Source organism: Sarcophilus harrisii, chromosome 5 (genome assembly GCF_902635505.1).
Source record: "Sarcophilus harrisii chromosome 5, mSarHar1.11, whole genome shotgun sequence".
In the NCBI taxonomy this organism is placed as follows: Eukaryota; Metazoa; Chordata; class Mammalia; order Dasyuromorphia; family Dasyuridae; genus Sarcophilus; species Sarcophilus harrisii.
This window is the reverse complement of record NC_045430.1, coordinates 238,051,675-238,123,763: the sequence shown is the minus strand read 5'-3', so window position 1 is coordinate 238,123,763 and position 72,089 is coordinate 238,051,675.

The window sequence follows — 72,089 nt, the reverse complement described above, 5'->3', positions numbered from 1 at the left end:
CCAGACCAGTTCTTTAGTTCCTTTCCATCATCTGAAGATAAGCACGGATTTTAATACAGGTTTTATAGATAGATATAGATATAGATATAGATATAGATATAGATATAGATATAGATATAGATATAGATGGTCTCCTGGGGATAATCTCTAATTTATCCTGTATATTTCTTATTTGCACATGGTTGTTGGTATTTCATCTTCCTATTAAACTGAGTTACATCAGAGAAGGGAATGTTTTTTGCCTTTTTTTAATATTTCCCCCAATTTAGCATTATGCCTGGAACATAGTAGGTACTTAATAAAAGCTTTTTAATTGTACTTGACCTGTGAAAACTTTGAATGTGTGAAATCAAAGAAGCTTATATAGACATGACAGATGTGTTGATACATTTTATTAAAAACATATATGTATATACATAATATACAATATATGTTACATATATTACTAATGAGGGTCTCTGTTTAAAGGGAAGGAGAAGAGTTAGTGAATAGATATACATGCAAAAAAAAATCAGTGGAATGCTTTTAAAAATGCATAGAAGAAAAAAGAAGTATAGAAAAGGGCATAAAACAATTTTATTACTATCTCATTACAATTAACATACTTCTTAAAAAAACAAACTGTACATAACAAAAGTTTAGTTTCTCATCCAATCTTTTAGTATTTACATATTTAAATGTTTTTGATAATTAAATTCACAATGAATAATAGTATATATATATATATATATATATATATATATATATATTTTTTTTAGACCTCATCCAGTGTCACAAAGGTGTGTAAGGAAATGTTTCAGAGATCAGAGCCATGGAGGTCATTCTGTATTAAAAGTTTGAAGAAATAAATTAATTAACTCATCAGCACTTTCAGACTTCAAAGTTCACTGGCACTTCTCCAAACACTCACTTGTCCTATGTGATGGTCACTACCACTCAGAACCATCCAAATCAAATGTTTACATATACCAGGGCTTGATGATCACAATTACTCCTCTAAGTGCCACTATCACATTGATCCAAAGTCCAGCTTCTCTCTATTCAAGGGCTACAACTTTTCTGATCTCTCTCTCTCTCTCTCTCTCTCTCTCTCTCTTTCTCTCTCTCTCTCTCTCTGTGTCTCTCTCATTTTCTCTCTCTCTCTCTTTCTCTCTCTCTTTCTCTCTGTCTCTCTATCTCTGTCTCTCTGTCTCTCTCTGTCTCTGTCTCTCTGTCTCTCTTTGTCTGTCTGTCTGTCTCTCTCTCTCTCTCTCTCTCTCTCTGTCTATCTCTTTCTGTCTCTTTCTCTCTTTGTCTCTCTGTCTGTCTTTGTCTCTGTCTCTGTTTCTCTCTCTCTCTCTCTCTGTCTCTCTCTGTCTCTCCCTAAAAGTCAATTCTCATGTATCCATTATGGACTTGATTCCATAAGAGTGTACTTAGACAGCCTCCATTCCTCATACTCATACTTCAGTGTTTTATTTCTTATCTATATATATTCAGTTATCTATCCCGAATTTCATTTTCTCCCTGTCACTTCCTGTTCTATTTCACTCATTCAATATTCACTCCATGGTCAAAAACAAACATAGCAAGATTCTACTTCATAGATGCAATGGTCAATCCATGTTCTGTTCTCACCATGCTCTCACCATTATTCCTAATGTTAATTGAACACCAGTGCCAAAAGAAATGCATTGTTGCTGTCTAAATAGTCCAGGAAATATAGTTAACAATTGGTTACAAATGTAAAACTACATCTTCCTTACCAATTGTTTGTTTTCCCTTGGAATTCTGAATTTTAACAATGAAGTCTCTTCCAGCTTTAAAAACTTTTATTATATGATCCTATAATCTGAATGTTGTTTAAAAATTATCAACTATGACATACATATTCGCTTCAATAAGAAACAGAAAAATGGAGTGTAATCTTTCAAGGTCCAGTATTTTGTAAAAAAAACTGATAGGATCTTGGGCCTTGATTTTTTGACTCTCCTGTCCTCTTTTCAAGGGATCCCAGACCATTTTCATTTATTGAGTCAGTCTTAATCCTGTATAATGTGAAAGATAAGGCTAGTTATGGTGTTTATTTTAGGGAGAATACAGAAATTGTTGTCTGGGAGCATTTCTCTGGGATTAAATTGGCTCAGCTAGTCATGGAGAATTGGTTATGGTAAGAACAACGAGAGGGGCCTGCATTATGACATTGTGGCAGATAGTGTAGTAAACTAAATTTTCTTCTAAAGGGGAGTTTTTTCACATTCTTGAAGATAACTATGTCCTTCAATGCCTTCTCTTCTCTAGGCTAACTGTCCCCAGTTGCTTCAGTTGATTGTCACATGACAATCAAGATTCTTTACCATCCTGATCAACCTCATGTCCTGTTTATGCATAATCTTTCTTAAACTGTTGTATTCCGAAGGAAAAATAATATTTCAGACGATCTTTGATGAGGACAGGTCTGGGACTTCTCACCTCATGTATTATGAGTTGCCTACTACCTAGTAGCCTAATATCCTGGAAGTTTGCTCCATCTCCTCTAAATGAGCTGCACAACTCTAACTTCCTACATTTAAATATGTCCAAGAAAATTCCATTTTGGCCTAATGTTATTTTGTTGATTTTTATCCGGGACGTTTAACCATGAATATTATATTCTGCAAAACAGAACTCTTAGTAGAAAAAAGGGATGGTAAGCAGGAAGATATCAAATTAAAGTGTTAGTATAAATGTGTAGGAGCATAAATGTTAGAGGGTGAAATTAGCAGATGCTAAAGAAAAATGCCTTTTACAAAAAACAAGTACAAATGTCGAAGGGATAGATATCTTTAAAAAAAGATCACCATTCTCTTAGAAGTTATCAATTTTTTAAAGTTAGTTTTAAAGTAAGACAATATTACCACTAGTACATTTGACATTTTGTTGCCTACATTGATTATTTCTTTTTAAAAATAGTCCAAATATTCACCATGAAGCAATATAAGCCTCTTTAGAGAATAACAGCATTCAACTTCCCATGACTGACAATCTTTGAGTGCATGGGAAAGGTATCTCATGGAGCAGCATGAAACAGTAGATAGACTAATAGTCATTAGTTAATAAACATTTATGAAGTGCTTACTATATTCAGATGCCAGGTGCTGGGAATACACAGAAATGCAAAAGACATTCTCTGCCCTCAAGCACCTTATGGTTTAATTGGGAGGGGGGAGACAACACATAAAAAGAAGCTGAAAAACTTTGGTGGTAGAAGGGGATATCTTGCATGGGGTACATGAGGAAATCCTACAGGCAGGGTGGAAAATGATGAGATGACTGACCTGAGCACCCTCTTTAAATGGAGGATCTGGGAGGATCTCTCTGATAGAATTCTAAACTTGGTATGTAGAACAGAGTTTAAATTCCATCACAATTACTAGTTGTGTGAATCTGGGAAAATCATTTAAACTCTCTGAACCTCAATTTCTTCATCTATCAAATGCATATAAGTATAACATCTATTGCATAGAGTTATTGTGAGGACAAATGAGATAATCTAATGCCAAGTGCTTCATAAACCTTAAAGCATTCTATAAATATTAGCTACTATTATTGCCATCATCTTATACACAAAATTGATATGCTTTTTGAACTAACTTTCAGGACATATCTGAGAAGTCTTGCTTTTTAGAAATTTGAAGGGCCATTAATCAACATAACTTTTTAAGCATTATGTTCTTGTTACTATGCTATGTATTCATGATCCAAAATCAAAGGCATTCCTATCCTTAAGGATCTTATGTTTTATGTGGATGGGGGTTCAGGGAAACATACATACATGTCAAAATTCATATTTTATTTACAAAGTAATTTAGGAGTCATTAGCAATGGAGGGCAAAGAGAAGGTCAGGAAATATCTCACAAGGAAGTGGTTATGAGAAGAATTAGCATTCTAGCAACGGGGGCCAGTCTGTGAAAAGGAATGGTAGGTAGAATGCTATGTATTTAAAAAGCAAATAAACAAAAAACCAGCAAGTAAATCAGCTTGACCAGAAAGTGATTTGTGAGAAGAGAAGTAATGTGTGAAAACCCTGGGAAGGTAGAATAGAATCAGAGAGTGAAGGTCTTTGGATGCCAAAGAGAAGAATTTGTATTTTTTTCCCTGAAAGCAATGGGGAACAACTGGAATTTTATGAGATGGGATTTAATTAGGCATGTTCTTTAGAAGTATAACTGTCAGTTTTATGGATGATGAATAAGAGAATGAAGAGACTGGAAGCATGAAGGCAAATAAGAAGCCTATTATAATAATTCCAATAAGAGGTGATGAGGATCTGAACTGCACAGTGTATATGAGTTAAAAAATGAGAAAGATATGAAGTGTTTTATGGAGGTAAAATCAACAAAATTTAGCAATTGTTTGGCTATAGGAGTGAGAGAAAATGAAGTTAGAGATGATTCCAAGGTAACATCAAAAATGATTGTACCTTCAACAGAAACAGAGAAGATAGGATTGGCTCTATATGAGCCAATAGTATGATGTTGAAGGAAAAGATACTGAGTTCTGTTTTAGACATGTGAAATTTCATATGTCTATTAGGCAGCTACAGAATCACAGAAACACTGGAAGACACCTCAGGAACCATCTGTTGTAATCTATTTCTTATAGGAAAATTCACCATAATAGACCCCCAAAGTTCTTGTTCAGCCTTTGCTTGAAGAGGACCATAAGGGCAAACCCAGGAACTCTTAAGGCAGCTCCTTCCATTTAGGGACAGCTCTAATTTTAGCAAGTTTTTTCTTGATAGTCAACCTCAATTGACCTCTTTTCCATTTCCACACATCATTTTTGGTTCTGTCCTTTGGAGCCATCAAAACCAAATGAAAACACTTTTCCACATGCCAGCCTTTCACAGTCTTGAGAGCAGAATCTTGAACTTCCATAATGCCTTCAACATATGACATGGACTCAAGTTTACTCTACCATTCTCCAATGGAGAATTCCAGTGACCACATTTAAATACAAAAGCTCCTCCATCTCTTGATTCTGCTTGTTCTTTTACCTTGTTCATTACCTTCCTGGATTCCCTAGCTTCCTTTAAGTCCAAGGACAATTTTACCTTTACAGGAAGTATTTCAAGTTCTTAATTCTAATGCCTTCTCTCTATTGACTTTTTCCAATTCATCCTGTATATAGCTTATTTGTACAGAGTTGTTTAAATGTTGTCTCCCCCATAAAACTGTGACCTTCTTGAAGGTGGGTAATGTCTGTAATCTTTCATTGTATCCTCAGTGATTAGCACAGTGCTTGGCACATACGTCATAAATGTTTATTGCTTCCTGACTGATTTCCTTCCTCTCAACACATCCAGCTTATCAGTTATGTTACACAAGCATGCTATGCTACATATGCTATGTGGTTATACTATATGTTCCCTTGAGTTTATCAATGACTTTCTTACTCTATGGTCCCCAGAACTAAAAATAAAACTCCAGATGAGGTCTGAGGAGGACAGAACACCTTGACACTTTCACCTCCTTATTCCTGAGGAAGCAAGGCTTCTCTAAATGTAGCTCAAGTTGGAATTAGATTTTTTTTTGGCTGTCACATCATACTATTGGCTCATATAGAGCTTTCAGTCAAATAAAACCTTTACATGTTTTTTCCAGACAAACTGTTGCCTAGCCATCTCTCCCTTATTTTTTCTTAGGAATTAATTGATTGTATCTAAATATAAGACTTCTCATTTAATTTGCTTGGATTTCATCTTAATGTATTTAATAGAATGTTTTAGCCCATCAAGGTTAAGTGGAGGATGTATTAGAGCTGTGAGAGACCCAAGGAAGGATGACCAGTGGGCCATTGCATTTGTCCAGGAGTGAGGTGATGAGGGCCTACACTACTAGTGCGGTAGCAATATCAGGGGGAAAATGGGGGCATATATGAGATGTTATGAAAGTACAAACAATAGCTAAATGAGAGAAGTGAGATTTGAATTCATTTCTGATTCCATGTCAAACATTTCACGAACTATAAGTCACTTCTCATTCAATATCAATTAATAGCTAAAAGTATTTATCATATAATCTATAGCTAAATGATGAAAATGCTGAAAAATAGAATGAGACAACAAGAATGATTAGAATAACAAGAAGAACAAACTTCCGAAATATGATTGGATTAAGTATAGAAAGGAATGAGAAGAGAGGAAGTAGAGGCAAGTATAGCTTGAGAGTACATTGTTTTATGTAAACCCTTGCATTTATTTTCTGGTCCATCTCAGAGAATAGGTACAAGATGCTCCATAATATGAAATTCTTCGAAAAGAAGAGGAAAGAAAAACCTCTAGATGATACTGAAAATACCTGTAGACCTTAGATTCTATGTATTACAATAATGACATGTGTGACCTTGGCTAAGTCACTTTTGGTCTCAGTTTTCTCACCTATAAATCAAAAGAGTATTAAGTGCCCTCTGACATACTTTCTAGCTTGAGTGTGAGAATCCTGTGAGTCTGCCTGAGAAAATGAAGAGTTAAGACTAAATTTAGACCATGGGCAAATGCAATGTCAACTTTATAACTTTTTTTTGTTACTATTTGCTAAACTCCAGAACTGATCTGAAAGTCAGAAAGACATGGTTCAAGTTCTCTTTCTGGTACATACAGAGCAAGTCACTTAATTTCCCAGTACTCTAGGCTATTTTGTGGAATTCTAAGTTGCAGAGAAGACAATGACCTGCATTAGAAAAGGGAGTTTCCTCCCAAGGGAATTTCCTATACCAAAGAAAGTACATGATTGATCTTATTCCCTCTTCAATATTGGAATACATAGGGAAGGAAGTTTCATAGGCAAGGCCATGAGAGCAGGCCCTCATTTAGATGTATTGAATAATAAATTTTCAAGCTCAACCATGGGAGGAAGAAAAAAGAACAAGGAATTTAGCTGCATTCTCATTCTTGTTAAATTATAAGTCATTGTGTATTCTTCCCATGCTACTAACATTTTCTACTGTCCTAGGACAAGCAACTATTATATGAAATGATATTTTTTATACTACAGGAGGCAATGCTGCAGATTGTAACGCCTCAGACAAAAACATCTAAGTTGTTGAAGTTCTGTTTTCTGATAAATGGGTCCATGACCTCATAAATGTCATTACCCCTTCATATCCCTCCCAACCCATCTCTCCCATGGATGCAAATTGTAGTACATACTGGTTTTCTTGAGATTATAGCACAGCTAACCACTCTTCTAGAGGTCCTATTATGGCTACACATTTTATAGTGAATATTTTTTAGCTACTAATTGATATTCTCTGAGATATGGTATGGTACATTACATAGATATTTAATATTGAATTAAATAGCACTAGCAGTGACATTTATCAACTGTGTAATCCTGGTTGGTCACAAACTCTGAGTCTCAGATTGCTCATCTATAAAGTGGGGGTAATTGTATCTATTATTTTTATGTTATTGCAAGATTCAAGTAACAGAATTTCTAAAGTTTTGACCATTTTAAAAGTACTACGTGAATATCAGTTATTATGTGAAAGAACAAGACTATGGCAACTAGCTAGCACTTACAGAGCACTTTAAGATTTGCAAAGCGCTTTCCTTATATTCTCTCATCTTATCCTGATAACAATCATGTGAGGATTTGCTATTATTATCTCCATTTTGTAGAGGAGAAAACTAGGTGGCACAATGTATAGAGCAACTTTCCTGAAGTTAGGAAGAGCTGAGTTCAAATTCAGCCTCAAACATTTTCTCGCTGTGTGATCCTGAGCAAATCATAACTTCACTCTGCAGTTTCCTCCTTTGCAAAACGGGGATAATAAAAGTACCAGTCTCGAAGGTTAGCTGTGAGGATCAAATGAAGTAATAATTTTAAAGAACTTTGCACAATTCAGGCACATAGAGAGCACTATATAAATGTTAATTATTGTTGTTGTTATTGTTAAGGTATATGTTCACAGTCCTACAACCTTCCAGAGGCAAGATTTTAACTTAGATTTTCTTGATTTTATGTCCTCCATTCTATAACTATTATGCCCCCTTGCTGCCTAAAATATCATTACTTTAATTTAAGAAAACTATACTTTGTATTATAATGGAAAGAGTACTAGCCTAGGGAATTAGGGAAATTATATTTTAGTCCTGGGCCTGTTAGTAACCATAATATCAGAAGGATGACATCAGCTTTCTAATCTTCAAATTTTTTTCTCTATATATAAATATGTATTTGTTTATATAAATAAAAATATATATTTATATATTATATAAATAAACAATTATTCTATATTATCCCTTAAGGTTCTTTCCAGCTATATAACTTTAAGATTTTAATATTAATTCTATTGGTATTCTGTTTTAATAGGCTTATATATGATACATGTAAAATATAATTCAGAATTTATTTTTTTAATATGTATTGTAACTCACCCAAGGCTTCCCTACCAACAGATATTCAGAAGCATCTTTTAATAACCTCTCAAACATTTAACACAACTATGTACATATCACATTTTATGAGATATTGGGATTTGGGGTCAGAGTTCCAATACTGACTTTTCCATGAACACCAATCATGTCATCTCCCTAGTATTTGTCTTCCTGATCTTAAATGGAGAGGGTTAAACTGGGTGACCAAAGTGTCTTCAAGGATTACATCTATGATCTTAAAAAGACAACTGGCGATCATTGAACCAACACAGACTTTTTTTTGGGAGGAACTTGGTAAGTTACTGAAACTGAGAGTTACAAGTTGCAAATAAACTCCCCAAGGCATAGGAGTAGACAGAAATAGCCCCACGTACAAAGATTCCCCTGCTGGTTCTGAGCCCTGACTATTGAAAGGCATGTAGAAGATGTTTTCAAAACATGATTAATTGGACAGGGGAGTCTGGGAAGATGGTAGAGTAGGTCAGAAAATTCCAAGCTCTCCAGATTTCCCCCATAAAAAGAACAAATTTGTGCCCCAGGGTGAGCATAAACTGGTGAAAAACAAAGAAGAATTAGGGCAGAGCAAGGGTTTTCATTGGATCACCCCCAAAAAAAAACAAAAGAGAGATACCAAGTCTGGAATTAATTTCTGTGAAGTACAAATACCTCCAGAGAGCTCCAAAGAAACCACCAATGGAGAATCTTGGGGCAAGCTAGATTCATAGGAACTATCAATCCAAGCCACAGAACTTTGACCTCTCACACAATGTTCAGGGGAATGAGTCCAGGCCAATTGAGTGATCCTCTGCTGATTAGTAATGCCAGGCCTGATTGTAGTATAGCCACATTACCATGTTACAAGAAAGAACAAGCATACAGGGAATCAGAAGCAGTGGGGCATGGCCAATGCGAGCTATAGGCAATTGCATGAGGGAAGAGTTCTTGGTTTGGGGTTCTAGGTCAGAGTGGAGAGCTGAAGTGAAGCTAGAGACACCATTCCTCCCACCCCAAGATAAGTGTTTACACTAATAATTCTATTAAAAAAAAAAAAAAGGAGCAAAGGAGAAAGAACCCAAGCAGAAGAAATATTGGAGTTCATCTTCAGAGAAGTACAGTGAAGTAAAAAAAAAAAAAGCCTCTTCTATTCCAAAGAGTAATGTTAAATAGCTCCCTGCCTAGAAAGAATGAATAGAACTCAAAATACTTTTAAAATCAAGTGAGAGAGATTAAGTAAAAACTAACAAAAAAATAAGATCCATCCAAAAAAAAAAAAAAAAAAAACCAAGATTATGGGGGGAGGGAAGTTTACCAACTAGAAAAGGAGCTCCAGAGTCTTAAAGAAGAAAATAATTTTTTGAAAATTAAAACAAGGCAAGAAGAAGCCAGTAAGCTATAAAAGACCAAGAATTAACAAAACAAAATGAAAAAATGAAAAAAATAGAACAGACAGATCAAGAAGAGTAAACATAAAAATAATTGGATTGTCCAAAAGTTGTGACCAAAAAAAAAAAAGAATCTTGACACAATAATACAAGAAATAATCCCCCCTCCAAATTGTCCTGTGGTGATAGAACAAAATCCACTGATCACCACTTCAAAGATTCTACAAGGAAAACATGGAGGAATATCACTAAATTTCAAAAACTCCAGATCAAAGAGAAAATTCAACAAATATCCAGGTCCTGGAATAATATATATTGACAATCTAAATAACTAGGCTTGTAGCCAAAAATATCATATCCAGAAAAACTAACTGTAATATTGAATGAATAAAAGGAAATTCAAAAAAAGCAGATTTTAAGGATTTTGTCTCAACTAAACCTGAACTCAATAGAAAATTTAACCTATAAGAGCCAACATCATATTTCAAAAGTCTCAACGAGGACAAATTGTTCATATACTTGACATGAAAATCTAAATCATATATTTAAGATTGACATTGGTAATTGAGTAGTTAAAAAAATATTAGGGCAGAGCTGAGTATGATCTAATTCTAAAAAGCAAAACTGTTTAGGAAAAGTAAAAAGTATAATTATGTTATGCACCCGAATGGGTGCAGAGGAAGAACCGATACAGAACCATACATACACATGTGTATAATACAGATAGATAGATGCACATATACATACATACATACATACATACATATATATATATATATATACATAATATACCAAGAAGGGTATAGCACCCTTCAAAATCTATGAAGAAATAAGGAGAGAAGGAATAGGATAAAGTGGGGTACAGAAGGGTATTTAGATATAGTGAGATAATTATTAATGACAATGGAAGAGGGAGAGAGTGATGGGAGAACATAAGGGAGAAATCATAGGTGGGAGGAGATTAATAGTAAGGTCAATTAGGGAATAGAATTAAAGTAAAAGAGTTAACAGGGACAGAAAATAAGAGATAGGGTATAGTACCCTCCAAAAAAAGAATAGGGTACACCTGATATAACCTAACAAGATCTGAAAAAAGATCCTGAGCTAACCTGTCTGGATTGTTTGTTGAGTAGGGGTTTAAGTCTGGGGAGACAAGAGAGAACCTTGACTGATTGGGAATGCCAGGCCCAGCTGTGCTGCTGAGAGAGCCCTGGGAAAGAAGAAACCAGCATCTGGTGAGTGCAGGAGCACAGAGGCAGGGGCACTGCTGGCAGTGGGCACTTGCAGGAGGGTACATCTCATCAGAGAAAGTGCACTGTTCTATGAGCATAGCAGACCTGAAGTAGCTCAAAAGAAACACAAGATGTGCAAAGTTAGAGGAGCCCCCAAATGTGCCTAAGGACTGTTTGTGTCTGACCTGTAGCAGAGCATTCTGCTGTTAATCTGATCAACCATGGTTGGACACACTGCAACTTTAACATAGTGATGTCATTTTAGTCTTCTTCAAGAAGGAAGGACAACAACCTATATCTATATTTATATCTATATCTATATATATGTCCGTGCTTAACTGCTTGGGGGTGGTGGGGGACATGAAGGGGAAAAAAGAACAAAGTAAAAAGTGCACAGCAGAGAACAAAAGAATAACCTACAAAGAAGTGAAGAAAAGTTGGACAATTGTGAATATAATCTCTTCTATTATTTTATATGTTTTCTTGAAAAGGAAACTTATGGTTATATATTTTGAATCCTCCCCAACGTTTTGCTGAGCACATGACAATGTTTTATCTTGTTTTTATTTTCCTTTTCTGTCTTTCTTTTTTAAATTTTGTTTTTTTTTCTTATCTTGTATTGTTTTAAATAAATACATTAAAAAGGGGGCAGCTAGGTGGCAGCTAGGTGGCACAGTGGATAGAGCATCAGCCCTGAACTCAGGAGGACCTGAGTTCAAATTTGAACTCAAGACACTTAACACTTCCTAGCTGTGTGACTCTGAACAAGTCACAACCCCAATTGTCTCAGCAAAAAAGAAAAAAAAAAAAAGAAATGCCAAGAATACATTTAAAAAACATAATTGTAGCAATAGGTTAGAAGAAACCCTTTTTCAGGATGACTTCCTTTGGAAAGAGCTAAGAAGAAATTCCTAACACAATAGAGGGAGACATCTCTAGGAAATTTGGTACAAGTAATGCTACTATCTCTTCTAGTTTAATGTCATCAATTAACAAACTTTAAGAAAGGTGAAGAGAATTGTTAAATCCAAAGAGTTTCAAGGACAAGAGAAATATTTAGTCACTTGAAAAGGGAGGACTATATCAAACACATCAGAAGCATGGATTAATAATATTGTTTGCAAATTTCATTTTTTCCTATGATCAATATTTTACTTTTCCCTCATTTATCTTCCTCCAACTGAAGAAAAAAAAAGAATGACTGCAATGAATCCATCACTCCCTATAAAGAGGTGAGCAGAGTTTTTCATCATGAATCTTCTGGAATTGTGATCGGTCATTGCATTGATCAGAGTTCTTAAGTCTTTTTAAGCTGTTGTCCTTTATAGTACTGTTAAAGTATGAATGTTCTTCTCATTCTGCTCACTTCACTCTGCATCAGTTCATATATCTTACCAGATTTCTCAGAAATCGTCTCCCTAGTCATTTCTTAAAGTGCAATAATATTCAATCACAGTCATAAGCATAATCACTTATTCAATCATTCCCCAGTTGATGTGCATCCATTATTTCTAGTTCTTTGTCAACACAAAGGAAGTCGCTATAAATATTTTTGTAAACATAGAACCTTTTCCCCATTCTGTGATTTCTTTGTATAAGTCTAGTAGTGGTATTGCTTAATCAAAGAGTATATATAATTTGTTAAGTTTAGGGCATAGTTCAAAGTGATTTATAGACATTTTAGGGGAAAAGTTGTGTCAGGGAGATCTGAGGGGGAACGTTAAAAAAAATATCAATTAAAATGGTCCTGATACATGATTTCTTCTTATTCTCTACAAAATAACTTTCTGTCCTGTCTTGTGTATTATGCACTGCTACCTTGGAATTCATTTTTTCCCCTGTTATACATGCTTCAGCTTAGTGTTTCTGAATGTATTCTTCCTCACAATAACTGTTGACAGGTCTAGCCCTGTAACCATCTGGCTCCTGAAGTAATGAGACCAAATGAAATGGAGCTTGAAGAAATTAACATTCTTTCCTTAATCTATTAATAACTGAAAAGTGTTGATTTTGGTGACAGCTAGATACTTTATTGTGAGGCATATTGGTTAATTAAGAGCATCATAATGAAGGTTATAGGAACGTGTATCCCTCCAGAAATACACAAATTTTAATAAGCATAATTTGATTCTTCTCACAGGCTCCAAAAAAGTCAGTGAAAATGTTATGCAGAAAAAGGAAGTCTCAACAAAGAATAAACAGACAATTCTGTATGTATCACTATTATTGTTGTTTTACTATGTAAAGTATGCCTGTGTATCTCAAATACAGCTGCCAGCTTAGGAAATCCGGCATATAAAATGAAGTCAGTTGTAAGTATTTATAGATGTGCTTACCCCACCCGTCTGTCATCCCCCTATTTTTTCCTTGTCCCATTCCTTTCAGTGGAGGTTTAGGGACTCTTAGAGTCCCTGTGGGGGAACACTCACTTTACTAAAAATGAAAATGAATAGATTTTGATATTGAGATCATGGATGAAGACATTAATATGTGATTTGATTATATTTACAAAGAATGTTTTTGATAGGGAAAATTTTGTAAAAACTGTATCTTGGATTTCTCACAGAGTAAAGATTCAGTTATGCCCTAATTCTCCCTCCCCACCCCCCTTATACCTGCAGGCCTGTGTCCATAAGAAGCCCTGGACTCTAAGGGCTGTAGTGTGTTAGTTTTGTAACAATCACTGTCTGCCCAATAAATGTCATCTCAAAGCTACCATAAGACCAAATATGTATAAGAAAGTTATGTTTTTTTCCCTAAACTATATAATCCTTTCAAGACTCTTGTTTAATAGAATCAGAAGAACAATTTATGCAATAATGAAACAAAGTAAAGACAAAAAGACAAACAATGGTGATCAAGGTAGTGACCAACCAGGATTTCAAAGAACTGATGATGGTAAATGCTACTCACCTCCTGACAAAGAAGTGATACATTCATAGTTGAATGTGGCAAATATGGGACTTTGTTTAACTTAAGTATATTTGTTACCAGATATTTTTTTCCTTTTTTTTTCAATTGGGTAGAGAGGAAGAGGAAAGAGGGAGAGTAAATAGTTCTTGTTAATTAAAAAAAAGTAGAAGTTCAAAAGAAAAAGAAGACTTTTGTTTAGCATATGCACAGAAATTTCTAAGGCATTTAATTTTCATTTTTCTCCCTTACCTTAGTCTTTGGTAAGAGAGACAACAAAATGATCAAAGTTTCCTTTCTGGGATTGGGAAATAAATATTTCTACTTCTCAGTTGAAGATGCTCATGGTAAGAGTTTCTTGTCATTCTATATTATATCTTTGCACCCTTCCCCAACCTATAATCAATGGACATTTAGAGGAATGATAGAAACACTTTGTTTTTCCTTTATTTAATTTTTTTTTCTATTTATGACTCTAAATACAGCCATTCAAAAAACATTCTTTTCAATTCAATAAATATTCTTTCTTTTTTTTGGGGGGGGGGGCAAAGAAATGAAAATTGAGTGACTTGCCCAGGACTACAAAGCTAGTAAGTTTTAAGTATTGAACTCAGATCTCCAGATTGCATAATTCACTGTGCCATCTAGCTGCTCCAAAAAAACCTTCCTTTGAGGCCTCTTTGTGGACAGACTGCTGTCCTGTTGATTTGGACAGCCTTCTGTCCTTATGATTCAAAGATGAAAACCAAAGTCTGTTATCTCTGAGAGTTTACTATCAATGGAAGGATAAGACATGGATATTCTTAAATTTGACACAATATTAATTGTGATACTAGATGGGCACCTGATAATTCCTGAGGTCCCTTCTAGCCCTACAACTCTATGATCGTATAGCTCTAAATGTCCAGATCTAAAATTAGAACTACATCAACAAACATATTTAATATCAGGTACAACAACAAGCATTTGTTAAACAATATCTACTATGTATGAGATCCAGATGTCCCTGCCCAAACCTAATTAAACTTCAGGACTCTAACCTCTCCTAGAACTATTATAAAAGTGCCTAAAGAGATGTACTATAGCAATACCCTCTGTCTCCAGTGGTTATAGATGATATGATGGATAGCTTGGATTTAGGACAACCTGGTTTCAGGTTTCCCCAGAGTCACTTATTAAGTGAATGACTCTGGTCAAAGTCACTTAACCTATCTATTTTTCAGTGGCCTCATATGTTAAATGAGGGGGACATCTTCTAGTTCTATATTTATGGAACTAAGTAGGGCAGGGCAGAGAGGTGTAGTTCACATTACTGAAATCACAGCTAAGGAATTCACAGGACAGTCAGAAACTGAGATAGATGAATTAAGGCAGCAAAGACAGTCTTGAAAGAACTATACATTTGGTAAAGACATCAATTCTCAGAACTATCACTAGTAATAATCAAGATGATTCCTATTTCCTCCTAAAGAAACTTGAAAATGTCAGCTCGTTTTTGTTTGTTTGTTTGTTTCCCACCCTAAGCTGTTTAAGTCTATAGCTACTACACCAGAATCATAGGACATCAGATCTAGAACACATCCTTGAAAAACAACAAACAAACAAACAAACAAAAACTTCTTGATGAAACACACCTAGTAAAGCAGTTAGCCTTCCACATTCAGTAAAGTGGAAGTTGCTTAAATCTATTGTTAATCTGATTGTCATTCTATGATATTTAAATTGTTTCCTTTGGGTGCTTGAAATATTTACTCCTTAACCTAGGAGTTCTGGAATTTGGTTAAAATATTCTCAGAAATTTTCCTTTGGGGATAACTTTCAGGAGGTGATCTATTAATTCTCTAAATATTTATTTTATCCTCTGGTTTTAGTCTATTAGGGCAGTTTTCCCTTGATAATTTCTTGAAATATGATGTCTAGGCTCTTTTTATTTGATCATGGCTTTCAGGTAGTCCTATTAGATTAAATTCCTTTTTAGTCTCTTAAATTCTCTCTCCTTAATCTATTTTTCTAGATCAGTGTTGTTGGTTTTTTTCCCCACTGAGATACTTCTTTTTTCTGCTTTTTCATTTTTTTGGTTTTGTTTTATTGTTTCTTGATGTCTCATAGTCTCATTAATTCCCATTTCCCAATTCTAATTTCTAGAGATTTTGTACCTCTTTTTCCATTTGGCCAATTCTACTTCCTAAGGAGTTCTCTTTAGTGAATTGTTTTTTTTAATTTAATAGCCTTTTATTTACAGGATATATACATGGGTAACTTTACAGCATTAACAATTGCCAAACCTCTTTTCAATTTTCCCTTTCCCCCACCCCTCCCTAGATGGCGGATGCCAGTAGATTTAAAAAAAATATAAATTAGATCACAATAAGTATCCCACCAAAACGTTTTTTGCTGTGAAAAAAGAATCAGATTGAAATTTGTACAAATTAGCTTTGAAGGAAATAAAAATGCAATTTTGCATAAATATGGGTTGAATTCAATGTAATGGTTTTAGTCATCTCCCAGGTTCTTTTCTGGGCATAGTAGTTCAGTTCATTCTGCTCCATTGAAATATTTGGTTGGTCTTTTGGGATTCTGGTCCATCAGAACGGTATCTATAGTATTTTGTTGGTATATAATGATCTCCGGGTCCTCTCTTTCCTCGCATCAGTTCATAGTTTAAGGCCTTTCTGAAATCATCCTTTGGTCATTTCTTACAGAAAGTAAACCTAATTTCATTAAATTTATTCAACCATTCCCAACATGGCATCCATTCGTTTCCGTTTTAGCCACTACAAAAAGGGCTGCCAAACCATTCTGCCAACAGGTCCCTTTCCTTCTTTTTCTTTTGGGATATAATCCCATAGAAACCTCTGGATCAAGGGTATCTGGTTTGTAACGGGTGGTTAAAACTCTAAAATGGTTGGATTCGTTCACAACTCCCCACAATGCATCAATTTCCCAGTTTTCCTCCTAACATTCTTTTTTTTCTTAGCCAATTGACGGTGGAGTGATATCTTAGGTTGTCTTAATTTGTTTCTCGTTAATAATGACTTGACATCTTTTCTTGACTAAAATAGTTTAATTTCTTCATCTGAAATTGTTTTTTCTTTGACCTTTTCAATTGGAAAAGGTTTTTTTAAAATTAGATTAATTCCTATATTTTTGGAAATGGGCCCTTCAGAACCTTTGACTGTAAAATTTTTATTTTTTTCCTTCTAATCTTTTGCATTGTTTGTTTGTCAAAACCAGTTTGGTAAATCAAATTTTGTATAATGATCTCTAGTTCTCTTTGGTCTAAACCCCTTCCCGGTCTGGGTAAACTATCCTATTTCCTCTAATTTTTAATTTTCATTCTTTTGCCTGGTCTGAACCCATTTGACCTTATCTTGGGAAATCTTGTTGGATCTCGGTTTCTTTTTTAATTTTCCCTTTATCAAACGTAAGCTTTAAAAGGGGATCTTTGGGTTTTCAAAACAGGTTGCTATTTTGTTGACTGTTTATCCCGAATAATCTTTTCCATGATCAACTAATCTTTTCCTTCCTGTTTTGGTTTGTTATAATATTTTTAGATCTGATACAGCTAACCACCTTCATTTGATTTTTTTTTTCATTAATTCCCCAAATTCTTGACCTTTTTGTTTTCCATATGAACTTTGTTGTTATTTTTCATCATTAAAATAGTTTTTGGGAGTCTGATTGGTATGCCTAAATAAATAATTAGTTTGGTAATATTTCATGTTTATTATTTCTCGCCTATCCAAGAGCATTTAATATTTTCAATTGGTTAGATCAGACTTAATTTTTAAAAGTGGTCTGTAATTTTTCTCTAAAGTTCTATTTTCCCGGCGATGATTCCCTAAATATTTTATATTATCAGTAGTTCTTTAAATGGAATTTCTTTTGTAACTCCTGACTGTTGGATTTTTTAGTATATGAATGCTATGACTTATGGGGTTTTTTTATAACCACAACTTTCAAAGTTGTGGGAATTTCTAAAACTTTTTGCAGAATCTCTGGGTTCTCTAAGTAACCATTGTCATGCAAAATGATAATTTGGTTTCCTCATTCCCTATTCTTATTCCTTTAATCTCTTTCTCGCTCTTTTGTATAGCTAGCGTTTCTAATTATTAAATATGGGATGTGGGCATTTCCTCAATCTTTTGGAAATGGTTTGCAGTTTGTCTCAACATTGTGCTTTGATGGTTTAAATAGATGCTGCTGATTATTTTAAAGGAAAAAGGTCCAAAATTCCCTTCTCAAGTGTTTTTAATAGGGAATGGATGTTTTTTATCAAATGCTTTTTCTGCATCTTTGAGAGATATATGGTTTTTTTAAATTTTTATTCTTTCCAATTATTTGATAGTTTTCTAATTTGTCCACCCCATTCCTGGTATAAATCCTCTTGATCATAGTGTATTATCTTGGAATATTTTCTTAGTCTTTTGCTAATTCTTTTTAAGATTTTAGCATCAATATTCATTAGGGGAGATTGGTTATAATTTTTTTTCTCTGTTTTCCCTCCTGGAGTTCATAACTGTTCATAGAGAATTTGGTGGACTCCCATTCCCTATTTTATCAAATAATTTATATAGCATTGGGGCCAATTGTTCTTTAAATGTTTTTAAAATTCACATTAAATCCATCTGGTCCTGGGGATTTTCTTGGGAGTTGTTTAATTTCTTTTTTCTTTTTTCGAAAGGGACTATTCAAACAATTTACTTCTTCCCTTTAGTCTGGGAAGTCTGTTTTTTGGATCATCCATTTTCCCTTATTTATAAATTTTTGGCAAAATTGGCAAAATTCCTTATTTTTCCAATTTCTCTTGGGTGGAAAGTTCTCCCTTTTCATTTTAAGACTCAATTTCATTTCCCTCCTTTTTCTAAATCGATTTCCAAAAACATCTATTTTATTGGCTTTTTCAAGAAAACTCTTAGTTTTATTAATTAGTTCAATGTTTTTTTACTTTCAATTTTTTAATTTCTCCTTTTAATTTTAAATTTCCAATTTAGTATTTGATTGGGGTTTTAATTTTTTTTTTAGTTTTTTAAAGAATTCATTAATCTTTTCTTTCTCTTTTTATTCAAGTAAGCCTCTAAGGATAAAAATTCCCTCTTATTGCTTTGGTGCATCCCACAAATTTTGGTATGATGTCTCATCATTGTCATTATCTTATAAATTATTAATTGTATCTTAATTTGCTGCTTAAATCATTCTTTAAGATATTTTTTTTTCCAATTCTTTTGGTCTTTTTTTTTGTTGAATTAGTTTTTTTGCATCAGTCTGAAAAAAGCATTTACTATTTCTGCTTTCTTGCATTTTAATTTTAGGGTCTTTATTTAATATTGGTCAATTTTGAATGGTTCCATGAACTGCTGAGGGAAAATTATTCCCTTCTATTATTCAATTTTTCCAAGATCCAACATACCAATTTTTTTAATATTCTATTTACTTCAATTTTTCTTATTTGTTTTTGGTTTTGATTTTTGGTTTTCTTTTCCAAGGTTGGGATTTATATTCTTTTTATTTCTTCTTCAACTTTTAACTCCCTTCGATTGGGTCCCTTTAATTTAATTGTTTTAATATTGATTTGCTTTTGTTTTCTCCCTTTTGGGGGGTTTCCTTCCTTACTTTTAATTAATAATTTTTATTTTGCATCTATAAGGATCTTTCTTTTTTGCTCCCCAACTTTTTCCCCTTTTAAACCCCTTATTGTCCCCCTTTTTTTTCTTTAAAACCCCCTTTTTGGGTTTTTTTTCTTCTTCTCCTCCTTTTTTGGGGGTTAAATTTCCACATTTGGTTAAATTATTCTTTGGCCACCTAATAAATTTCATTTTCCTCCCCCCTCTTTCCCCCTTTTTCCCCTCTTGTGGGATTTTCTCTTTTAATCCCTCCTCCCCTTTTCTTTTCCCCTTTTCCCTTATTACTTTTTTTTTTTTCCCTTTTCCTTCCCCTTTTTTAATAAAGAAATTTTCTCAAAAAATGTTTTTTTTTTCGGCCAGCTTGGAGGTAAAGATTCACAAATGTTCCTTCTTAAATTCCCTCCAGAAATGAGTTTTAAAGTTTTTGGGAGTGGTTTCCCTTTTTCCTTTAATTTATTACCCTTTTCCTTTATTCCCTTTTTATTTATTGTCAATCAATTTAATGTTTTTTTTTTTGTAATTTCCAAAGAAATCAATTTCAAGTTTATTTTTTTTTTCTTGGGGTTCTATCTTTCAAATTTTTTTTATTCTGGTTTTTTAAAACTGGATTTTTGTTTCTTTAAATGTTTCCATTTTTTCCTGGGAAGAAAAGTCCAATAATTAGATTTTTATCCCTTCTTTTCCAGAAATCTTTATTTTTTCCCAAGTCTTGGGTGTTTTTTTGGCAATTTAGGGGTTTAAAATTTTTTTCATGGTTTTTTTCCAGGGGGTTTTGTTCAAATTTTTTTTTTTTTTTTTTTGGGCTTTTTAACTTTATTGCCCCTGTTTTCTCAAAAATGAAAATCATTTTAAGTTTCTTTTTATTTTTTTCGGATTTTTTTTCTTAATTTTTTTAAAAAAAATTTTAAAATTTTTTCTTCATTAGCTTTTTTTACTTCTTTCTTATTCAATTAGTTTTTAATGTATTTTTGGTCTGTGGAATTTTTTCCATTTCATAATTTTTTTCTTTGTAATTATTTTTTTCAATTCCCGATCCTATTTCTTGGTGTTCTTTGTCTTTTTCCAATTCCAGGATCCTACTTTTTGGGTTCTTTTTTTTCAATTCCAATTCTTACTTTCCTGGATTTTTTCTTTTCAATTCGTATTTCAGGAGTTGTTGCTCTCTTTAACTTTTTTTTCCCCCATTTTCTTCTAACTCTCTTTTGGACTTTTAATGGTCTCTTCTTAGGGGCATCGTAAAGGGAGGAAGTCTGATCATTTTCTGTTTGAGGTTTTAGGTTTTGACCTGCTCTTTTTCTATAAACTGTTGATCCCTTCTTTCATCTTTTTATTCATGTTTGCCTTTGGGTGGTCTCCCTACAAGGGGCCCTTCCTCTGAGACAGGAAAGATGTTATTTCCCTCGTTGGGGGCTGTGGTGGGAGTTTTCCTTAAAGGAGTGGATTCAGCACGGGGACTATCAAACTGTTAGTAGGGTGGTGGGTTTACGATTGCCCTCGGCTAAACTAAGGGATAAAGTGTCACTGCCCCAGGCGGGCCTCTTTGGGCTTGGAATTAGCAGCTGACCGGGCCCAGACCCCAGACTCAGCCGCAGACCACCACAAACCTCCCAGTGTCTCTGCCCTGAAATCGCCCTGGAAAAACTCCCTTGGCCCCAAGCCCCCCCCTCGCAGATTGGAGGCTAACCCGGGCTCGTCCTCCTGCCATGCAGGATCCGCTACCCAAGGAAAAGCCCGCCGGGTTGGGGCTGGGGCTTTGCTGAGATCTGTGCCTTCACCCCTCGGTTTGGACTCAACCTAATTTCTCCCAGTCGCCGATCCCCCCGCCCTGGGCCTTTTTTGGAGCCAATTTTTCTTGGGGTTGTTTCTTCTTATCTTTTTTGTAGCAGTCAAGACTATTTTGAGGCTCGATTAATATTGATAAAGAGGGTAAAAGAAGAGCTTAGAAAGTTCTTCTTCTTCCCTTTAAATTTTTAGTGAATTTTATAAAGCAAAACTGGTCAAATGGAAAAAGATATACAAAAATTCACTATGTATTTTGTGTCTCTTTTATCATTTGACCTATTGTGTTTTTAAGATGATATTTCATTCAAAATTTTCTGTGTGTCCTTTACCACACTATTTGTTCTGTTTTCATGGTTTTCTTACACTTTCTTGTCATTTCTTTTCCCAATTTTTCCCTCTGACTCTTATTTGATTTTTAAAGTCCTTTTTGAGTTCTTACAGAAATTCTTTTGTGTCTGAGGCAAATTCACATTTTTGTTTCCTTCCTTCCTTCCTTCCCTCCCTCCCTCCCTCCCTCCCTCCCTCCCTTCCTTCCTTCTTCCTTCCTTCCTTCCTTCCTTCCTTCCTTCCTTCCCTTCCTTCCTTCTTTCCTTTTTTCCCCTCAGCAATTAGGATTAAGTAACTTGCGCAGGGTTACACAGCTAGTAAGTGTTAAATGTCGGAATTTGAACTCAGGTTTCCTATTAGGAAGGTACTCTGTCCACTGTAAATTTATTCCCCAATTATTTTTCTTTGAGACTTTGCTCTCTTCTTCTGAATTTGTGTTTTAATCATTCTTGTCTCCATAGTAACTTTCTATCAGCAGGTTCTTTTTTGTTGTGTTCTCATTTTCCAGCATTTCTTGACTTATATTTTTATGTTAAAGTTGGTCTCTGTTTTAGGGGTGAAGGTGGCACTTTCCAAGCTTCAGGTTTTTATATAGCTATTTTAGAACTATTTAAAAACATATTTTAGAGCTTTTTACTTGGGGGATCTGTAAGATTTAACTATAGTTGTATTTAGTATTGTCCTGGCCTGTGTTTTGGTCTGTGAGGGGCCACAAGCACTTTTTTTCTACTCTGGAATGATAACCAGGATCCTTGCAACCATATAATTACAAGCTCCAGTGTGCTAGTATTCCTACTCACCCTGGGACTATCACCCAAGACTGTGATCTATATCTGAGTAGAGAAAGCAACAGAGTCCTGCTCTCAGTGCTAGAAAATGGACCCAGGTAATCTTCTGACCAGTTGTGGGCTATTAACTTCAGAAGCTATGTTACTGATTCAGTTGTTCCCAAGGCCTGCTGCTCATTTGCAGAGGTCTGGTCTGAAATTATCTTACTGGGCATTGATTGTACTGGATAGCATGCTATACTTGTCCTAATGAGACATACTTATTTGCCTAGCTTTTTAGATTGCTCTGAACTGGAGAATTGTTTCACCCCATCTTTTTGCGAGTTCTGCTGCTCCAAGATTTATTTTGAGATATCATTTTAAAGTTGTTTGGAAAGGAATTTAGGAGAGTTCATGTGAGTGTTCTTTTCTCCTCCATCTTGTCTCTGCCCTCAAAAATCTATGAAGCAATGCAAAGCAGCATAAGCATAAGGCATTAAATAAACTTTCCATTCAATAGCCTGAGACTTCTTGCTTATAGAATAGTATCATAATAATTTGAGGGTAGAAGTGACTCTAGAATCTTTTGATTTAAACCCCTCATTTTCCAAATAAAGAAATTCAGATCCAAAGAGATAAAAATCCTCATTCAAAGTAATAGTAGATTTAAAACTTCAGGGGTCTTCTATTTTTCAGTCATGTCCGACTCTTGGTGACCCCATTTGAAGTTTTCTTGACAGAAATTCCAAAGTGGTTTGCCATTTATTCTCCAACTCATTTTACAGATGAGGAAACTAAAGGAAATAAATAGGGTCACATAACTTGTGTGTCTGAGACTAGATTTGAACTCGGGAAGATAAATCTTTTCAATTCCAAGTTCAGTACTCTATCCACTGGGCCACTTAAATGCCATTTACTCTGATACTTTCATATTACAGGAAAGAAAACTGAGGCTTAAAAAGACTTCTGATCACTTAAGTAAAAATAAATATTAGAATCTGGATTTGAACTTAAATCCCTTGACTTTAAAACTAGCTTACTTTCCATTGTACTTCAGTATTCTCCTTCCAATTCCTTAACTTTGCAGTTTGAGTATTATATAATCATAAAGCAAAGATCCTCAAGTTCATTTGCTCTTTAGAGAAAGTCAGCCTACATGCTGAGAACCCCAAGATTCCTGATTAAGAACTAAGTCATCTAGACTGGATATGTCACTAGAATACTGAAATCCATATTATATTCTTTCATGGTCTTCCAGCAGTCTAGGTATGATCCTATATGTTTTGGGAATACTGTACCTCATGATAAATATGAATATATTTTCTTGAAAGAAAAAAAATGCCTTTGATGGGTATAAAAGTGTTCTTTGATATCTAAGAAAACAGATTCAAACCCACAAAGAAAGCAATTACTAAAGTCTTTTCTGTTTATTTGGTGTCTAATTTCTAAAACTCTCCCTTCATCTGGGTGCCCCAAGAGAAAGTCACAGTGTTTGAGAAATGAAGGAGTAAGAAAAGATCAGTTTGAATGATAATGAGGCTCAGTGAGGGAGACCTTTCCTTTCTTTCCCACAATGGGATCGACTGCCTTCTGGATGTCAGTTTATAACACCCATTAGCTATGAGAGGAGTTATGGGTACATCAAGGGAAGTGTATACCCCCATGGATTAGAAAGCAAAGGTCTCTCTCCCTGAGCCTCATTATTATTACAGAAGGTTCATTCACACAATACTAATGGGAGGGAAGCACATGCTTCAGAGGAGAATATATCTCATGGGAGAAAGTAAGATGCAGCCCGTTTCTAATTCATGCACATATGGAAAGGGATGGATCTCAGCAGTGCTTCTGAATTAATTGACCTTCAGTTCAATTCAACAAATATATATGTTACACACTTACTCTATATAGCACACTGAATTAGACATACAAAAGAGTTGATCTCTGTCCTTAAAGAGCTTCTAGTCTAATAAGGGGTTAAAATAAAGTCATACATAAGACAAGGTAGAATGTATATAGGGCACAGAGATAGAAAGCACTGCACAGCACAGAGAAAGCTCACGTAGTTAGGATAATCCATTTTTAAAGGCCCATCTCAGAGGTTAACTTCGTCAAGAATTCAATGAAATTCAATTTTGTCTGACAAGTATTTATTGAGTGATTATGTAGTGCTTACACTATAGCAGGTCATTTTGGAAGAAGTCTGAGAAATGGCCACTGCCTCCAAAAGAATTTATGATTTTAGTAGGCAGAGGACTTAACTATATGAAACAATGTAGGGCAATATATGGTTAAGTGATCCATGAAGTATTCTTTAAAGATAGAAATAGCAGTGGAACAGGGACTTTAAGAATAGATAAGATTTCAATACTCAGAGATCAGTCAATCAAAAAATATTTATTAAATGTCTATTATGTATCAGGCACTGGGAAGTAAGTAGCTCAGTCTGTATGGGGGCAAAAAAAGTACATGGGGGAAGGGGGAATAGTACAAGATTAAGCAGAAAAGAAGGGCTGGAAAACTGGACCAGTTGGGAACCGTCACTAAATTTTCTTTTAAGCACAGAAATGACATAATCAGAGAAATGGTTTAGGAAGATTGATTTGATGGTAGTGTTTAAAAAGAAACAAAAGTGGAGAGCAAAGTTGAATGGAGATAAGTTAGAAGACTGTTGCAAAAATTTAAATATATGAGGTAAGGATGGTCTAAACTAGGAGAAGGAATCTGAGACACATTATGGAGGTAGAATCTATAGGGTTTGGAAACAATTTGGATGAAGGTCAATGAGGAAGAATAGTCAAGAATGATTGTTTAAAGCATGAGTGACAGGGAAAATACTTTGGGCAGCAAAATGAGGTTGATTTTGAATGTTAAAATTTAAGTTCTTGTAGGACACCCTAGAAATGATAGCTGGCACACAACTGGAAATGTGGGACTAAAATTCAGAAAAAAAATTTTAAGTTAAAGACAGAAATTTAAGAGTCATATTCATAAAGCTGATGATCAAATTTATGGAAATGTCTGATATTTAGCAAAGGGAAGAGTATAGGGAAAGATGAAAGATAAAGGCAAAATCTTGGAGAACTCCTAAATTTTTAGAAAGCTACCAAGGACTGGGATTAAGGGGAAAGAAATTAGTGAAGGAGACAGAAAAGGAATTGCCAGAAAGGTAGAGTAGGTACTTGATAATAATATTACTGTAAAACTGTGACAATAATGACAATAGTGCTTTATAGTCTGCAGAATGATTAAATAACAATGACTAAAATTTACATAACTCTTTAAGATTTGAGAATAACTAGAGACACATATGTGGATGATAAAGATGTAGATACAAATATCTAGTTGGATCTTCACAACCTGTGAAGCAGGTCCTATTATTATTCCCATTTGACAGATAAGGATTCTGAGACAAAAAGAGGTGAAATGATGTGTTCAGAGTCATACAGGTAGGGAATAATTATAAGTCAGAATTTGAACTTATTTCATCATAACTCCTAGTTCATATTCTAACCACTTTGCCACTTGGCTAACTGTTACATAAATTATTTCAATTTCTGAAGAAGATCAAGTCTCAATTCAGGCTTTCGGGGAGCTCAGAGGTGCAAGAGATTGGAGTCATCTAGTCAGAGAGGATCAAAGATATAAGAGAAATTGACTATTAAATGTAGTACAAAAGAGACCCTGATATGGGCTATTAAAGAGATAACAAGTTAGAGGGTGATGGCCATTTATCTCTTCTTTGTTTTTCACAACTACAGCTTCCTCCCTCTCCTGTGTTATCTGCCAGGAGACTGTGTCACCAAAACTACATATCCAGTTGTCATATAAATGTCTCTATCCCCCAAAGAACTGTTTCTTGAATGATCTCTGAGCTGAGCTCTACTGATTAGACAGGGATTGCTGGTTAGAACATCAACCCCAATGGCATATGTTGCAGAAGTGAAATATCCTCCTGGATTTTGCATTTGAGGAGTCTCTGGGCCAAGAGACAAACAGCTTGATGATCACACTTCACCTCAACTGGGGAATTGGTCGACATTACTTGTAACACAATAGAGGCCAGTTGGATTTTCTAGACCATCCGGATATAAAACTGGACTAATTTTCTCTCTTCAGAGGACTAAAGATAAAAAACATAGTAATAAGTCTTCACACACCAGTGTCTCAGATGAGTTATGTGTTTCAAGTGGGAACAACAATGTATCTAAGCTACCTGAAGACCTTTTTGATCCAGACTTGGGACTTCATTAGTCTAGGGAATTCTTGGTTAGGAAGTTATCTCTATGACTAAAAACTATTACATTGAATTCCCAATCCCTATATTTATGCACACCTGCATTTTTTATTTCCTTCACAAGCTAATTGTACAATATTTCAGAGTCTGATTCTTTTTGTACAGCAAAATAACGTTTTGGTCATGTATACTTATTGTGTATCTAAGTTATATTTTAATATATTTAACATCTACTGGTCATCCTGCCATCTAGGGAAGGGGGTGGGGGGGGGTAAGAGGTGAAAAATTGGAACAAGAGGTTTGGCAATTGTTAATGCTATAAAGTTACCCCTGTATATATCCTGTAAATAAAAGGCTATTAAATAAAAAAAAAAGGAAGTTATCTCTATAGTTACCCACCATTCTATTTCAGAAGCTGGACTTGAACTCGATTCTTCATGACTGATTCTGGTCTATCCATTAAGCCTTACTGCCTCCTTCCTCTCAGGATACTCTCTGAAGATGCATTCACTCTGCTAATTCTCCTCTCTCTGTCAGGCTGCCTTGACTAACATTAACACATCAATAAAGGAAACAAGTCATTCCCTGAACTGTTCTACATACAACTAAAATGATCTTCTCTGTAACCTCCCAGAATATGTGTGTCTTCTGTACAAGTTATGCCCAAGAATAACAAATAAGACTCATCTTGTGCACAACACATCAAAGGAAACAGTCAGAACTCCCATAATTAATTGAGAGCACTGAGGCCTGAAACACCTGTACACAGAGAGAAAAATAAATATGTGATAATTCCTACAAACAGTTGCCATCTAATTCTTAGAGGCTGGCAGAAGATTTCACTGTCTGATTTGCTAGGTATTGATTCCAGCTGCCATTGTAATTTTTTGTCCAGAGACTTATTTTTTGTTTTTTAAGAGGCAAATAGTGATAATAATGCCAAACGTTTGCATGACATGATTTAAAAATTTCAAAAGTGCTTTACATTATTCATTTGATCTTTACAACAACTCTAGGAGGTAGGTATTATTATTGAACCCATTTTTCAGATGTGGAAACTGAATCCGAGATTAATTGACTTACCTAAGGTCATATAACAAGGAAGTATCTGAGGGAAGGATTTGAACTCAGGTCTTGATTCCAAGTACAATATTCTGTCATTGTGCCAACTAATTATTTAGTTTTTTTCCCAAGCCCATTAAGAAAAATTTACCTAATCTTAAAAAGGATAGAGTGAGGAATGTGACTAGATCATATCACTTGGAATGGCATTCCCACTAATAAAACCACATAGAAACTAATAAATAATAATGATAGCAAGCATTGTGTTCTAAGGCTTGCAGTGTTTCATATATGTAATCTCTTTGGATCCTGATAATACCTCTTTGAAGCAAGTACTCTTATTTTCCTCCTTTAAAATGAGCAAACTGAGGCACAGATACAGTAGGGGACTCATCCTAATTCACAGAACTAACAATTAGCTGATGCACATTTTGAACTCAAGTCTTATAATGTCAGGGGGCTATCAGTAGCACTGTTATGCAATGTTCACAAAGCTAATAGGTAGCTTTAAGCTCTTCAGTCCCCAACACCCCTCCTCACTTGCTATCATACTCTGTAGTCCCTTGTCTATTCAAAAAAATATATAAAATGGAATGAATAATCCTTTTTCATAAAAGACTAGAACTTACATAGCAATGGCACAAATAAACATAGACTCTAAACTTAAAACACATTTAAGTTGAATTTGAGACTAATGGTGAAATTGAAAGAGTCTTGGGGACAGGGACCCAGGAGGCATTTTCTCATCCTAGATATTTCAAGAAATAGCTCTGTAATCTCAGTTAAGTAAGTTGTCATTTCTGGGAATCAAGATCTACATTGTAAAATGAAGCAGTTTGTCTAGAAGAACTTGGTAGGTCCCTTCCACTTCTAAACTAGTGTGGCTCTCAGAGCTACTGTGAGGAACTTTTAACCCAGCCTTAGGGGCATACACCATTCTCAAATCATCTCCAATAGGTATTTTCCATTTCTAGCTAGTGACAGAAGAGAATGGGTGCTAAAATGAAAGTGATTTGTTTTGTTTTTATTTACTTCTACATATAAGTGTGTACTTGGTGAACTTATTAGAAAATAGCTTTCTAAAACAACTACGCTCCAGAGAAAAAAGTTTCAGATGTAAAAATACATGGAGAAATGACGTTTTCTAGACATAGGGGTTGTAAGCCTAAAAGTAGCTCAGGTCTCACAGGATTCCCTATAGTGAGAAAAAAAGATTTTTCCCTTCCATAAGCTGGGCTATGTGGATCTAGAAAATCCTCCACCTCACTCAGCACCTCTTAAGTCAGAATAAGTAGCAAATATCCAGTGGTATCTGTCAAAAGCCTCTGCCTGGAAGAGACTTCCACAGATCATTGAGCTAATCCTTTCCTAGATACTGTTCAAGGAAGAAAAACCATCCTGTTATTAAAGCCACTTGAGGGAAAGTCCATAATGTTCTCTTGTAACCTCACGCCAATATCTAAAACCCTTCAATGTCAAGCAAGTCTTCATTATATTTCAGTTTGCAGCTCAAAATGGTTTTTTACTGAAGTGCCCTGATGAATAGCAGTCACCATCTTTTGAATATACCTCAATGATCACTAAGGGGATCTCCATTTGCATAAAGGCTAAAACTAAGGATTTTGGAGAGAATAGTGCCCTCATGTCCTGCCACCTGATAGTAAGAGGAAAGGGGAAATATCTACTAAGCTCTATAAGCACATCGCCTACCATATTTTAACAAACCTGCTCTAGACTCAATCTGCTGAGAGCTGGTAATCGTGAGATATTTTAGTCATGGCCCTAGAAGAGCATTTGAAGAACTGAAAGCCACAAAATAAAGACTGAATTTTTCTTGAGGGAGAGAGATATTTAATGGGAACTATAAGTCATACTAACTACAGGGAATATTCTTAGCCTAATAATGACCATAGAAGCCAAGTATAAATTGAGACTTACCAAACAAATGGACTATCCAGGGAAAATTCTAGCTTACTACAAATATACAAATCTATCAAAAATAAATGAAAATACAATTCCTTTTTAAAATTAAATTTTCTCTTCATTATTATGAACTTGACAGACATCAATAAATATGATCATTTCTACATGCAAGGGGAAAAATAGATTATATATAAAACCATCAATCTCTATATTATATAGATTTTTTAAAAGTATATAATAAATTTAACACATAGTTCCAAAACTTTCCTGCAAATCTGATGTACTTTCTAAATCTCCTTCAGGTCTTTTTTTGTGTATTTTTAAATGTTTTATTTGATCTTTTCTTCTTTTTTTGGCGTTATTATCTTTTCTTCCCCTGCCCTATAATTCTTTTCTCCCCCCATCTTAAAAACTCTCCATTGTCACAACTAAGTATGATTAAGCAAAATAAATCCATAATTGGCCATCTGAAGATATATGTCTTATTCTGCTCCTCAAGCCCACCACCTCTCTGCCAACAAATGAGAAATATGTTCCAACAGCAGTCTTCTGAAGTTGTGATTAATCATTGTGCTTAAGTCTTTCAGGGAATATATAATTCTTAACAATCATAAAAATGTAAATCTTGGCATTATTCCTGAAAAGAAGATAACAATGAATTGTCTCTTCTGGGCTTAATTAAATTTAACACGGGACCATGTAGACTTCCCAATTCCTAATAGAGAGAGAAAAAGAAAAAAAGGGGAGGGAGAGGGGAGGAAAGGCTACTGTTTCTCCTTACAGAGAAGTTTCCTATTCATCAGCACCAGAAACTGAGGAAGTTTTCTTCAAAAGATAGAGACTGGGAAAGTGAGCAGAGCCAAAAAGGCCGGTCTTTCTTGGCTCAGATTTAGGAGAGCAAATAAGCCAACCAAGTGTCCAATGTCCTGCCCAGATACAGGAAGGAAGACAACAATGTCCAGAAAAAGACTGAGGAGAACTTTGCCTTAAAACCCAACCTGCTTTTTCAGGCCAGGCCTGTTGTTCTTCTTCTCTCCTTTGAATATTTTCTGAATTTAGAAAGTGGAAGGTGAATGGCGATAGATTTCTTTTTCCAAGGAAGTAATCAGATTTGAATTGAGGAGATCCTAAAGAAAACTCCCTGAATCTGGTCTTCATGAGTCTTTGAGAAGCACAATTTGAATCAAGCTAAGGCTTGATGTGGAATAAACACAAAGCCATCTCATTTGATCCATGACCCGAAGGGGAGTCTTTCCTGAGCTTTTGTCTTGGCTTCAGCTCGGGAGGAAAGGTGAGTTATTCTGATCTCCTCTACACGCCCAATTAGGTGCCCATTGTTAAGTTCTATATTGCCAAGGATGACTGAGCAGGTGCTCAGAACACCATCTTCTCCTATCCAAGAGAAATAATTCTCTTTCAATCTTTCTGCAAGTCTGATTTTTTAAACTCACTAAAAACCTTTGGTGACATACCTTGGAACTCTCTCCAAGGTCATCACAGTTGTCTTTAGTTTTACAGATGATTCAGAGAGTGTACTTTAGTGTTGATATGAAAAATAATACCAATCTATTAACACTTACTAAACACCTAGGAAGACCAAGGAGGTACAATATTTAGAGTGTTTGCTTCTCCATATGAAGCCCATTACTAAGTTTGCTTTAATTAACAGTAATGTTGTTGCCTTATTGAAATATCGTGATTTTTTCCTTGAAGTCTCTCTGATCCTCCATTGTTAATGTCACTCACTTCCTCTGTCTTCAGATCACCTTGTATTTATTTAATTGTGTACATGCTTTAGGTCCTTTGCAGAATAGAAGCTCTCTAGGACCTGAGATTGTTGCATTTTTATGTTTGTGTTGCCAGTGTCAAGTTCAGTGCCCTGAATATATCAGATGCCAGTATTACTTTCATGGATGGCATGGGATTCAAGAAAAATGACTATGATATACTAATAACATTGCTACATTTCTCAAGGAATACAGACCAGTAGGAGAAAAGAACATGTGTGACTTTGCTCCTGTAATATTCATAAAGCTGCCTAAGTTGTTGTCATTTCTTCAGAAGGTGATAAATTTCTGATCTCAATCTGAAAGTTGTCAGAGATGTGCCTTTTACTGTTCACACAAAATGTTAGAGGTTCAATAACAAGAAACAACTGTTTGATAGCAACATTTGAATGACACACATAGTCTATTGAGTGAAGAGATAGCATGAAGCCAGTGGACCTCAACTTTCTCCAGTTTTATGGGGATTTCTTTGGTTGCAAAAGTTAATGCTCTTGAGAATCCATTATGGGGTTGCCAGAGACTTTAAAGCAGTCTTCAAACTGTAAGAAGTAAAATAAACATAATTAAGAGGGAATGCAGCCCAAGATAGGAAGAAGGAAAAGAAAAAGAAAAAGGAAAAGGAAAAAAAAAACATATCAAATTTATTTAATGAAATTCAAGTTCATAGGTCCAGAAAATCTTTAAACTAGAATATTGAAAGAACTTGCTACTTTGATGGTGAAAATAGTGTGCAAGCTTTGACAAATAATGGAGAAGCTTCCCCAGTTGATAAATGTTCTAAAATATAAATAGGCAGTTTTCAGATGACGGAATCAAAGCACTCTATGGGCATATGAAGAAGTACTCTAAATCATTTTTGATTAGAGAAATGCAAATTAAAACAACTCTGAGATACCTACCTCATGTAATTCTACAACAATGGTCTAGGGACTGCTAGGTATCCCCTAGACTCTTAGAAGGTTTTGAGGTTAAAACTATTTTAATAATATTAGTGACGTTTTTAATTTCTCATTTGGTAAATATCAATAGACATGACCCAAATAAATAGGAGCTTTTATTGGAGTGGGGGAAAGCACCAATAATTATGAAGAGCGTACAGAATACAGGGGAGAAGAGGGATTGAGAATGTTGTCCTAGGCTACAAAGTACTGAAGAATGAATAGATATAGTCAGTTTAAGCAGATTTGGTCAGAGAAAAAGCTCAACTATCTCAGCAGTGATAGAGTGGATAGATTGCTGGCCTTGAAGTCAAGAAGGTTCATCCTCCTGAAGCCAAATCCAGCCTCAGGTACTTATTAGCTGTGTGATCCTGAACAAGCTACTTAAACCTGTTTGCCTCAGTTTCCTCATCTGGATAACGAACCAGAGAAGGAAATGGCAAATCAGTTCAGAATCTTTGCAAGGAAAATTCTCCACGAGGTCATGAAGAGTTGGACATAACAACAACAACAACAAGAACTCAGAAGCATTTTGTCTCAGGCAGATTCTCTCCTCTCTGTTGAAGTATGGCTACCTTTGATGAGGGGCAAGTGGATGTACTAATACTAGTGTCAAGACCCAATAAAAATGGGGCCATGAAACCTTACCTAGGGATGAGCATAGGCCACCTGGTGACTTAGAAAACAACACAAATCTAGCTATGTCTTTTCTAATTAATACATTGATGCATTAAAATCAGATTGAAACTTCATTTTAATCTGGTTCTGTACAGATTGAGGAGTCTTTTTGGCCACATGAACCTCTGGCAATGTTTCTTGCCTACTGACTAAGCACCCACACTCTGAAGAAAAGGGCTAGAGAAGAGAAGAGAGTCCCTTCCTTTCACTCTAATACCCTCAGAACTCTGTTAAGACAGCACTAAGGCTATCACATATAAATTATACCTATAACTATTTTTTTCATTTCTTTCCTTTCTACTGTATTTCTTTGTTTCTTCTTTCCTCCTTCCCTTCATTTCTTCCTTTCCTTTTTCCTTCCTTCCTTCCCTCCTTCCTTCTTTTTTTCTTTCCCTTTCTCTCGCTCTTCTCTCGCTCTTCTCTCTCTCTCTCTCTCTCTCTCTCTCTCTCTCTCTCTCTCTCTCTCTCTCTCTTCTCCCTGCCTCCTCTATATTATTCTTTTCCCTTCTCCTCTAGATTTCTTCATAGCTTCTCTCAAATGGACCACAGCAAGAAATGGGCATAAATTTAGATAATGAATGAAACTATTTTCTGTTTTGAATTTAAAGAGCAAATGAGTCAAACTTTTTATATATTTTAATTTATTAAAAACCTACCAAATTATTTTGCATGTATTTTTACATTTTTTTATATTTTTACAATGTAGTTTTTACATGTATTCCTTGATTTTTTTCTTGGTTAATGGCCATTATGGGGTAAGATGCCCTTCAAACCTCACCAAAAATGATGGAACATAGCTTAATGTTATTGCAATCTCGGATCTCCCCCAAGTCTGTCTCAGAATCTATGATGAAAGGAAATTTCTCTTCCTTTCATCTCAGAAGCTAGAGTTATGCTTATTCTTAGACCATAGTCTTTGTCAATATACAAAGGTTTTTTACTGACCAGTATCATGGGACACCTATTTTCAGGTAACTTTTTGGTCTTTTGCCATCAGTAAATATCCTTATAGGACAGAAAGTTCCTTCCTGCTGTCTTAGAGTTCACCAGAAGGCTCCTCCTAGCAACTTCTGGGCTATCTAGTGATAGCATCATGCATTTTTTATGTTCAAACAGACGCAGAGCTTATTTGGAAAGCTGCCTAGGGTTTTCAGTTCAAACCACATTTCCCCGTAAAGCTGTCCTGTTTCAAGTTTCAAACACTTCTGTGTCTAATCTGCTGAAATGTACACAAATGATAACAATTTTTAACCTGTGTACATTAAGCCTCAGCCACATTTGTGTTTTGGGTTTTACAAATACTCTGCATGTGATGCAGAGAGCACAATTTTGTTTTTGCTGACAGCTGTGTGTGAATATTTTTGCTATTTTGAGATGTGAACAGGTTGAAAATTTGTGTATACAGCAATTCAGTACATTGTTATTGGCAAAGTAGCATTTCCTTGAACTTAATAATAGATCTTAAACTTAATTTTAACTTATTTTCAGCGATACTACCAGCTCAGGGACTGTTATCATAATAAAAATATCTAAACAATAACAGCAACAACATAATAGTTCTCCAGTGAATCTGTGATCTTGTCAATGTGAATATTCCTTTCAAATATATGGATCATAACCCCTCCTTTCAAATATATGGATCATAACTAAGTCCTCTCAAGTTTCATATGGGGAGTCCACTTTTTATGTGTTGGTGGAAGAGATACTCTGTCTCTTGACTCCCAAATATACATAGTGGAGGAGGTGGACTATTTGTTAATTGTGCTTTATTTTTAACCACATAATTAGTTTTCTCTTTTCTTGCTCATAAATTTCATTGATGACATACTTTATACCACTTCTCTTTCATAATTCCCTGCTTATTTTTTATCGTTGCTGGCTTATACCCACTACTTACTGGCCTTTGGGTGATGCTCAATTTCAAGAGAGACAATAATGTATCATGATTTTCAGCTATACAACAGCACTAGAATAATACTGATGCTAAAATAATGGATGCTGCTTTGAGAAAGAACCTTGTAATCATTAAAAGAATTTGGAAATTTTCCTATAACAATGTATCTTGTTGTCCTTTACAATTCTGCAGCCAATTCACTTTATTTTACACATACATATGCATAAAATATTTGTGTATATACATACATTTATATAACTATAGAGTATATATATATATATATATATATATATATATATATATATGTGAGTGTGTGTGTGTTAATCAACTTTGCATAAGTCTGGACAACAGGTCTTCTACATCATTTTCCCCATGTTGTTGGTAAAGCCAAATTAGCTAAAAGTGGTGATAGAGCTTATTTTCTAGGGCATCTACATGTAGGAAAATTTGGAGGATCTACCCTCTATAAAGACTCTCCTCAACTTGGACTTTGTATTGTATCTTTTCTATGACATCATTACATCTTTAGTGAGTGTATCTTCCTGCAGCACAGTACTTTGCATATAATAAGTGCATAATAAATGCCTGTTGACTGACTGACTAATTGTTTTATATCTCACTGGATATTAATAATCAAAGGGTCCTCAAACAAAGCTATCTCTCTTGTTGAAGTACCATTTGAAGAATTTTGAGTAATTCTTACAAGCTTGAGAAACATAATGCAGAAGGAAAGTCTTTAAAGAGGTTGTTTGCATTATTGAATTAAGTAACTTTTAAAAAATGATCAACAAAATAAATAGAGTGAAAAATTCAGTTGCAGGACCAATGGAAGAAACTTTATGATCTAGTGCCAGGGTATATAACAAGGTGTGCAGGTCTTCAGGGCATAGAAGCAGGGTATATAATAAAGTCAAATGGTCCATGAGATCCATCTTATTAGAGAGACCATAGTTAGTGATTCCCTATACACAAAAAAGGATGTAAGTGGTCATATCACTCAAAAAGAGGGCATCCTGGTCAGTGCTGGGGAGGAAGAGATTGGCCAAGAGCTATTTGGGTAAGGGGATCTGCATCCTCTCGTTGCTTGTTCGTGAGCTCCGGCATCATGGCAAGTACATGGTCTACTTTTTCTAGAAGTACACCAAGACTGTGATGATGTACTCCAAATCTATAAGCTGATTCCGTTGCACTTGTTGAAGAAAAATATTTATTATAAAAACTTTTGTGGATACCTTCCATCTTTATTCTAATGTGATCCTTCTTTTAGTTTCACCCCTAAATGCCTATAGGCTGATTTTCTTTGATGGATATTTTAAATTGTTTTTTCCTCTTAACAGTTTCTCATTGTTTTACAAGATGATAATACTCAGCATCCCCTATTATTATTTTCTATAAGATTTTGCGGTAAAATTAATGCTCTATACTGGCACAGCCCTTGTCTCTCATATATCTCAATTGGGCAAGTAAGTAAAATGTTTCTGAATAAAAGTTTTTAGGTGACTTTGTCTGAAATCTTTATAATTGTATCAATCACCTTTCTTTCATGCCCTTGCAATTAGTTGTTTAAATAAGTCAGGGTGGAGCTTGCAATTAGTTGTTTAAATAAGTCAGGGTGGAGTTGTTTTCTCATTTTTTTATTCTTTCTTTTAGCTTTGTAGTAATTCCAGTCTTTGCCCTAAACAAGTAGATGGTCTGACTTATACAGGTGCTTGATTCAAGAATGATTACAAGTCACTTCCTATCTGCTAAATATAATGTTACATTTTAAAAATATTATTACCATGTATGGCGCCTTCCAGTTTTATCAAACAAAGCAATTATGATATTTAAGCTAGAAACTTTTGTTTAGTCTAGAAATCTTTGGAATCTTCATTCCTTGACTCCTGAATTATATTTTTCACTTTATTTTTTTCTCAAATACTTTCAATTTTGCTATAAAGTTATCTAATAGAAAATTATGTGTTGTTTTTATTTGGAGGCTCTTATCACTATTTGGAAGCTCTTATCACATTCTTCATAGAACTTCTGTACCTTTTTTTTTCATCCTCTGAAACAGATATTAGTATATAAGTACTAATGTACGTTATTAGTACATATTAGTACAATTATTTTCTTGATGGTCTTTTTTGCAAATATTTATTTTAAGAATTGCATTATGTGATGACCAAATACCCCATGAAAGGGTACTTACTATTGCCTTTGAATGAATGATAGAACCGACTTCACTTAATATTTATCTCTCCAAGTAGAATCTGTGAATTGTCCTTCTATTTATGTAAAATTTATTTGTTTTATGTATTCATGGTGAGAATGTTGACTGATAGAATTCCAATCTTTTAATAGCATGTCCATCCACTAACCACTGTATAAGAACTTCACAATCAGAATAACAATTGCCAAGCTAATGGGTGTATAAAAACAAAACAAAACAAAAAAATAAACCTATGTGATTCTTATTCTGCTTTGTTCCCTTTTCTGTCTCTCTGTCACTGCCACTGCAAAGGCAGAAGGGGGCTAGACAAGATGAACGGCCATTTTATACCAGTCTTTGTTTCATAGGTTATTATGGCCAAAGCATTCATCACCATATGCTAAACTTCTCCGTCTTTAGCTAGGTTGTTCCCCAAAAGACAGACACAGCCTAATAATAGGAAAATGCTGGGAGACTTTCTAGTATGGCAGAACCATTCAGATCTTGTACCCCGAAGGCATTACTTTCAATAATCAGAGATTCCTCTAAACTATGAAGAGGAGTCAGAAGAGGATTTTGGAGAACTAAAGTACCTACCTACTTACAAAGATATACAACCTCAAAAATGGAGTTTATTGAGTCATTATTCATGTTGATAGAAAACATAAAGGATAAACTGATGCAGGAAATAAAAAATGAGCTAACTACACCCACCTCTTTCCTAGCTGGAAGCTGAACCCCTTGGAAACTACATTAACTTTTTAAGATTGTTGGGGACCCATTATTAAACCAAAGTATCATCACTAAAATGTAATTTACTAAATGGTTGCTGAATGGCCTAGATTTAAGGTAAATTCCCAAAGCAAAAAGAGTTGGTGCAGATAGGAAGTATCTTTAAGCACTGTCAGGGCCCAGCTCAAATCTATTAATCTCAAGAATTATGTGCTGTATTCTGAACAGGGCCAATCATCAGTATGCTGTTCCTTTAGCCAAGTATTGTCAGGTCTAGGCCAGAATTAGCTTTTAATACATGCTACAGAGCATGAGAATATAGCTATCTTGGTATCAGTTTCACTTCATAACACATGGACTTCTAAATTTGTCCTTTATAACAGCTTTAAGAAATAAGCATGTATTGTGTACACCTATGGCCAGGAAGCCTGATGAAAGTGAAAGTTACTAGGAAAAAAATAGAACTGAATGAAAAGATCCAGAAATTAGTTCCATTCCTATTTCTACAATAGAAATGTTTATTATTTTTTATTTTAATTTCTCCATCAGTAAACACAAAATTAATAATTCCGAGCAAAGGTTTTGTACAAAAGGTGTCCAGATCTTTAAAAGAAAGATCTTTCTTTTAAAGTATTTCGTATTAGAGTATTTATGAAGTTGCCTCACCCTGTTCTTGGAATGAAAATAAATGCTTTATTATCACTAAAAGTAGGTGGGGCTCCTCACTAATGAAGAATTCACTCTTCTATTTCTACAAGAAAGGTCCTGAGTTTATAGCCTTCAGCACATTTCTCCAAATACTGGTCTGGGGCCAATAGGAAGAGGGAAAGTCACGTGGATCTCAGTCTTGGGAGAGCAGAGCATCATTTACTTTCTATTTGCACTTAGTTGTTATGAGTTCATTATAAGCAATGATTCACCCTGGCCAGCAATGCTGATTGTTATATGTCTCAGGAAAGGAGGATTAGCTGAACTTTGGTCTGGCGCAGGAAATCAGGAACTCATTTATTCACTCAGGGCACAGGACAATGGCAGAATTGCTGCCGAATTGAATTCTCACTCCAGCTACCAATTGTTGATGTGGATAAAACACCAGTTGCCGTCAGCAGAAATGTCAGATGTGATTGTGAAGGACCAAGATGTGGCAAACCAGAGCAGATCTACTTTGTATGAGACAAGTCCATCAATTCATTAGAAATTCTGGAGAAAGATAGTCCATCTTCTAATTATGAAACTTAGAAAATCATCTGATAGTAGTGAGATTGGGTGAGTTTTCTACTATTTTTACAATATGAGACAATGAACTTAAGAGACCTTTGAACTTGATAAGATAAAATACCTCCTTTTGGATTAAATCCTGGTCTCACTATACTTTAACTGTGTGACTGTGGGTAAATATTTATCCCCTCTGAATATCACATTTCTTAACAGTGAAATGATGATAATAACACTCATACTAGCTTTCTCAGAGATTTGTGAAGATCACATCAACTACTTCATATGAAAGTGTTTAACGATCTATAAGATACTAACGAATTATGATAGATGATTACTTTATAATACTAACAATAAATAAAGAAAGGAATGAGCATATTGATGAAAGATATTATTTATAAAGCTCCCCTAAAAATTATTACATAATAATATTGTAATTAACAAGGGTTGAAATCAATGAGAGTAAATAATTTCATTTTGGAGAGCAAAAGGAATATCTTCCTATTAGCTCTGAATTTACTCATAGTGAATGTGTTAGAATTTGCCTGAATTATTACCCAGGGTACTAGGGAATCTCACTTAATTCCTTTCTGCTAGAAAATGTGAACATTGTTGAAAATAATCTATATGATCTGCCCCTATTTTCTCCAAGGGTAGACTGATAATAGACTATAATTGCAGAGTACATTAGCACTTACAATCACTTTTCTCACAACAACCTATTGAACAACTTTGTATAAAGATTGCTACCTGAATTTTACAGAGGAAGAAACAGGCTCAGAAAAGTAAAGTGGCTTTCACAAGTTCGCAGAAATAATAAATTGTTGACGTGTTTTCAAGTATGTCTGACTTTTCGTGACTCCATTTGAAATTTCCTCGGAAAAAATACTGGAGTGGTTTGCCATTTCCTTCTCCAACTCATTTTGCAGATAGAGAAACTGAGGCAAACACAGTTAAGTAATTGGCTCAGGGTCATACAGCTGGAAAGTGTCTGAAACCAAATTTCAACTCAGGAAGTTGAGTCTTCCTTATTTCAGACCATTTTATTCACTGCACCACCTCGCTATCAAATCACTAATAGATCCAAAATCCAAGCCTAGTTGTGCCAAGTACAAATCCATCATAACTATTCAGATTATAATTTACTAGTCTCCTTTGTTGACTTCACTGGCTCTGAAAGGACAGGTCCCACCTGCTTTTTACACGTGAAATAACAATATAATTTCAAGAATCTTCATAAAATTGTGAATTTAAAGCAGAAAGGGAGAATACTCTGAAAAAACTTTTGGTGTAACTCTTTCATGTTAAAGATGAGGGAACTGAGGCCTTGAGAGATTCACAGCATCACAGATCTAGATAGAGCTGGGCTTTCCCACCTCAGAGAACATCTATTCCATTGCTTTTATATTCCACAAAGGAAAACTGGGGAATAATGACTAAAAGTGACTTACTTCTTCATAGACATCCAGCAAATAAGTATCCGAGGCAAGATTTCCATTCAAATTTTTGAACAAACTGATTAATCAGTTTCATGTGGCAAGAACAAATGGTGTTTCTTCTGTTAATGTGATTGGGGAATTACAAACACAAAAACATATTTATATTAAGTGGAAGGCACCATTAGTATCAAGACATGGGTTCATATCCTATCACAGATATATAGTAGGTGTGTGACTATAGGCAAGACACATAATCTCTCAGTGCCCAGGAAACATTTAAAGGCTGTAATTACTTTATTGCTAAACTACATAACATTAAAAGAAGAAAGTGACTTTCATACTAGAAGTTTTCCACACAGGAAAATCACAGGAATAAATAAAAAAGATGAACATGAAATTTGGGTTTATAACAAAAATTATCTTTAGCTGTATAATAGTCATGTGTTTAATCAGTATGAAGTTTTCCATGTCATTTTCATCATTTCTAGATAATCATAGTCAATTTGCATTACAAACAAACCAATTCTGATTATATAGTACGAGTCACTGAGTTTCCTTTGTTCCTATATGATTAAATCTGGTGACATGGACCTTCATCTTTTTTTTTTTTTTAAACTCATATTTCATAGGTTACATGCTGTTACCATTTAATTGATAAAAATGAGTGAGGGAGGGAAAAGAAAAGACAAGTGAAATTTATTGCTGTGCAAAGCACTTTTCAAATACAATATAATCTGTTGTCAGAATGAGGGTTTGCATGGTGGTGGAGCTATACATGCATGGGGATATTCAGGACTTGGAGATTTGATGGGTTTAGATAAAAATTCTTGGCAAGGTCCCAGAAGCCATTAACAGAAGCAAGAAAAATAGACAGAAATTCTATCTGGGGATCCCAACATTAGGCAAGGACAACAGAGAGGAATCATAAGATGACAGGATCTAGAAACCTTGGGGATTATCTAGCCAGCACCTTCATTTTACAGAGAAAGAAGCTGTGACATCAGGAAAGCACAGTGGGGCTGGGGAGGCTGGGGGACTGCAAGTGCATCTCCCAGATGGCTGGAAGAAAGACAAAGTAAAATATAAGGGGAGTCTCATAGTAGGTAGTTTTCAGTCACTGTGAGGCTGTTCTGTCAGTGAATTGGATTGAAGTGAAGGAGGACTGCACAAGGTCACCAGCTTCACTTTCCCTTCCAGAGCCATCTGGGTGCAGTGGCCAGAGAGATCAGAAGGACTGAAGGTAATGGCAAGGGGAACCGAGGCAATGTCCAACCTGTGATTAAGGCCCGCGTCACGACATCACCTCCCTGATGTCAGGGTCTTCTTCAAGAAGGCAGGACAGACAACAACTGATCGACCTTAATCACTGATAGAGCATTGCCTCAGTCAGTGTGATACCCGTTAAAGACCTTAGCTTAAAAACACCCAGGACTCCCCCTGCACCCAGGCCATCTTCAGTCTTTCTGATCTATATCTGACTAGTGGTCCCTGATGGGCCTGGAGGAGAAAGTGAGACTGGTGACCTTGCCCACCCCTCCCTCATTTCAGTTCAGTTCTTTTCCATGTCATGGTATCACCTCCCTGATGTCATGGTCCTTTTCAAGAACAAAGGACAAACAATAACAACCACCTCTGTTCTGTCAGTAGGTAGCACAGAATCAACTCTAGTGATCACATTCAGAGAAATCCAGCTCTTAAAGGACTGGAATTTGAAGAAAAGCTAGTCCTTGTTCTCAGTGGAATTTGGATTATAGGGAGGAGTCAAAGACTCAGATCTAGGATTGGGGAGCAAAACAGAAATTTAGGTGGTACACTAGATAGAGCACTGGCCTGGAGTCAGGGAGACCTGAGCTCAAATCTGGTCTCAAATATTTAGTAGTCAAGTGACCTTAGGCAAGTCAGTTAACCTTTTTACCTCAATTTCCTGAATTGTAAATTGGGAATGAGCATTGATAGTCAGTAGCTGAGTGATGAATACATATTTCCTTTATACAGGAATTAAACATTGGACTAAATCTATGGAAAAGTTAGTTCTAATTATAAGTTGTTCTAATCATAAATGATAGAGAGAATCCAAGTTAAGAATGCCATATTTTACATTCAAATTATCATTGACAATATGAAATGGCTAATTACTATTCCCTCTATGTCTATACATTGATTTTTTTTTTTTATTTTGATTGCTCAGAGATCATGGAACAGAATACATGTGGAACAATCTTGTGGCTCTTCAATTTCAGTATTATGTCAACACAGCAAAGCACTGATTCCAATTAATCCACTATGGTCTTAAAGTGCATAGAGAGACATAAAGTCCAAAACGAGGCAGGTAATCTTCCTGTTATATACTCTGATATACTCAGACCAAATCTTGAGTAATTTATTTAAATTTTGGAGCTATATTATCAGAAAATATAGTGATCTGTAAAGCAGGTCAAGAGCAGATTTACTGGCTTTCATACTAGTCAACATGTGGCCGGTAAATACTTATTTCAAATAATACAATATATAAAACACACTACTTCTCTATAAAAGTTAGTTTCTGAAGTCAGGAGGACCTGAGTTCAAATCGGACCTCAGACACCTAACGCTTTCTGGCTGCGTGACTCTGGGCAAGTCACTTAACCCCAATTGTCTCAGGAAAAAAAAAAAAAAAAAGTTTCTGTATCCCTATTACTTAGTATTAGCTACTTCCTTTTTTCCACTGCTTGAAAATATTAAGAATTATTGAGTCACAGAAATACTCATCTTGCCATCCAGAAGAAAGAAAGAAATGGCCTAAAGATTATTGTACATTCCAGTTATTAACCCGTAAGGTCGCAGGCATGGGAGTTATGTAGTTTACATTGTGGACTGAACAAAAAAATTACTAACAATGTCCTAATCATAAATGATGCCTTTTAAAGATTATAATCTTTGAGATTATAATAAAGATGGAAAACAAGGAGCCAAGTCACTAAGTCTACTACAGCTTCTCTGCTAAATGATGTAGAGTCTTCTGAGTTGATTCAAATCATGTATATCTTTGGAGGGTGAAAGACTTATCATTAATTATCTAATATCTCTGGGAGTCTGGGAGTCAGTTTTTTCCACATAAGTTTGAAAGAATTTTATTGACTGTATAGACCCAAGGGACACTGAATAAAAATTGAATATGTCCAGAGGATGTATATCCAGAACAGTATGTCTAGGAGTTGCATTTATTAAGTACCTATTGTCTACTGAGTATTATGCTAAGCACCAGGGATATAAAGACAAATACAAATGGTTCTTTCCTTTAAGGAGCTTATCTTGAAAACACATACACATATGCAAAGTGATTTCTGAAGAAGAGGAATACCAACAAATAGGAGAGATAAAAGTAAAAGTATTTGACATTGGGATACTTTATTTCTAGGGTCATGCTTAGAACCCAGAATGGATCTGAGAGATAATGTAGTCCAACATTACAAGTGAATGGGATTTACCTCTTTAACATCTCCAAGAAATGGTTATTCATCCTTTACTGGAAGACCCCAGTAACTGGGGATTCATCTTCTAAGTTAGCACATTCTACTTTTGTATATCGGTTATTTTTAAATCTGTCTCATTTTCTATTTTTTGGCATTTCATGCAATTTTCTATTATTTTATTCTATATTTCACTGTATTCTGAAAAGAAGGGGGATAAGCCTAACATCTCTCCTAAATGATAGGAATAGAAACTAAGCCTTATTGGGAGCTCCTGTATAAGGAAACTTCATTTAATAAGGCAGGGTCAATACCTTCTCTGTAATTTATAATCCCAAAGAGTTCCTGGAACATTGGAAAGTTCAGTGATTTGCCTAACATCATGCAGGTAACATGTCACAGGTGAGACTTGAAGCCTGGTTTTCCTGGTTTTAGTATCATTTTGTAGTTCTATAACATTGCCTCTATATTTCCAGAGAATATTTCTTCAAATACAAACACAATACCTGCTATGATTGTGTTACTTTGCTTCTATTCAACAACATTTAAAACACTCAGGTAGCTTACATTTCCTCCCCTAAGTTTTCCTTTCCCTAGTTGAGTATCCCAAATTCTATTATTCTATCTCATATGGTATGGTTTATAATTTCTTCACAAAGCTTTTTCAAAAATGTTTCTAAATCATAATGCCAAGAAATGAACATAATACCATAGATATATGACTGGGGCAGAATACAATGGAATAACCATTTTCTTCATTCTGGAAACAAATCTTCTATTAATATACACTAAGATTATATTAACTTTTCTAGCCATATCACATTATTGACTCATACTCAGCTTGCAGTTGACAAAAACCCTCAGGTCCTTTTCACACAAACTGTTGTCTAGCTACATCTATAATGTCCTATACTTATGTAGGTGATTTGTTTTTATTCTGTTTCTTTTTCTTTTTACTCCAAGTTATTATCCCTAATAAATTTCATCCAATTTCCCTCTAACTAACTGGCAACTAGTTAGCACAGTACTTAGAATATTGGATTTGGGATCAGGAAGACCTGAATTTGAATCCTTAAACAAGTTACTTGACTACTCTCTGCCTCAGTTTCTTCATAAGTAAATTGAGGATTTAATTGCATCTATCTTCCAAGGTTATTGTGAGGGTAAAATGAAATTTTAAAGCACTTTATAAACTTTGAAATATGTAAATACATATATCTACTATTATTACTATTATTATTATTATTAGATTTCAGTTCATAAAACAACTGTTTAAACAAAAGCATCTAACTTAAAAACTATGAAAATCTTAAAGCCCCACATAGACGCTATTATTGTTGTTATTATTACATGGGTCTTCATCTAAGATGTTAATAAAATTGTTGAACCTAATAGAGTCAAAGAGAGCATTCTATGTACTCTACTAGAAATTAACAAATTGACTTTAATAAATGTTTTCTGGATCTGATGTGTGAACCATTCAAATAACTCTATCTTGTCTATGAGAATTATGAATATCAGTTTTGCTGAAATCTAAGTATACTTGGTATATAATATTACCCTGCTCTAGCAACCTTATCAAACTTCAAACAAACAAAAGAAACCAGTTTCACTTGGCAGGACTTTTTCTTCATGAACTTTTATTTATTCCTGGTGATCATTGCTTCCCATTCTAAGGACTTCCAAACCATCCCTTTAATAACTTCTTGGATTTTCACCAGAAATGAACATGAAACTACCAGATCATTGTAATAACAATACCATCATCCCCCTTCTGAAAATCAACAAATGTGTCCATCTCCAGTCCTCTGTCCCCACTCCCATTTGTCATAGAGTTTTGAAGATTGTGGAAAGAGTTCATCGTGACATCTTCATCTTTTTAGAGTATAAAGGCTTGTAGTACTTCTGGTATTCTTTTACTATCACTTCTTTGACCTTGAATTTCAATTCCCTGTTAGTCATCTGTCTCCTTAGTAAGCGGGACAGAAAACAAAATAGGAGTTTTGGCAAATGCTTCAAGATGTGTTTCCTTCCATGGGTTCTCAGTCATCTTTGATCAGTCATTTTTAAATTATGTCCATTTTTTGGTAATTCCTTTTGGAATTTTCTTGGCAAAGATACTGGAGTGGTTTGCCATTTTCTCTCTAGCTTCTGATAATGAGGAAACCGAGGCAAGCAGAGCAAGTGACTTGGTTAGGGGTATAAAGCTAGTAAAAGTCTGAGACAGATTTGAACTTAGGAAGATGAGTATTTCTGACTTCAGGGCAGCACCACCTGGCTGCCCTATGTGTTCTGAGATTTTACAGTTCCACTGAATGCATTTCATCCCCAAAATAGCCAAGAGGAAATTGCCTTCCCCCCCCCCAAACTTGATAAAGAGCTCTAGGAAGAGATAGTCAGTACAGCTTTAGAAGCAGCCTCTACTTTAGAAACTTAAAGTAATTCTCCTGATAGTCTTCTGCCTCTATTTAGAGGTTATGCAAATTTTACTGAAAGGCATTTATTTTTATTTGCTTTCTATTCATTTAGCTTCCTTTGGCAGTTGTGGTTTGAACAGTGTAGATGATTTGTCTAATTTATGTTTCCCTAATTGGGCAGCTAAATATTCTTGTACATATTAATTTTGCACAGTTTCTAGACATTTCCAGAGGAGTCAAATAAACTAATTAAATAAACCAACATCCTCTCCAATTATGATTCTCCCATCATTCATCTACTTCTGATCCCAATACTCCTATGTTCCCTTGGCATGCATGACTTAGCAGAATAGGAAAGGGGGGAAAACAACACTTATAAAATTAGAATACATTTAATTGAATTTTGCTAATATGGCTGGTAATATAGGCAAATGGCACTGACAACCTAGAAAAAGTTGGACACTCACAAGTTTGGGATCGCTTTTACCTGCTTGATTGAGGCAGTCTAACATGAATACTATCACTCACTTTGCTAAAGGTCTTAGAAGATCCCTTTGATTCATACCCTGCTATTCAGTTTATTTTCCCATGGTTCCTGTCTGAAGGCAATCAGACATTTGACCCCAGGAAACTAGGTTTAGTGGCTTAGCAGTATGGGTTTTTCTTTCTAGCAAACCCTTTTAATAGAGACTACCCAATATGGGCAAAGATATAGTCTTATTTCTCATGCAAGAATCTTAGGTCATGCCCATGAAATGCTTTGACAAGAACTTCCTCAATATATTTTTCTTTGTAGTATTAACACATGAGCAACAGATGATCACAAATCAGACTTCATATCCAGTGACTTTTCAAAATCACAGAACCTCAAAAAGGTAGAGCTAAGAAGACAAACAGTCCAACCTAAAGAAAAAAGCAACATCTGATAGAAAATCCCAGCAAATCGTCTGAATTATCCCAACAAATTCTCTATTACGAAGGTGTCAAACTTGGGGTCAGCAGTTAAGCAAGTGGTAAAAGTCTGGCCAGAACCCTGACTAAAATGTAATTGGGAAATGTATAACAAAATTGATTGAAATATACAATATAGAAATGTCAATTTGTGATTTTCTAAATCAAGTTGCAACCTGCAAAATCTTTTTTGTTTATTTAGTATCCCTTCTCTAACACTTTAAGTTAAAGATAAATTGTTCATCTGTGTTAATGAAGGAATTTTTCCACTCAAGGATTTTCATTAATTTATTTAAAAAAACAGATAGGTTTAGATTATCCCTAGTACTTTATAGAGAGTAGACATTTAATAAATGTTTATTAAATTGAAATTAATCCATTCTCCATTAGAAGACCTCCAAATAAGAAGGACTCTATAATTCCTAAGGTAACCCATTTCTTTCCCCAATTGTTTAAAGTATTAAATTTTCCTTTATAATAAGCCAACATTTCTCTTTCTGTGATTTTCACTCCTGGATTTTTAGAACTGTTTTGTGAGTTTTAAACAGATCATCTCATTATTCTACATCCTAGTCCTTTATGACTTTGTCCTTAAATATTTACTGATTTCCTAGGTATTACAATCTTCTCAGAACATCTAAAACAAAAGGTTTTTGGCATTCTTTCCTGGAAAGTATATTTTAAAAGAAGAAAAATTCTATTAAGGGAGAGAACACCTGGTAATTAAAAGAGCATTTTGTTTAAGAGATAGTCATCAGGTGGTTGGAAAAGTCCTAAATTATTCCCCTCACTCATTGGAAAAGCAGATGGATGCAATTTGCTTGCTATCTTTTCCCCACACCAATTCAACTTGTGTTTTCCAACGTGGTATATACAGGGGAAAGAGCACTGGATTGTACCCAGACCAAGGACCTAGTTTCAATTCCACATTTGCTACCCGTATGCTTTTGGCCGAGTCACCTAACTCTCAGAAAACGAGGTTCCTCATCTTGAAAGGAAAAAGGTAGACTAGATGAGCTCTAAAGTCCCTCTAAATCCTAGACTTCTCCCCACTGTGTCTCTCAGAACAATTAATCCACAAAAAACCCTCATGCTCTCTCCTATAAACCAGACATCCAAATGAAAACAATGGAAGCTCATGTGTTGCCACCTGCTGGTCGGTTTTCCATCGTTTTACTGGCTTTGTTTAGCTGTTTGAAGGTCATGTTCAAAAAAGAAATAGCCATAAATCTACTCAGTGTGAGAAGATAGGAAATGATCCATTCTGTGCATTTCTCAACTTCATCTTGTAAATTGGGGTATTTAGCTAGGCTGCTGGAACAGTTTTATTAAGTGTCTTATTTATCTTATCTCATTGATTATGCTATTAATTTAGAAATTGGCTGCTGAGATGAACAAGGGAAAGAGAGGGAGGAGAAAGGCAAAGAACTACTGACTGGTCCCTACAGGGGGGTGACACCACTTATGAGACATACACCTTGAGGCATCTCAAATTACACTTGGCAGGTGCACCGGAAAGGGGGAGGGAGGAAGGGACAGAGCCTCCGCCAGAGCCAAGTTTCTTGGCCATTGTAATTAAAGTTACATTATAAAAAGCTCCCGCTGTTTCCTTCTTGTGGAAAACGCTGACAGAGACTTCTTCAGACAACTATGACAGTGTTTCCAACACCTCTGCATTTGCTATTCAGGTGGCAACAAACAACAGCCTCTACCTTTGCATTAGGGATACTGTAAATGAGAGGGGTGGAGAAGTGCCCTATATGTGAGAACAGAAGGCAGGCTGAAATGTCCTCAGTTCCCAGGCCAGTCTCTGCAAAGGGTAATAAGACAATGAAGGGCTACTTGATTTGGGTCAAGGGTGAGGAGATAGGATTTAAGAATGACTAATCCACCTTTAAAAAACAAATGTGGGGGGAATTTAAGGGGAGATCTCGTTGTCCTTCCAGGACTGGCCAAAAGAGAAGGGCTTTAATTTCAGTTTCAAGAACTTATGTGAAGTATAAACTTCCTCACTGTCAAGTCTTTAATGTGTTCCCAAGGGAATCTCAGGAATTACCTTGTCTGAAATTTCACAATAAAATGGTGAACTGGTCTTTTGAGGATGGCTGAATGAAAAAATTACCTCCAACCCCCTAAGTGGAGGTAAAAGAATAGATAGATAGCCTTTCAAAGACTCTTCTAGTCTTCAGATTTTATGATTTAAAAAAAAAACCCAAACACTAATTAGTTATATTATATACAAATATATAGAATACTCATGTTCTATATCAACTTCCTATTCATCACAACAGAAATCGTGATTAACGATATGAGTCACTTTATGAATGAGAAATAGTACAATCAAAAAAAAAAACAAGCTTGGAGTCAGGAGATCTGGGTACGAGTTACATCTGTCACTGGTAACTCAATGCTACAGATAATTCATTTTCTTAACGTCTGCTTCCTTATCAGAGAAATGATGAACATAGTTTCTCCCCCCCCCCCATCCCAATAGGTTCTTGTGATAAGATTTGTTGACTGTATAGATCTATATACATGTGACATTATTCATCTCAAAATATTCCCTTTCGTCATCTCTAGAGTATGAGATCCCAGTATTCCATGAAAAAATTTAGGGTAAAGATGAGTTATTTATATAAATCAAGAGTTAAGGGTAATGATTATGAATGAAACTAGAACAAGAAGGAATGGTGAAAATTCATCTTATATTCTTGTGGGAAAATGTCCATTTCCCACAGCCCTGATAAACTATCTTCTTATCTACTTTCTTTGTCTTGCATCATTCTTTAGTTAATACATACTTGGTTTTACTTGGCTATGTATTTAGTATATAGCTTGGGGATTAGGTCTGAACTTGTAACTTAATTAGTACAGGAAATACTCTGTAGCAGTGTATATACAGCATCTAGGTGATACATTGGATAGTGGATAATTCTTCCTGGAAATAGGAAGAATTAAATTCAAATCTTCACTCAGAAACTTACTAGCTGGAAGACATTTGGCAAATCATATAACTTCTTTTTAAATTTATGGTATTTTGTTTTTTTCTTAATTAGAAAACATCTTTACATGTAAAGATAATTTTCAACATTCACGTTTATAAGATTTTAAATTCCATGTTTTTCCCTTCCTCCCTCCGTTTCCTCCTCCCAGAGACAGCAAGCAATTTGATATAGGATATACAATCATACTAAACATATTTCCACATTAATCATGTTGTGACTAAGAAAAACAGCCACAATATAGAAAAAAATGTGAAAATAATATGCTTTGATCTGCATTCAGAATGCACAGTTTTATTTTTGGATGTGGAAAGCATTTTCCATCATGGATCTTTTGGACTTGTCTTTTACCATTACATTGTTGAAGAGAGTGAAGTCTATCAATGTTGATTATTGCTGTAATTGTGTACAATGTTTTTCTGGTTCTGCTTCTGTCACTCAACATTGGTCTTTATAAATCTTTCCAAATTTTTTAGAAATACAACTGCTCATTGTTCCATATAGCACAATAATGTTCCATTGCATTCATATTCCACATCTTGTTCAGGCATTCACCAACTAATGCCAAATCTTTGTCACCACAAAAAGAGTTATTATAAATATATCTGTACATGGGGGTTCTTTTCCATTTTTTGTGATCACTTTGTTCTAGTAGTGGTATTATTGGATCAAAATGTATGTGTAGTTTTACAGCTCTTTGGGCACAATTCCAAATTGCTCTCCAAAATGGTTGAATCAGTTCACAACTCCATTAATAATGCATGAGTTTCAATTTCCTACATCTTCTTCAACATTTATCATTTTTTCCATCACATTCATTAACTGATATGTGTGAAGTGATGCCTTAGAATTGTTTTAGTTTGCATCTCTAATCAAAAGTTATTTAGAGCATTATTTCCACATTAATCATGCTGCATAAGAAAAATAAGATAAAAAAAATGAGAAAAACCTATGTTGTGATCCACAAATCCCAACAGTCCCCTTTCTGGATGCAGATGCTCTCTCCATGGCAAGTCTATTGGAGTTAGCCTCCAACACTTCATTGTTGAAGAGAGCCACATCTCAGAATTGATCATCACATAATCTTGTTTTGCTGTTCACAGTGTTCTCCTAGTTCTTCTCACTTCACTTAACATTGGTTCATGTAAGTCTCTCCAGTCTTCTCTGAAATCATACTGCTGATCTTTTCTTATAGAACAATAATAATCCATAACATTCATCTACCATAATTTATTTAACCATTTCCCAACTGATGGGCATCCACTCAGTTTTCAGTTCTTTGCCACTACAAGAAGGGTGCAGTCTTTTAAAAATATTATTAATTCCCTTTATATTCTTGCCATTTTGTCCTTCCATGTGAATTTTGTTACTATTTTTTCTACCTCCATAAAATAATTTTTTGCAGTTTGGTATGACAATGAATAAATTAATTTAGGTAAAATCGTCATTTTTATCATATTAGCTCACCCAACCCATGAACAATTCATATTTTTTCCAATTATTTATAGCTGATTTTATTTGTTGAAAAATATCTTGTATTTGCATTTGTCTTGATGGAATAGTCCCAAATATTTTATATTGTCTGCAATTATTTTAAATGGAATTCTCTTTCTCTTGCTGCTGGGCTTTGTTGATATTATATTGAAATGATGATGATTTCTGTGGGTTCATTTTATATTCTTCAACTTTGCTAATGTTCTTAATTTTTCAAGTCGTTTTTAGTTGATTCTCTTAGTAAACTGTGTCTGAAAAAGTGATAGTTTTATTTCTTCCTTGCTTACTCTAATTCCTTTCAGTTTCTTTTTCTTCTCTTATTGCTAATGCTAACATTTCTTGTACCATATTGAATAGTAGTGGTGACAAAGGACAAACATAACCTCTCTTTCAGTCTCAGTTTCCTTATCCATAAAATGGAGAAGATAATAGCACCTATTTTCAGGGTTGTAAGAATCAAATGAGATAACATATGTAAAGAAGTTTGCATACTATGAAGCACTTCATACTTTCTATCTATGGTTTTAGAGAGGCATTGAGAGAGAAAAGAGACTTGTCCCTAATCACAAAATGAGTTTGTGTGAAAAACATAACCTGAACCCATGTCTTTCTGACTCTAAGTTCAGACCTCTATTATATTACTGTTTCTCCTAGGCTCACATTATATCCAAAAATAATTGACCCCAGTATTAGGCAACTGCAGAAAATTGGTGGGTTTCAGATGTTTGAAATGACAAAGGATATTCTTTAGTAGCTTTCAAAAGGAAAAAAAAAATGGACTTTCTAATCTCTTCCAGAAAGCTCTTATTCAATCAACTTAGAGAGTACCAGATAGAAGAGCCTCTGGGACCCCTATTGATTTAGGCCTGTATGACATGCTCCTGTTGGATAATTGTCCAGAGTTATGAGTACCCATCTATTTACATTCACTTATTGAATCACAGAGTCTCAGAACTAAATCAAAGATCTTGTCTAGTTTCACCTTTTCCTGAGGAGGATCCCATCTTTATATCATTCCAGGTAAATTCCATCTAGCTTCTGCTTAAATATCTCTAGTGACATTTCCTTAAGTCATCCTTTCCATTTTTGAATAGAAACAATAGTTAGAAAGCTTTCTTTAGAATCAACTAAAATTTTTGTCACTGGAACTTTCTCCTGCTATTTCCACTCTCTGGAGGCAAATGGAGCAAGCCTAATCTTATTCTTTATGTTGTCCCTTGAAACGTTTGAATATGGCAATAATGATCCCTGGTCTCCCTCTCCTGAATTCTTTCCTTCGCTTTTCTTCCCTCCCACAAACTCTTCTACTCTGGAGACTAAATCATCCCACTATATTGAATCACTCACTCAGCGATATTTATTTAACTATGTTAAACTGAAGATGGAGAAAGAAACTTGAAGAAGGAAATGGCAAGCCACTCGAGTATCTATGCCAAGGAAATCCCAGGGATAACATCAGTGTGCTGTGGTTTTCAGAGTCACAAAAAGTTAGACACAATCAACAACAATAATAATATTAAAATTGCTCTGTGTTACATGCAGGAGGTGACTCTAGAAGGGAAGTCTCTCAAGAAACTCAGAACTATGTGGCAGGTTTAGACATACATCTATCCAAATATACACATATGTGCACATATTTAATACAAAATAAAAGGTTGATTCTTGGGAGAACAATAAAAAAGATTCTTTCCAACTCTGTATAGGAATCCACATATATCTTTTGTAAAAGGATCTCTCCCATTGATTAAAGGCACTAGGCATGTTTAGCCTGAGGCAATTGCAGAAAATTGCTAAGTTTCGGGAGTTTGAAATGGCAAAAGATATGCTTTATTGGTTTTCACAAAGAAAAGTATTTATTTGAAGGGCTGTCATGTGAAAGAGGGATTGACTTGTTCTATTTTAATCCCGAAGGGTAGAACTAGGAACCGTGGATTGAGACTGCAAAGAGTCAAATGATGCTTGATTTCAAGGTCCTCAACAATTAGCACTGTACCAAAGTGCCATAGGCATCCTTTGGAGGTGGTAGGATTCCTCTGCTTAGAAGTCAAGCAGAAGCTGGAAGACCACCAATCAGATACATCTTTTTATGGGCACTGAGTCTCTTCCATTTCTCAGATTCTGTGATTCTTTAATTTTGGGTGTAATAGCCACCCTGTTAGGCAACAGAGTCTAGGGTATAGGAAGGAAACTGCTATGCTATGTCGTGAAAAACAAATTTCTAGTTCTGGATTTCTCATTGACTGGTGACCTTAGACCAATCATTTAATCTCTGTGCCTGTATTTCTTCCTTTATTAAAAAAGTGGGGGTGGATAATAATGCCTTCCCTTTGCATGAAATCACAGGGATACTATGAGAGATGGGCTTTGCATATTGTAATTAATAGAATAAAAGTGACCAAGAACATCCATGTGGAAAAGGAAGGTAAAAAGAGGACTTCCCTCGATCCTAAGAAACTCCCCTCCATACTGGTTTGGAACACATCTAGAAGGGGGAACGCATTCTCCCTTTAAAAAATTTGCTCTAAAAAACAAAAAAGAAATTTTATAAAAGAAATAAGTGGTTTAATTATGTCTAGAGTTACTTTGGAAGAAAGAATGCTATACAAATGAGAATATTGTTGTAGATGGTTGTGATGGAATATTATTGTGCAATAAGAAATGATAAGCAAGAGGATTTCAGCAAACCTGGGAAGATTTACATGAATTGATGCAAAGTGAAATGAACAGAACCAGAAGAATGTACACAGTAACAGCAATATTGTACAACGAATACTGTTAGGACTTAGCTATTCTCAGCAATACAATGATCCAAGACAATCCTAAAGTACTAATAATGAAGCTATATTATCTGCTTTCAGAGAAAGAACTAATATTGATTGCATACAGACTGAAGTATGATATTTTTCACTTTTTTTCTTTCATTCTTTTTCTTTTAACAAGTCTTCCCATACATAAGGACTAATAAGGAAATGTTTTACATGATTGCACATGTGTATAACCTATATCTAATTGCTCTCTGTCTCAGGGAGGGAGGAGAGAAAAAGGGAAAGGAGAGAGAAAATTTGGAACTCAAAATTTTGTTGTAAAATGTTAACTGTTTTGGAATGCAAAGAGGGGAAATACAATTTTTAAATAAATGTGATCTTTAAAATGAAGTTTGCACTGTAGTACCTTACTTTCTCAGATAATCCTTCATTTACTCTGTATCTATTGTGAATGTACCTAATTATTTACCTATTGTCTCCCACATTTGAGTCTAAACTGCTGGGAGAGACACAAAGAACTGTTGTTTTTATTAACTTTATTAACACAGTGTTTAACACGTTGATTTAACAGTGTTTGACACATAGAAAGAATGTATTGTTTGTTGACATAATGACTTGACTTGACTGTGGTTATAATTCTGTTTCATTAGGCGTAAGAGCTGTTTTACACATTTCAGCAATTTTTCCATTGAAGCCTTTGATTTTTTGAACTTTGTGTTTAGTTTTTCACCTAGCTAGTCCTCCCAGGAAATCAGCTGACTCTTCAATCACCAGGGCAAATTTATCTCCTCTGATTCTCCCCTGCCCAGTTATCTACCAAACTTTACCTTTTTACTTTTTTGTCAAAAGTGGGTAGCAGTTTGTGGTTAAAGATTCACTATTTGAATTGACAAGTTTCAACGGCAGATTGCAGCATGTTACTATTTTTGCAACTGGCTTTAGCAGACAAGAGTGCTTCGTGGGCTCTATTATTAGTGTTTTTAGAAATAGCAGGTGAGCAACTCCACCTCTGGTGAGGAACAAAAAGAGCTTTCTGACTGGGACATTTATGGGAATTGTAGAAGATGGAGACAAGAGTCACAGTGATATGGATGCTGCCGATGTGGGATAGAGCTCGAGACTGAACAAATAGTGGGATGGAGAATGTTCTTTCTCTACCTACAAAAAACCTCCTGTAGTGTTCTGGTGGTTTTTCCAGCTCTGTTGTGTTCCCCATATCACAGATTTAGGATGGAACAAGATCTTAGAGATCATCTAATACAAATCTTATGAGAACAGGAATTCCCTCTACAGAATCCCTGATGAGAAAGCATCTGTCCTTCACTTGAAAACATGCAGTGATTGGGAGGAACCTGATGATTTTCCAAGGCAAACCATTCTGCTTAGAAGAATAGGTCTCACTCTCTCACCCAGGCTAGAAATGTAGTGACCACTCATGCATCCCAGTGCTGATTGGCACAGAAGTACTGACAGGCTCTACTTCCAGCCTAGGCTGGTTTATCCCTCCTTCACTTCTAGTTGCTCACTGTACCAGTGCTAGATTTTCTATAGTCACCCACTTAGCTTTAACCCTATTGCAACTCAGAACTATCAAATTCAAACTACCAGCTTCCCCTAGAAGCAGTGATTACAAGTATGGATCACTAGGGGCAGCTTATAATTGTTAGGAAACTTGTTTCTTCCATCAAGCCAAAAGTTGTTTCTGCACTTCGTTCTACCCTTAAGTGGCAAAAACAAGATGACACAATAACTGCAAATATATGAAATAGCTATTGGGCACCTCAAAATTTTCTCTTCTATAAGCATTCTCAGTTCCTTCAGCTAATCCTATACTCGCATAATTTAAAGTCAATATACCACCGTGGTCCATTGGATGCACCCACAACTTGTCAAGGTCACTCAAAAATGAGCAAAATATTCTCAATAGACCAGAGCATAGTACTGGGGGATTATCTCTTCTTTCATTCAATATATTCTGCTTTTAAAGTAGCTTACTATTTTATTAGCATTTTTACTGTCATGTCACATTTTGGATTTATATTGAGTGTTATATTTTAAAATCTCAGTTTTTCCCGCATGAATTTTTATCTTGTCCTCCTCCATCCTATAATTATACAGAAAATTTATACTTATTGAACATAAGTTGGATTCACATTTATGTCTATTAAATTTCTCCTATATTCTTAAAATTCTTATATTTGATCTAATGTGATAGCTTGTCAAAGGCTTTTTGAATCCCAATGCTATCATGCAACAATGTTGTTATACCAACTGTACAGCTTTGTGTGGAATTCTCAAATTAGATCAGTATTCCATTAATGCCTTCATTCCAGACAGTTACAAAATTGCTGAACAAAAATGGTCAGAGTCAGATCCCTGGGCGACTTCACAAGCTACTTCCCTTCATGTTGACTTTGGTCTACTAATCAACACTTTTTAGATCCCGTCCTTCAATTGGCTTCAAGTCCACCAGATTCTTTTCCTCTTCCAAATGATCAATAAGCATTTATTAGGGACCTGTTTTGCCAGGGATTGTTAGAGAATATGAATACAAAGAAATGAAATAGCCTCTGTGGCATTTATATTCTGTAGGAGGAAATAATACATAGATATATTGGTCTATATAAAATTTATAAAAACAAATACGTTTTTGATATGAAATGATTTGGAGGGGCTTATAATTAAAGTTGGGCTTTTAAATAAGAGTTGAGGGAAACTAAGATTTCTAAAAGGCAGAGGCAAATCAGGATTTTTCACCATGGAAGACAACCTGTCCAAAGGTACTTTTCTCTATCCTGTCTACCAGGATATCATGATGTCTGAATCTAAATATGGTAGACCTTGCTGAATTTCAGTAGCAAACTAGTCAAGAAACATTTAATAAATTCTTACTCTGTGCTATGGGCTGGGGAAATAAAGTAAAAGTAAAAACAGTCCTTTACCCTCAAGGAGCATACATTCTAATGAAAGAGAAAATCCAGTACAACCAAGATATATACAAAGTGGAAGAGTAAGATACTGCCAGCCATACTATATCAATGCCAGTCTTAGGAACTCTGTCAAGAGAAGTGCAGTTGGGCTGGCACAATCTGTTCTTGAAGCACCCATCCTGGTTCTTAATGATTACCACATTGGAAAGAAATGCTGTTGTGGCTGTTGACATTGTTGTTCTTGTTGTCAGAGAACAAGGAGGGTAATGTCTTGACTTACATATGAATTGGATTTAAATGAAGAAGAGTTATGCAGTCATCAACTTCACTCTGTCTTCCAGAGTCATCAATGTCCAACAGCAAGATAAAAGTCAAGACGACTAGTGATGGCCCAAGCTGAAAAAAAAATGTACCCTCTATTTAAAGTCATTTTTCCTTTTTAGGACAAAAATTTACCCTAATTTTGTTCATTCTAAGTTCTATTGCCCATACTTTAAAACCATAATCTCACTGCCATAAGTAAAAAATGGAAAATACTCTGCTTGTCATTTGGTTATTTTTCATGTCATGAACGTCCTTTCTTTTGTATCACTATTGCCCTTCTTATCCATTCTCCTGTTATCTTTAGATACCTTACAAAGGAATGATTGAACCTCGACTTCACCTAAATTGGCATCCTGTGAACTCCTTCCCTGGGAGGCTAAACATCTGCTCAGGTATTTCTATTTTCCTTTCTAGGTGAAATAAGATGCTGCATAAAAGATGTATTCTACTAAACATCTTGTTAGCAAAATAGCAGCTTGACAGCTGGGCCAAGCAGACAATCAGCTGTCCCAGGTCTCCACTGTATTGCTCAGTGCTCAGGCTAGCCATGGATGAAAATTAAGTTTAACTGGGCTGTTTCTAGGTATACCTGCCACCACAGTGAAGAGATCCTCACCAGCTTTTGATTCTACAGGCTATTAAAGATGTTATGATTGTGAGGCAGTTAGAAATCAGGAAAAATTGGTTCAGTGATAGCATGAAACTTCTGTAAAGTAGCCCTGGGGCCAAAACATCAATGAGAATAACAGACACAGCATCTTTTAACTATAGAAAGACTGGTGATGGAGATTGACTAGATGTCTAATGAATTCCTTTTTCTCATAAAGTTTCCACCTTGCTATTCACAAATAATTTGGACGTTGGAAGTTTCTAGGTGCGTAAGCATCACACGGTTTCTTTTTTATCCCCCATTGCTTTTTTCCAAAGGGCAAGATTAAAAAAGGAAAGCAAGAAAGCTGTGCGCTTCCATTGAAAGCTTCCAAAGAGCAAAGAAGTTGGGGAGGAGGGCTTTAATTAGCATGATTAATCAAAGGATAATTATAGCCTTATTCAATTTCTTTTTCACCATGCAATTGGATTGCAGGCTTCTCTAGGAAACCAAACTTTATAATAGAAAGAAAGACAATCAGACATCTACCATAAACTTCATTTTTGATGTTCTCCTGAGAATTAAAACAATACAAGCAATTTATCTGTCAAGGAATATGTGCTAATGGCTTAATTTAGACCTCCAAGACAGTGAAACAAAACAAAGAAAGAATTTTAGCAAAGCACTACCTTCCTGGAAATAAAGTGATTTTAATTAAACATAATATAAATATATTTCTTCCTAGAAGTCCTGGGGCAGTATCCTGACTGAGATAAAAAAGACGTTAGTCTTTCCTCATTTTAATGGATACACCTTTCTCAGAGGACCATGCTATTCAGCTGTGGTATAATTTTGATATTTGTTTGTTGAATCATGCCACGATACCAGGGTATTTGGCAAAATTTGAAGAATTCTTAGACTTCTGATTGGAAAAAGAAAAAAAATTCTTTTTTAAAAGAAATATAATTGAATTCAATTTAACAAAGCTTTTAAAGACCTTATTTTGAGCCAGACACCATTTATTAATGGCAGGAGGAAGAAGTCATTTTCCATATTGTTACCTATCACTTCACTTCCCAGCTCAAAAGAAAGACCCCAGTAACTTTTATGTGCAATGGACCAAGAGATTACTGAATGTGGAAAATTGTGATGCAGCTTCCTCAAGAAAGACCATGTGACCTGAGTGGATGACATCTATGACAAATCAAGTAGATGAACTTTTTTTCAAGACCCAGCAGCGTGTTGCTGACTCATTATAGCCTAGATTCTAATATAGCAAAGGTCTGCCTTGGGTCCTATCCAAGGGACTTTAATTATTGTTTATCCTGAATGGACCAGAAGATAGAATGAGCTCACTTATAATCCAATTCTATGCTTTGTACCTTGAGAAAGCATGATAGCATGGCTCTAATGTATTTACTAATTAGTGGCTCAGTTTTTTCTATCTTCCCCAAGTTATAGCTAAATTAGACCACTAGATGATCCCCAAACTTGGCATTCCATCTCCTATCACAAGTCTGCCCCTGTGACTGGAATGCATTTTCTGAGTGATTCTCCTTTTTGAAAATCCAAGCTTATCTAGTTCACAGTTCCACTGAGGTGCTCTCTCTTATAAGAAACCTTTCTGGATTTCCACAAGATATATGACCTTGTTCCTTCCTCAAATTGTCTTGTATTTCTTTAGTTGCGGTCATTCTCTAATACAAAGAAGTTCCTCAAGGGAAGTGGATATGTTGTTTTTCATTTTTGTATCACAAATAAAGGCACTGAAATTTTTGTTGATACTTTCATTAAAATAAAGAACATTATATAAATGCCTCAACTTATAGAATTCAGATATATGGGAATTGGTCCCCTTATCCTACATGCTCTTATTTTCCTGCTGACTTGTAGCTTTGATCAATTTCTCCCTTGGGGAAAGTCAAGCCATGGCAATTGGTATTGGTGGAAAGATTTAATGAAATAGCTTTTCTGTGACCTCATTGGCCTCCATTGACATCTCTCCCCTTGTTTCTCCCAGACTATTAGTTATGGATATCATACTATTCCACAGAACCTAATTCTGTGGACACATCTGCCAAGGGGGGTACATCAGTGACCCAGTACTGAGATGATTTGTGGCTGTGGGCTGAATATTTAATTATGAAAAATATTAAAATTATTTTAATAGGAAAATATATAAATAAAAAAATCAAAATTCTTCCAAGAAATATATGTGTATAAACTAAAGAAGGGAGTTTTTTAGTCTCTTTGCCAAGGAAAAATGAACCCTGTCTCTCCCCCCAACCCCAGCTTTGAGTGTCAGGTATTTAAATGTAAAGAGTTGCTTAGAAAATTTTGAAAATTAAATGTTCTTAGTTCTGTTTCAAAAAGTAACTGATTGACATTAACTGACTAACAATCTCATTCCTAGAGCATTATGGCATATTTCTCCTTTCCTTTCTTTAAACTCTCTACTTTGATTAAACATAGTCCTTTATGTACTGTTTTTGTTGTTTCTGTTATTACTATGATGATCCCCAGCACTCTGCACATTGAAGGCATTTAATGAATGTTTTGAATTGAATACAATTGAAATAAGCAACAAAAATATCCTTAGTTTCATCCATTAAAATAGGATGGAAAGTGATAAGACCTCTCTTATTCCTCTCCAGTATTAGTACTAACAACTGCTTTGTATGACATATAAAGACTTATCTGTCAATGCAAATTAAGACTTCTCTGAGGTACCAATACACATATTGGCTCTCATATTGGCTAATATGACAGGAAAAGATAATGATATATATTGGAGGGGATGTAGGAAAACTGGGACACTAATACATTCGTGGAGTTGTGAACTATTCCACGCATTCTGAAGAGCAATTTGGAACTATGCCCAAAGGGCTACCAAACTGTGCATACCCTTTGATCCAGCAGTGTCTCTAGTGGGTCTGCATCTCAAAGAGATCATAAAAGACAGAAAAGGACCCACATGTACACAATGTTGTGGTAGTCTTTTTTTGTAATGGCAAAAAAACTGGAGATTGAATGGATGCCCATCAGATGTGGAATGAAAGAATAAGTTATGGCATATGAATGTAATGGAATATTACTGTTCTATAACAAAGAATAAGCAGGATGATTTCAGAGAAGTCTGGAGAGAGTTACATGATATGATGCTGAGTGAAGTGAGTAGAACTCAATTCTACAGTAGAGAACATTATTTACAGTAACAACAAGATTATGTGATGCTCAACTCTGAAGGACATGGCTCTTTTCAACAATGAGGTGATTCAGGCCAGTTCCACTGACCTTGTGATGGAGAGAATTGCCTGCATCCAGAAAGAGGACTGAGGGGACTGAGTGTGAATCACAATATAGTATTTGGACCTTTTTGTTGTTGTTTGTTGTGTTTTGTTTCCTTTCTCATTTTTCTCCCTTTTGATTTGATTTTTCTTATGCTGCATGATTAATGTGGAAATATGTATAGAAGAATTGTGCATGTTTAACATATATTGGATTACTTGCTGTCTAGGGGAGGGAGTGGGGGAAACAGGGAAAAATTTGGAACACAAGGTTTTGCAAGGGTGGATGTTAAAAACTAACTGTATTTTTATACTTTTTAATTTTTTATTATTCTAGCTTTTTATTTACAAAACATATGCATGGGTAATTTTTCAACACTGACCCTTACAAACTTTCTGTTCCACCTTTTCCCTTCCTTCCTCCCACCCCCTTCCCTAGATGGCAGGTAATCCAATACATGTTAAATATGTTCAAGTATATGTTAAATAAAATATATGTATATATATTTATATAGTTATCTTGCTACACAAGAAAAATCCGATCTAGAAAGAAATAAAAAAACCTGATAAGGGAAACAAAAATGCAAGCAAACAATAACAGAAAGAGTGGAAATGCTATGTTGTGGTCCACACTCATTTCTCATAGTTCTCTGTCTGGGGTGTAGAGGACTTTCTTCATTATTGAACAACTGGAACTGGTTTGAATCAGTTCATTGTTGAAGAGAGCCACGTCCATCAGAATTGATCGTATAATCTTATTGGTACTTATACAATGTTCTCTACTGTAGAATTGAGTTCTACTCACTTCACTTAGCATCAATTCAAGTAAGTCTCTCCAGGCCTTTCTGAAATCATCCTGCTGGTCCTTTCTTACAGATTCCATAACATTCATATACCACAATTTATTCAGCCATTCTCCAATTGATGGGCATCCATTAAATTTCCAGTTTCTAGCCAGTACAAAAAGGACTGCCACAAACATTTTTGCACATGTGGGTCCCTTTCCTTCCTTTAAGATCTCTTTGGGATATAAGCCAAGTAGTAACACTACTGGGTCAAAGAGTATGCACAGTTTGATAATTTTTTGAGCATAGTTCCAAATTGCTCTCCACAATGGTTGGATCCATTCACAACTCTCTCCTACATCTATTTTTCAGGTCTGTTGTTTTCCCAAGTAGGTTTTTAACTTTTTTTCCTTTTGGTTTTATTTGCCTGATTATTGATGTCTCCTAAGCAAAAGTCTAATCTTGAGCAAGTAAAATTGATCAAGTTTTTCCACCTTTAGTAGATCCTCTCTCAACTGAGCTATGGATTTTATGCTTTTCACACCTCTCTTCTCTCCCATCTTCTTTCCCTCTGTCTGTCTCTCTCTCTCTCTCAAAATGAGAGAGCACATTCTAGTTTTTAAGGATTTTCCCAATAAAACGTGAAAAAGTTTTAGAAATATGCTCTTTAAGAGCATATTTCAATGACTATTGGAGAAAATGTAATGGGTATGGAGAAGTTAAACATTTAAAGGATCATTCAAGCCTGCAATGAAAGAGAATTAGTCTCTCCAAGGAACAAAGTAACGAGTGATTGTCCATGACTTGATAAATTCCTATGAAACAGTCTAATTGCTCTTCAGAAAACAAGATATTCAGAAAGTCATATAGCAGCTAAGAGGGTTACTTTTTGTTCTTCAGAGCTCTGATACCAATTAAAGAATACTGAGACCAGTTAAAGAGCAATTTTAGAAGAATATTGAAAGGAATTGATTACCAATTCTTTTGGAGAGAAAAATGCTTGTCATGGCTAAGACAATACAAAGACTGAAGTGCTGGGGATTAGAAAAAGGTAATTTTTACTTTTTTTTTTATTCATAACTACATACAAACTATTATCAGAAGAAATCCAGTTGAAGCTGTAAGATGAGGACTGATTTAGATCTTCTAAAAAACTTATGTGCAAAACATAGCCAAACAGAAAAAATGGGCTGTTTAACAAAGTTATGTATGACTTCCATGATAGAATTGACTTAATATTCAATATTTCAAAAATGTTGTTTCTTGAAAAAAATTGAAATAATGTATCAAAAAAATTTAACTTAATGTCAAGTTATACAATACAAATTAACATTGGGTATTTAGTATTTTAAAGATGTAAACCCCATTAAATTTTTGGTATATTAATAAATGTTATTTACTTAATCACATAACACCAAACATGTTTCTCTTGATATAAGATCTTTGCATGCAAGCACTATTTCTTTTCTTTCTTTTTTGTTTTCTTTGTATTTTCTTTGGCTAGCACAGTGCCTAGCACATAATACATACTTAATAGATTCTTTTTGATTGATTTGCTGTTTATTGTAGGCAATTTAACCCTCCCCTCCCCCTAAAAGGGAACCCTTTCTCTTTCTGTTATGAGGTTGTTAACCTGAGTTAGTTAGATAACATCCTTTGTTTTCTCCATGTAGATATACCCTGAAACTAAGTGTGCAGAGCTATCATTCTACATGATAGCACATTCTGGATAGAATTATACAGTAGTCTGAAGGGTAGGTTATCAGTTACTTATAGACCTGATATTTTCTTGTCAATTATTAATCAGTGGATGGAAAAGGGATTTGGACAGACATTTGGGTAGTTAGATTATCTGGATCTTTTCCACTTGAATGTTTCCTCGATTGCCTCGATATAACAAAAATAATGAGGCTAGAGCAGATGGAAGTATAGGTGGCAATGGAGAACACTGGAGCATTTGCTCTTTTTTACAGTTACATGCGGCATAGAATGTTCTATACTTTGTCTGCACTGGTGGCCATTCATTTTGGGTTGTTTTTCCAAGGTGGGGATGGCTTTGCTATGATCCATTCACTCCCTCTTAACCCTTTCCCTGCTATTTCAACAATATGTATTTCTAGAACAGTAGACTGGGGTCAGTGATGAAGGTCATTAAGTGTTCTTTTTCTCTCAATCTTGCCTTCCTCATCATGGAATTCACACATAGCTGTAGACCTAACATGGAGAATTTAAATATTATAGCTTTTTCATTATGAATAAAGCACTGGATCTACACTCAGGGAGATCTTAGTTCAAATCTGGATTCAGGCACTTACTATCCACATGACCCTGGACAAATCACTTAATCCATGTTAGCCTCAGTTTCCTCATCAGTAAAAGAGATAATAATTGTGTTTATTTCTCAGAATTTTCTAAGAATAAATTTAGATGATGTTTGTAAAGCATTTTACAAACCTTAAAGCACTACATAAATTCTCGTTTCCATCATCATCACCCAAGGACACTTTCTGTTCCTTAACATCCGTGAGACAAACTGTCCAAAGAGAGCATTGTGCAGTTAGGGAGACAGGTTTCTTTCTGACTGTGCCCCATATCATCTCTGAACTTTTTCTGTCACCTCTAAAACCGGGATAACAATAGTACCTACCTTGCAGTATTGTTAGGAGAATTAAGTGAGACCACGTATGTGTAACAAGTTTCTGGAGACTGGTAGTCAGATCTGTAAAGTGTTTGGCAAATCTTAAAGTAGCTTTTATCCATTTCATTCACATTCAAGAAGATTCCTTCAAGCCTCAGTTCAGGGACTACTTCCCCAGGGACTTCCCTGATCCACCCCAATTGCTCTTTTCTATCTCCAGTGTTCCCCAGAGGTCTTTGTCTGATTTCTCCTTCATCACCACTATCCCCATCCCCTACCACTGACCATTCCCTGCCTTGTTTCAGGTTCCTGGATTCACAGACCGAGGGTTGGAAGAAAAGCCTTGCAACTTTCCAATCCATGGGACCTCAGAGGCTTTCCAACCCATTCACTCCATAGGAGACTGAGACAGAGAGAAGTGATGTACCTTGCCCCGTCACATAGACAGCGAATATCACTTATCTTTGTTCACAGTGTCTCTCTCCCCTCTACTCCTTCCACCGACCATAGATGGGAGAGATCCTTAAGGAAAAGAGAGAGTTTACTTTCATTTTTATCTTTACATTTCTAGAACTTTGCTGAGAGCCTTGAACAATGGCAGGAGCTTGGGAAACCTTCAGTCTCAGGGAGCTTCTCTCCTATGCCTTTTGAATAAAGAATCTCTTTCTATGTCTGCACAGGAGTGAGAGAGTCAGCTGGCATTTGAAGTAGGGAAGAGGAGTCTTTAAATTCAGAACCCAAAGTAGATGTGGATTTTGCCTGACTTTCATACCTTTTTTGCCATCACCTTATTTGATTTGGAAAGATGTTATATTCACTATTCACTCACCCTCTGCTGTGTTGCAATTTGCCATGTGGCTTTTGCTAATATTGAAAGTAACAATGTGTTTTTAATCTAATTACTTAATGTGGAACAGCTTTCTCTTGAATCACCGTGACTGGTGTAACCATTGACAACCATGGCTTTTGGCTCATTCTGTTGTATCTAAGTGCGTAGGATCAGGAAACAAAATTTTCCAGTATTTCAGTCTCTCAATTTAATCCTCATTGATCTTAGTGAATTAACTAGCTAGTGGCAAGTGCCTCCATACCACTTGATGTCTATGTACTGCTATATGGCCTTATCACAATGCTATCTACCTACAGGGGCAGACTTTGTACCAAGCAATTGATTCCTCGGTACATACTCTACAGTGATTTGAATGAAAAACCCTAGATCCTTCAATTTTCTTGAGTCCCTAGCCCTGGCCTATTTCACTCAGGAGATAATTTTTTTTAAAAGATTGAAGTCAATTTGTGTGGGCCTCTACTTTACTTTTCCCTTCCATCTCAAACATAGCTATCTCTACACCCAATCCTCATCCCTCCTTCAGAGGAAAACATCCTCTCCTTTTTGAGCCAAGTCCTTCATCTATATAATTGATTCTCTACTACTTTAGATCAATTTCAATAGATTTATCTTTAGAGAGAGAGAGACAGAGACAGACAGAGACAAAGAGAGAGAGAGAGAGAGAAGGGGATAGTCAGGAGGACAGGGACTTGATCCACCAGGAGGAATGGAGCAGGGTACTACTACTACTACTACTACTACTACTACTACTACTACTACTAACAATAATAACAATTACCGGTATTTATGTTGTTCTTTAAGTTTTGCAAAACATTTTGGACATGTTATCTTATTTGATCCTCACAGCCACCATGTAAAATGCTATTATGTCCATTTTATAAATGAGGAAATTCAATCTGACAAATGGAAGGGGACTTGCTGAGTCTCACACAACTATTAAGTATATGAGGCAGAATGTGATTTAGGTTTTCCTGACTCTATTCACCACACCCACCTAATCCACAATATATTTCAGGATATTGAAATACTGTCTGTGTTCTTGATCTCACCTCCTATTAATTCCAAACTACCCAATATTTAATTCAGTGACTGCTGCTTTATGATCCTATACTGTTTATGATCCGGTACTGCTAGGTATTGGAGTTACAAAGACTACAAAATCCAATAACTGACTTCAAGGAACTTATATTCTTCCGGCTTTTGCTCAGGTATTTTGCTCACTCAGTTCTCATCCTTATTTTTAATCTCTTCAATCATTTCTTTCCCTCTACTTATTTTCCTCTTGCTTTCCAAATGCACTCATATCTTGAGAAAGAAAGAAAAAGCTGTAATTGACCCTCACACACATAAGCATCAGCATAACTCTCATACTGTTAATTTCTCAAATGAGAGTTCTAGACTTCAAAGCTCTATTTCCTCACTTTCCATGCATAATTTAACTCTCTGAATTATTTTCAGATAAGCTCTATTTTGGGGGCAGGAAGGACTGTTTTAAAAAGATCACCACTGAGTTTCTAATGACTGTATTCAATAACCTGCATTTAGTTTTCATTGTATTTAACCCCTCTGCAGTTCTTGGCATTGTTAATTCCAAAGGTTCTCTTGTTTTTTGAAATTGTAAGCGCTTCATTATTCTGTTTTTTTCCCCTCTTCTTTGATGGTTCCTTCTCTGATTCTTCTATTTCCTTCCACCTTGCCACTGTAGACATTCCCCAAAAGTCAGAATTCTACCACCCTGCTCTTCTGTAGAAAGAAAATCATGAGAAGAATGTGGGCACTCTCACGATTAGGGAGCTCATTCCCACAGCTCTAGTGATCATAACTGTGCAGATTACTTCTGAATTCACATCTCTAGCCCTTACATTTCCCTTGAGCACCTGCTCTGAGTTTAAAACTACTATCCCCTTAAATGGCCAGTCTCTAATTCAATATGTCTAAATGTGAACTAACTCATCATCTCTATAGCATTTGATCTCATAATAATAATGGCTAGTATATTACCACATTCCCGCCATCCTGCTAAGCTCTTTACAGTTGTCTCATTAGATCTTTACAAGAGCTTGGAAGGTACTATTATTGTCTCTTATTTTACATATGAGAAACTGAAGCAAACAGAGATTAAGTCACTTGCCCAAGCAACACTTAACTGCCTCAAAAAACTTGCTAGAGCTTTAATAACTAGTTTCAACTAATTAAATAAGTGATTTAAAATTCCAGTCTTAATTTTCTCATGTGTAAAATTGGGACATTGAAAACAGTAATAAAAATTAGTAGTAATCTTACAATAGCTCAAAGTTTACAAAGTACTTTGCAGTTATTATCTCTTTTTTCTTTACAACAACTGTGTGTAGTGGGTGTTAGTATTATCCGATTTTGCAAATAATAATGATGACCACAAGAACATAATAGCTAATATTTATATATATATATATGCACATATATATATATATATATAAATATTTACATATATAACATTTATATGGTGCTATGTGCCAGATACTGTGTTAAGTGTATTACAATGATTATCGCATTTGACCTCACAACAACCCTCATTCCTTTTGGCAGTTGAGTAAAATGAGGTTTGGAGAAGTCTGCTTTACTGAAAGATTTTCACTTCTTCCTGTTGTCCACGAAATATAATACAAACTTCTTTAGGAAGGTCCTTGAATGCTAACTCAAAGAACTGGCATTTCAAATTACATGCAAAATAGAATTACTAAAAATTTTAGGCATAGAATGATATGTTGAATATTATATTTTGGGAAATCATTTTGTCAGTGAAATAACATGGTACAGTATAGGACTTTTTGAACTAGGATTTTTAAATTTTTTTAACTTGATAATTGTATTTCAATATAATTGGCTTTCCTTCCTAATCCTACATATTTACTTTTAATTATTTAAAGATATTCTCCTGAGAAAGGGTCCATAGGTTTCACCAGACTTGTACAATATAAATTTTTGTTCATGACACAAAAAAATGAAAAAACTTCTGTCATATTAGAAAGAACAATGGATTTGGCTCAAGCATATAGACTTGAATGATACCTCTGAAATCTATTACCAGTGATACTTGAACAACTCAATCTAATATCATCTTTTATAAAATGAATAGGGGGTGATTTCAATGGTCTCTAGGCTAAAGCTAAATGGTGTAGTAGATAGAACATTAGACCTGGGGTCAGGAAGACCAGAGTTCAGATGTGGTCTCAGAAAATAGTTGATCCTGAGCAAAAAAACTTGACCCTATTTGTCTCAGTTTCCTCATCTGTTAAATAAACTATAGAAGGTGATGGCAAAACATTCGAGTATATTTGCCAAAAAAAACCCAAATGGAGTCATGGAGAGTCAGACACTGAAACACTGAACAACAAAATTCCATTCCAGTTATGGATAGAATAGAATAGGATAGGATAGAATAGAATAGAACAGAATAAATTCTATTACTTTGGTATTAATAGGCACAAGAGAATGGAGTTGGGAGGAACTGAAATAGGAAAACTAGTTATTAGATTATTTCAGTAAAATAGGGGCTATCCTAGAGTGGTCCCACAAATAGAAAAGAAGGAAAGAATTTTAAAGACATTTCACAGGAAAAATCAACACAGATTAAGTGACTTGTTATAGAACAAGAGAAAGAAGAAGATATCAAGGATGACTGGGGATGATGAATTTGTGACTTAGGGAAGTGGTAGAACAATTAACATCAATAAGATCACAAAGGGGAGCTGAATGGGGTGAAGGGAGGCAATAAGTTTGCTTTGAGAACTGTTGCAATTGAGGTAATGTTGGGATATGGAAGCAGAAAAGTCCAACCAGACAAATGGAATTAGATGCAAGAAAGATCTTTTAAAATGGGATCTGTCTTCCTCAGCCCAGAGGGTTTTGGATGTGGTCTTGCCTGGAAGAAGATAACCTAACATTCTTCATAGCTTTATGTCTCTATATTAGTACCATAAGGAAAGTGGAAACCATATTTCCTCTTAAATTTGACATTATCTGAGAGGCTCAAATAAAAGAAACTTTAAGTTACAACTTAGATATCCAGTTGACAAAAAAACAGGAATTTTTCATCTCGGGACACATTCCTATATTGTTCCTTCAGTAGACAAGGTTAGAGGAAAAGAGGGAAATTATAAGGTGGGGAGAAGAGGGATTTATTAATGTTTTCTTATTATTTGTGTTTCAAGAAGTGTCAGTCCATTTTATTTATGATATTCACAGCTCAACACTCTTTCCACCCACTGCCACTTTCCTTTGCAACTCCCCCATTTGAGTTGTTTTTATTTTGGATACAGCGTGCTAAAGATTTAAAGCATGACTTTTTAAAAGTAAGTACTTTAAATAAGTCCCTAACAAGACAGAAAACTGTACCACTGTGTCCTGTGTGACAGATGTTTTGCAGATGCAGGTTTGTCACCTTGACTGCACAGGTGTCCTCTTAAATAGACATGCACTACTCCATACACTAAGATGTTTGGAAAACATAAGCTTTTTATCCTAGTCTAGCTCAGCTGGATCAGCTCCTTCTGTCTCCCCTCTGGAGAGCTGGCAGCCCAGTGCCAGTGGCCATACCTCCCCGCGTCTGACAGATAACTCATGGCATCTGAGGTCAGGCAACGAAGCAAGATGGAGAGGGCAGGAGCAGTGATGAATGTTTCAGAATTCTGTGCATTCAAAAGGAGAGTGTCTGTGCATGAATGCCTCATTTTTATCCCCTCCTTGCATAGGCTTCCTGTTTTATGGTTCTGGGGTTCAGAAATCAGAGAGAATCCTCTATGGAGCTATGAACTCCTTAAACAAAGGATTTCTTTCACTTCAGGCTTCCTCATGCAGAGACTAAGATCTTGAGGAGGTGTAACTGAGAACAGCTTCAGTTGAGCCTCCAAATATTTTCCTGGTCTTTTCTGGGATCTTACAAGTCTCCACCAGGATTTCTAGCTCTTGACTAGGTTTTTAAAAAACTTTTTGTGACATGGGTCACTTTGACATTTGGTGCAGCCCATTTCTCAGGATTCTATTTGTTGCCAATATTCACAACTGAAGAAGATATGCAAACTTTGAAGTGCTATGTAAATGCTAACTATTATTATTACTGTTGTTCCCATGACCTAATACATGGGCTTTTCTAGAATGTGTACTTGGTAAAACACTTATTGAAAGCATAAGGAAAGACTTCTGGATTTGGGGCAGACAGCCTTCAATTTACTACTTATGTAACTTTGGGTAAGTTTGGATAAGTCACCAATAGATCTCTCTTTTGGCATATATAAAATGAAGAAGTAACATATGTTATTAACTCATTTGATTCCTTAAAACAGGCCTGTGAAGGAATTATTGTTATTTTCCCCATTTTGTATATAAGGGAATTAAGGATGACAAAGGTTAAGTGAATTGTCAGCTTGTCGATTTCTGAGGCAGGGTTTAAACTCAAGTGATCCTTATCCCAAGTCCAGCCCTCTCACAAGTACACCTAGCTTCCTTCACAAAAACAAAATGAAAAGTCCTAAGTTCAAAGAGAAAATTGTGTTAAAAACACCATGATCACTAGGGTGATATCAGATATACCAAAACATCAAGGTAAGTCATATGTATAATTTATTGTCTTATCCAAATATGTATCCAATAACTCAGGGTACCCCACTTTTTTTTTGCTGAAGCAATTGGGGTTAAGTGACTTGCCCAGGGTCACACAGCCAGGAAGTGTTAAGTGTCTGAGATCAGATTTGAACTCAGGTCCTCCTGACTTCAGGGCTAGTGCTCTATCCACTGCTCCACTTAACTGCTCCAGGGTACCCCACTTTTACAAATGGAAACAATTCAATCAAGATTAGGAGGGAGGTGACATTTGGTTTTGGAGCCTCTCCATCTCATACTCCTGCTTTAAAATTCCCTCCCTTTCTCTCTCACCCTTCCCAGGCCAAGGATCTTCCATCACAGAGCTCTAGTTAGGTCTTTCCTTTGAGAAATGTAATCTCCCCTATCAAAACGCAACTAGCCTGTGTTCCATTCCTTCATGTTTGTCTTTTTCCAATCATTTCCATTGTATTTGGCTCTTCCTGACACCATTTGGAGTTTTCTTGGCAAAG